The sequence below is a fragment of the Artemia franciscana genome, chromosome 15 (assembly GCF_032884065.1).
Source record: "Artemia franciscana chromosome 15, ASM3288406v1, whole genome shotgun sequence".
In the NCBI taxonomy this organism is placed as follows: Eukaryota; Metazoa; Arthropoda; class Branchiopoda; order Anostraca; family Artemiidae; genus Artemia; species Artemia franciscana.
Window position 1 is genome coordinate 37,297,106 of NC_088877.1, and position 72,089 is coordinate 37,369,194.

The following is a 72,089-nucleotide window of genomic DNA, read 5'->3' on the forward strand; positions in this document are numbered from 1 at the left end:
ACATATAAATTTTATTAATAAAAAAATATACAAAGTATTATTAAAACACACTAAAAGAAGTTAAAACTAAACAACAGAAAAGACAAAACCTAAGAAAAAGGATAAAATATAAGCAAATGATCCGTAAGTTAAAGAAAGGTGAGGGCCTAACAACCATTTCCAGAGGAGGGGTTAATATTAAAGGTAATTTAAGCCCTATTTAGAGCAACTTCTTAGAGCTTTTAGTGACAATGCCGCGTTTCTTTAAACCAAGACTGCATATTCACGCCAACGTGACAATATGTGGCTAGCCCCCACCCCCCTAGCTAGCGATTCCAGAGGGAGGGGACTTTTTGTACATAAAATTTGTGTTAATATAAACAAATTTATAAAGCATTATTACAACACAGAAAAAACAGTTAAAAATCAGCAATGGAAAAAACAAAGCTGAAAAACCTGACATAAGATAAACATAAGCAAAAAGAACCAAGAATTGAAGAAATATGGGGGATTCTAGCAACCAATTCCACGGGGGGGTTTGTTATTAGAGATGAAATTATCCATATTAAGCGCTATTTCTGAGAGCTTTTACTGATAATGCCAAGTAACATTGTACTAAGGCCATGCATATTCACACCACTGTGACAGTATGTGGCAAGCACAACCTAGACAGCAATTTCAGAGGGGAGGGTTGTTATTAAAAATTGATTTGAGCAATATTAAGAGGTATTCCTGGGATGTCCTAATGGAAACCCCTCTTTTCTTTTGCCCGAGTCTTAGATTTCAGTCTGCCCACCGCCAAAAATTTCATTTAACACCTCCCACTTTGACTTCAATCTGTAGAACATGTTAGGCCAAGCACCTCACGCAACATTGGCAATATATAGCAGCCCCATGGCACCGCTGTGATAAATAGACCTATTATCATTCGTAAGACATTTTTACCCGAAATTTTCAAGATAAAAATATGATTTCAATCCATTGGTTCATGTTTCACAACCCAAACCTCTGTGATACACCATCTCAAGTCAGGTCACTGATCTACGCTATGACTGGCACTCTTTTATCATCTGGCATCCCTCATTGCTCCTAAAACATTTTTCAGATATTATCTTGTTAAACATCCTGCATTAAATTCATTGGTTAATTATTTGCAAGACACCACAACGTGACACAAAATGTCGATTCATGTCATGCCACACTGTAACTGTCCTTCTCTGGCAACCCCTCATTATTCCTAGAACGTTTTCCAAATATTGTCTCGTTTAAAATCATGTATTAAGCAGAATAGTTTTTGTTTTCGCAATCCTACACGCCGTGATATACCATGTCAATTTACGCCACCGTGCCACACTATCATTTCCCCCTCTAGCACCCCTCCATCATTCCTAAGACATTTTTCAGATGTTTTTATAGTAAAAAGTATGCATTAAATTCACTGGCTAATGTTTTTGCAAACCACCCCCAACGTAATACGCCTTAAAACACAAACGTGCTACACTATGACTGTCGCTCTAGCCCCCTTGATCATTCCAAAGGCATTTTCAGATATGTTCTTGTTAAAAATCATGCATTAAATTCATTGGCTCGTGTTTTCTTTACCCAGACCTCCGTGATACACCATGTCAATTCACACCACCATGCCAAACAATGACTGGCATGTTGGCACAATTTGATGATATTTTCTTGTTAAAAGGATGCTTAATGTTTATTGATTCACATTTTCATAGCCCAACTCTTTGTGATACACCACCATGTTAATGGACACCACCGTGCCACTCTATAACTGGCCATCTGGCACCCTCTGGCACCCCTCATCGTTCCTAAGAAATGTTACAGATATTTTTTTGTTAGAAATCGCGCTTTAAATCCAATAGTTCATTTTTTAGTAGTCCACCACCAAACATGATGCCCCCATGACAATCCATGCCACTCTAGCTAACTGCAATGGCACACGACACCATCTGGTGCATATTATCACTCATAAGGGTTTTTCAAACATTTTTCACAAAAAAATTCGTTTACACTTGAATCGACCATTTAAACTTTATGAAAAATTCCTATTAGGGTTTCTTCTGATGTCTTCCTAACAATTCACGCCACCATAGTAATTTGTGACTGACCTGTGGCATCCTTTGCTGCACGTTATAACACCTAAGGGCTTTTCAACCTTTTTCCTGGAAAAATAACTTTATACGCTAAAAAATGACAATTGTATTTATTTAAACAGCAGAAACTTTCTATTTCATCATTAGATTGCGATGTTTCTTGAAATTTCACACACACACCCTTCTCCTTGTTTTCCAGTGATTTGTAATTAATTCCCCTTTATTGTTAAAGGGACATGGAAATTAAAATATTATCTAGAATAAGCTTTTTCCTTATTCCCACAACATGTAGAAACCCAGATCAAACCATAGACATGAAGACCAAAGCGTAGAAACCCAAGCTAACTCATAGAAACCATGACCAAACTCTATCGTGCGGAATCTCAAAAATTAGGAACAATGCATAGAAATCATAAGCAGACCCATGAAAGCCAGACGCGTTCATTCAAATCAAAATAAAACCGGAGACAAAAATACACACAAAAAACCCAAAGTCATACACACAAACACCCAGAGTTGGACAAACAAAAACACAAAGACAAACACAGATACATGTTTAATGGAAGCTCAGTCACATAAGAATAGTTAGAGGGAGCCGAAAACACTCACAAAAACACAAAGTTAAATACACAAACACACAGAGTCAGACACACAAAAAGCTGAAAGGCAGACACAGAAACACACAAATAGACACACAGTCAATCAGGAAGGCAGAGAGAGAGACAAAAACACACACAAGAAACACATTCAGCCACCCAAAAAGCAGAGTCAGGCACACAAAGACACAAGCTGAGACATGCAAAAAGACGCTCAGTGAGAACGGCACGGTGGGGGAGAGACAAAAATACGCAAAAACGCAAAGTCTGACACACAAACACACAGAGTCAGACCCAAAAACACAAAGACAGACAAGCAAAAACTCTAACAGACACTCAATCATACAGGAACGGTGGGGAAGAGATAAAAAAAAAGCAAAAAAAAAACAAAGTTAGGCACACAAATACATAGAATCAGACACACAACAAACAGAAAGACAGACACAGACACATGGAAACAGACGCTCAGTCACACAGGCACACTGGGAGAGAGACAAAAAACCCACAAAAAACACAATGTCAGATACAAAATAAAACAGAGTCAAACGCACAAAAATACAAAACAGACACAAAAAACACGAAGACAGACACGGAAACACGAAAAAATACACACAGTTACACAGGCATGGTGGGAGAGAGAGACAAAAAAATCCATAAGAAACTCAGTCAGACACACAAACACACAGAGCTAGACACACAACAAACACAAAGACACACCCAGAGACATGCAAAAGCCTTAGTTCTTTAGATTTCTTGTTTCAAGATAAAACTTCAATACGTTATCATTTACGTAATGCAAAATCTAACGTTAATGCTATTTAACATCTGCTCTGTAACTTAACCAGTCTAAGTCACGTTAGAACACCAATAGAATATAGCAAGCAGGTGCATATACTGTTAGCAAAAATCATTAGCTTGGCTGGATTGTTACACGGCTAGGAGATAATGTTTAGGAAACATGCGAGCACAGTAATCGTTCTGGTATGGTAGAACAGGGGATTATCTTTGCGTGCTTTAAGTTATCATATAAAATAGATTAGCCGAATCGAAATATTTAAAAGAGTTTCAAGGTCCAACTGGCTAGTGCTCCCTTCCATGGAGAATCCCTTTCGAATCTTAATATAGACAAACATCTTTACTTAGTCAAGGTTACCTGAGAAAAAACGTCTTGAAAGAAAATGGAATCCCAACAAACGTCTTGAAAGAAAAAAAAAGCCGTGAAAGAAAATGCAATCTCTTAAAGTATTATGTACCATCCCACGTGTACATCGTCATTACGTAGCACCCACGTGTGCCCTGCCATTACATCATTCCCAATAAATCTTAAAAGTCCCGCAATATTACCTCTCCCCTAATAAATCTATCGTCACGCAAGATTGCGTCACATCCCACGTTTGCACCGTTATTACGTAACACCCACGTATGTGTCCACCTCAGTTGCGACTGGGACGCTCCCACCTGACTAACGGACTTTAAAAAACTCTATTACATAATATCCCAAACCCTATTGCATAACAACCATAGTAAATCCAACTTTTGACGTAACATGCACCCGCGTCTCTTAGAAAACATCCCCTATTATGTAACATGTACTTATTGGCGCTCATAGAAATGATGGGACAGGGATTTCTTGGAATAGCAGGATAGGGCTCTCATAGGATCCAGGGATAGGGATGTTGCTGAATGGCGGGATACAGATGTTGTGGAAAGTATTGTAGTGGTACTATTCAAAACATATCAGTGCAAAAAAATCCAATTTTAAGCGCTATGAATCAGTACCACTAAACCAAAATTTTTTGCTACAGCTAAGGTTCTGAGCATTCCTCCTTAAGCAATAGGGGCAAAAAAAGCAAACTTTAGCGCAAAGGACGTGAGATTTAGCAGGGGCATCCCCCTCATACACGGAATTACGTTTATTCTTTTTTCAATGTCGCTTTTTACTTTCATTTGAATATCTTTATTATTTATCAAACAGTTCGTGGCAACGAACTGTAGTAAGGAGCGACCCGGCTCAATAGTAACTGAAACTCTAAAAAACAGAATTTTGATACCAGTAGTTATATCAAGAGAATTGCATTTTAATGTTGATTTTGAATATACAAGTTTCATCAAGTTTAGTCTTACCCATCAAAAGTTACGAGCCTGAGAAAATTTGCCCGATTTTAGAAAATGAAATTGAAAATTCTAGTGTTTTTAAAGCATCAATGGGAACCGAGGCAAATATCCACCCCCCTCCTCAACTCCCTTTTTTACCCAAAATAATATGATAGAAATATTTAGATTACTATTTTGTTCAAAATAGTCCACAGGTCAAATTAGTATGCCTTCTGGTCGCACGGCCCTCAAGGCATGGACTGCAAGTTACACAAAATGCTCATTGTTAACATGTAAAGTTTTTATGGCAGAGATGTTCGTCTAAACTCCAAAGGAGGCTCGTTTAATTTGAAATAAAAAGTCTAGTTCCCTTTTTAAAAGACGAAAGTGATCAGAGGGCAAATAGCGTTCTCCCCTCACTATTTTCCCCCAAATGCTTCCGATAAAAGTTTTGCGGCAGTCATGTTACTCAAAATAGTTTGAAGGTGAAAAAACTATGATTCCGGAATTCATATGCCAATCGCCCAATCTTGTCCCTCCCGGCAAGGGCTGCAAGTTATGCTAGTTGCCTGTTATCAATATATAAGATTTTTATGGAGATGGCGGTCATGTAAACTTTGGAAGAGTCTCATCTGATTCGAAATCAGTAGTTCTAGTGCTCTTTCAGATCAAAGGTAATCTAAGGGTAAAGAGCCCCCTCCCTTACATCTTTTTTTCCTGCAAAAAAGACACAGCAAATGAAACGTCGATTCAACACTCTATGTACTAGCAATGGTGCGGGAGGATCTTCATCCTTTAACCAAGGATTGACACATACGATTAATGTCATGACTTGTATAGTTCTTATACGTATGTAACAAATATAAACGACAAAAAGTATAAAGTTACAAGTAAATAGTTACTTGGTTCACTTTTGCCAGGAACATGCCATAAGAACACCGTAAACACGTTTTGGCAATATTTCTTATGCCGGTGCACAGCAACATGCCATAAGAACACCGTAGACGCTTTTTGGCAATACTTAGCTTATAAATAACACCAACTATAGATAAACCTGTCAATGAAAACCCAGTGTTTTTATTGATTTTAAGGTCACGTTTATACCAAATAAGCGAACAATTAAAATGATAAAAACTTGCTTTGGAAAGTGTATCTCAACAACTGGTCGTTCCACACCATGTCCTATGAACATCATGTCTACATGTAATTCAAAAAAATTCAACTGAAAGTAAGCAGCAACACTAAAACTTAAAATGAACAGTTTCTAAAATATACCTTGCGCTTTATGCTGAGGTTTAAATGATGTTAGAACTCTTTAAGAATGACCCCTGAATCTCAAAGGCCGCTTATTGAAAATAAATAGTCCTTTTGATAGTACCAAAAAAAACTTTAGCGTAAAGAGCGATGTATAGACTACGGGGCGAATCCTCTCATGTATGTAATTATTTCGGTTCGTTTTAAGTTTTAATATTGCTCATTACGTTCAGTTGAAAGAACTCTTTTTTTTATTTCATCCAAAACAGGAGCGTTGGCAACATTGCCCATTCATTTTCATGGGAAAATGTCCGATTTAAAGCGAAGTTTTCAGATGTCTTCTCATAAACTACCCTGTTTTAAATAAGCACTCCTGATTTCCCTTATGAATGATTATTCATGCAAATATTGTTTTCAATTAGTGTTGGCACTGTGTCCCTGACAATCCTAGACCAAATAATACAAATTCTATCGACCACTTTATAACCTTCAAAATTTTTCAAATTCCGATCAACTTCAAATCTGCAGCGAAATTCCGGAAGTGCCAACGGATTGTCAATACGCCGACAGAGGAGAGAAGAGAGACTTGTCATTTTCTCCCCATAAGGATGACCAGTTGAAGGTCGTCGGCAATGGCCGCACCTGTAAAAGAATGCGGTCAAACTTTCTTTGATTTATTCTTGGGACGAGAAAAAATTTAAAAAAAAAGCCATGGTTCAACCATTCAGAGAAATTTAATGCTATGACGTTTTGGCTGAGGTTGTAAGACTGGTTACTATCTAGGTAAAGAAGTCTGTATATCTTGAAAGTAGGCCTACATTCGTAGTGCCAATATTTATACTTGGCAATGGTAATGCTTTTTATGTCGTAATTACGAGAAGCGTTTGCGTACTCATATACAGTACTATAATAAAGTATAAACCATTTAGTTCACTGTTTGCAGGCGAAAACCTCAATATTAAATGATCAAGCTTTAAAGTGGATCAAACCTATGTTTTATTCTTTTATTTTAGACGCGTACGCTGAAACATATAAAACTAAAACGTAAAAACTGAAACGTAAAAACATAAAACTAAAACGTAAAAAATTAAAAATAAAACTGAAACGTATGAAACTAAATAATAACAAAAGTATATTTTATTTGATAATTTGTAAAGGAAATACCTAGAAGTGCCCGTCAGATGCCCTATTTCAAATGACATATTCAATACTCTTGGACAAATTTATGAGGAGAGTACTAATTCGTGAATTGGCTGCGAACTTTCGGTAGTTGTTGAAGGGGGCTTAAAATATCTTATACACTTCTATTGAAAACTTGAATCAGTGCCCTTGCTATCTACGAGTTTTCCGGGGTTCCCCCAAATTTCTTCGAAAGAAAATTGGGCTCTTAAGAATTTCCTAGAAAATTAACGCTAGCAAAAATTAACGATTTGCTTTTAAGTTAATGTCCATAGATTTAAGAACACAAATTTATAGGTTTTCCATAAAAATCTAAATTTTTAGTTTTCGTCAGGGGAAACTGGGAAAAACTAAAAAAAAAAAAAATTGGAGATGGAGACAGCAGCGATTTAAATCTAACTGGGCATTCAAAACGTACAGTATTGCACACTGTAATTTTTTTAGAGAACGAAAGACTGAGCTTTACATTTTGGGTTTTTCAATTACAATTAATGAACAGCTGTTTGCAAAAGGATGTTTTATTTGTTCTTAAGGATAAGATTAAAAGCTAAAAAATCCAACCATTTTTAGATTAGAGAAATGAACAAATAACAAATTTTGGTGATATATGAACGTCAAATTTTTGAGAGCCAAGAAAAATATCGGAAAGCAAGTTGGACATATCGAACAGGCGCATTTTATTTATAGAACAGTTTGGAATAAAAAGCAATGTACAACACCGGCTGCAGCTGAACTGGTATTGAAGCATTATACAACACCGGCTGCAGCTGAACTGGTATTGAAGCATTATATAACACCGGCTGCAGCTGAACTGGTATTGGAGCATTATACAGCACCGGCTGCAGCTGAACTGGTATTGAAGCATTATACAGCACCGGCTGCAGCTGAACTGGTATTGAAGCATTATACAACACCGGCTGCAGCTGAACTGGCATTGAAGCATTATACAACACCGGCTGCAGCTGAACTGGTATTGAAGCATTATACAACACCGGCTGCAGCTGAACTGGTATTGAAGCATTATACAGCACCGGCTACAGCTGAACTGGTATTGAAGCATTTTACAACACCGGCTGCAGCTAAACTGGTATTGAAGCATTATACAACACCGGCTGCAGCTGAACTGGCATTGAAGCATTATACAACACCGGCTGCAGCTGAACTGGTATTGAAGCATTATACAACACCGGCTGCAGCTGAACTGGTATTGAAGCATTATACAGCACCGGCTACAGCTGAACTGGTATTGAAGCATTTTACAACACCGGCTGCAGCTAAACTGGTATTTAAGCATTATACATCACGGGCTGCAGCTGAACTGGTATTGAAGCATTTTACAACACCGGCTGCAGCTAAACTGGTATTGAAGCATTATACATCACCGGCTACAGCTGAACTGGTATTGAAGCATTGTACAACACCGGCCGCAGCTGAACTGGTATTGTTTCAATTTTCTGCTTTCACCCGGAAATAATAATAGCAAATTAGTATTTCACAATAATATCAGAAAGTAAGGGCTTCAGCTATGATCTTCAGCCTTCAAAGGCTATGGCTAAAAAATTCTAGATCTGGGCTCTATGCAAGTGTACGCTGAAACCTCCACGTAATAAAAATGCAATGTTGTACACATGCAAACATACATGATGGATTTTTCCTTAAATTCAAATTTTGAATACGACTACCTGTGATTAAAAACGAAACAGCCAGTGCTACAAAGAAAACCTGACATTTTAGTGGGTGTCGGGCATGAATATGACAAGCACTTAGATAGTGACTTACATGGAAAATATAATAAATCATGGGAAGCCAAATAAAAGCCTCTAGTCTTTATGGGAGCAGGTATCGACCCGAATCTCCAGTAACATATGTAGGGGGCTTGGGTTCAGTTCCCCTCCCCCTGATTCCCAGTTAATTTTAAATTTTCTGGGCGCTCCAAATTCAAATTATCAAATAAAATTCTTTTGTTATTGCCCCTCCTCCAAATTTTATCATTGCCTTCCCATAAAAATTCATGCTAACATCCTTACTGAGCCCTCTCTTTCGGTCTAAATACATACCTGGAACACGCATGGGCTTAGCACTGCTATTCCTATGGAGAGAACCGGGCCAGCTGCCCGAATACCGCAACTGGCTGGCTGGTGGATACTAACGGATACTAACGGCTGTTGGATTGCCCACTTTGATCAAATTTTCGTTTGATTCGTTTTTTTATAATTGGGTCGGGAGGGAGGTGATGTAATTAATTTTACCCCGCATTACCAACCCTAAAAAAGCTCTGCCCATGGGTGTTCAAAGAAAAAAGGGTAATGAATAGAAACAAATTTAGGATAGTTTATTGCCTTATGGCACAAGAAATCTGTGCAAATATGGTTGGTTATTACCCATTAACTCATTTTGTGTAACCAAGGAGAGTTGCAGAAGGGATTAAAAAGGCGATAAGTAATCCTATTTTTCATAATTTTGTGTTACTAATCTATTAACTCTTAAGTATCCCAAAATCTTGTTAATCTCCTCTTTTCAACTGCCCCCTTCTTTCATCCACAAACATACCTAGAATACCGAAGGTTTAATGTTTACAGTCCATATGTACTTCCAAAATTTTGGATTGTATAATTCATCTTTTTAAAATCCGCCTCGCACCTTTGAAATATCTTTAAAATCGCCAGCATTTGGTGTAAGTCGAAGTTCCCTGGTTGCCACCTATACTACTGATGTTCCGCTTGTAATGATTTTCCATAAGCACTGATATATTTTATTTCTTATGGTAAATTTCGGTATATTCTCACCGGTGATAATTTCAATAGATGTGGCAATTTTAATGTGTTTGATACTTTATGCTGTTTTAGTGGTTTGAAAATTAAAACAGCCAAGTCACATTTTCCTTAGTGACGTCGAATCATGATAAAAACAAGTAAAACTAATTATTTAATAATTTCAATACTTTTCATCCGTAAAAATTCAAACACTAACAGCATGCCAATTCCCAGAGACATCTACACCTCCAAAGGAAAGCTACTTCGTATTAAGTAGTTTGGCGCCATTCGTTTTTACCTTGATGTTTTGTTGGTTTCCCAGCATTTATTTATTTATTTTTTTTTAATTGGTGCCCACTACTGCCAAAACTGTAAACCAAGGAGGCTCTTCTTCACTAAAAATTGATTGAGTTATTTTTTCCCTAGGCTATGGTTCCTTAGAAAAAAAAGTTGTGTATATAATAGAATGCAGGTAGCATGAGTTTCTGGTGAGCTTCTTGATCTTTTCTTTCTTACCACCAGCAAAGATTATTTTAGGTTTTGGGATTTAAAATTATTTATTTAAGTCTTTTTTTATATGACCTAACTTATTTCCACCATTGTTGTTGTGTGCCTGGTGGCTTTGTTCCCTATCAGGTATTGTGATGCTTTTTAAACATTTTCTCGTGTATAATTGGGCTATGAATCTGTTCACCCTTCTCGTGGGAGCATGATGTCAATGTTGCCATTAAAGACTTTTAAAAATACTTTTTTCGGCATTTCGATTAAAAAAAAGCGAAAAATAATTGGTCCTAAAGTATTTTGAAAATCACTTTTTTGTGTGTCTTCAATAAGAAAAAAATTAAAGAATTCATTCATTAGCTTAATTCATAAGATTAGATTTACATGTTTTCATTATTTCAGATGAACCTAAAACAAAACAAAACTCAGGGGTGATTCTCCATCTTTGTCAAATGTTTTGTCCGTACAGAAACGTACTCATAAATTTATATACTCATAACATACTCATTTCGTGCGTTAACGTCCTCATACTGGTCACGCTTTTCTAACCACATTGACCATAAACCATAAAGTACCAAGGACAGTGAAAATGAAATCTGTAACGTACTCGTAGTCATACAGAAATGTGCTCATACAGATACGTGCTCATAAATTTACTCGAGCAGGTAAGAAAAACAGGCAGATTATATGAAAAATATACCCAACTATAGAAAAAATTATAAGAAAAACTTTTAAACTGTGGGAGGAAGGAGGGGAGACACGCAGAATTTAAGTTGACACGAGGTGCAGCATTGCAAGAGGATATAACCTATGAGAAAATCATTAAATTACGAGCAAAATCATAAAAACGGGATTTCTGGGACACAGGACACGTAGGATACAATTCTGCGGAGATTCTTAGGAACGTGAGTTCGAAGGCGCTTATTTTTTTATTGAGATTTTGCACTTAAGAAGCATGCTAATACAATTTTCATTCCATTAGGGGATACCTTTCAAGCGGACACGGCTCATTTTTTCTATTTCGACAGCACCAGAGACCCTTAATGAGCGACAACACTTTAAGATATTATAAGAACGAACAACTCCTTCAGCGTCTCTTCTGACACATGAAAAGGGTACCGAGGGATTGGTATAATCAGAGGACAATTGGTACAGGGATTGTAACTCCTCTGAAACCTGAAAAGTGGTATGATATGCCTCCTTTTTTGTATAATAATGCTGATGAAAAGACTCATCTCTTAGTTGAACCTCCCTTTGAGTGAGGTGGATTGATTGAGGCTCCTGGACTTTGTCCCCTTTTAATCACTCCCTAGGTAAAGATTATAAGATTATACAATTCCACCTATATTTTCCTGATAATTCCTTTATTATTTTTGCTTGAGATCCCTTTAAGTGATCTCAAAATTACAGATCAAATTAAATTAAATGTATACCTATACTTAGATAAATAGTTAATGCATATTAATTGCGTAATTTCAATATTAATAGGATTTTTAATTTATTATTAATGTAATTTAATTTAAGAGTGGAATTTAATAATTAAAAATCTAAACATATTAAACATTTTATGTTTAATAAGCATAACTTAAATATTTGTAATAAACCCTTTCGAGCTTTCTATAACATTTAATTCGAAAATATCAAAAAGCTAAGGTGACTTTGTCACTTTGGCTTCTACAAGGATATCCGTTACAATCACAACCATCCTTGATTAAATTCCCAGCTTAATTTACTTTTTCATCCATTTCAATTTTGGCATTAACCACTACAGGATATAGATCTACGTCAATGATTTTGTTATAAAACAGAGCAAAACAGCTTGTATGAAAACACAGCTTTTTGACCATGAAATGTATGTAAGGTTCGTCATGCGTTAAAGATCCCGCGAATGCGGATTTACTTTCTACGGGAAGTTCACAGGGGCGTGAAAGGGCTTTTGCATCGATAGTAACTTATAAAACTAATTAGTAATAATGTGTGAGTTCAAAAATCGTAAAACAATTTAAATTTGTCCCTGTGAGACAATAAAAGACTGAAAGACGAAAAACAAAATAGTACACACATTGGGGGGAGGATGGCTGTATCCAGGGGGAAGTGTGCCTATTTCACCCCCTCATTCCACTGTTTTGTAAAAAAATAACGAAAACACATGTGAAAAAATTGTATACAAAAACCTTAATATTCACTCCTCCCCCCCAAAAAAAAGAAATCCTGAATAAGGCCTTGATAGGAAACAGCTTAAAAAATAGCCCTATTATGTTCCTGGTCAAAAGGCAATGACTGCTACGTATGAGTCGGCTAATAAATAACTTCGGCTGGGTGAGTCACCAGCAGGTAATTTATACAACAGAGGAGTAAACCTACAAAAGTATAAGGCTACCCACTTCCTAACAAAAGTCCAGTAACAATGATATAATACTGGTATAACGATTGGCTTGTATGATAAACGCCATACCCTTACAGTTGTTCATTCCTTGACACATTATAGAACCTGTTTTTATTTCCGTTTCTTTCTTTCAGCTTGGCGTGAGACAAGACAAAGAGAAGTGACAGAATTAATGGAAAGTATGTAGTTTAGGCTATGTTTCCACAATGGGGGGGGGGGGTATAATGTCTGGACAGTGTAAAGGTGGAAAATATTTCTTACTACACACTATGCAGAATAATTTTTACTTAACACATTAGACTTGCAGACCCGCTATACCTCACACCCACCCTAATGTGGAAATATACAGCCCAACAGTTGGGTTTTCGTGATAACAGATAATTCTTGCTAGTAATCATTAATAAAATTGCTAACCAACTGAAAACGCCGTGTAGGAACCGGTTGATTGATTCTGGGCACCCAATTCAAAAATATAAATACAAAATTAACTTTTTGTTTAAGAAGTAACTTAATAAAAATAAAAAATATTTAAAAATAATTTATTTACAAATCACTTGTTTGAGATAAATTCTGTGGTTAACATTTTTTCAAATTTTCTATGTTTGTTCTAAAGTTTGAAATGCTACTTTTGATTTTTGTCTAATATCAATCATTGAATATCAGTGCTTCTTGACTACTAAGGTCCTTTTGTCGGCCCTGCGGTAGCTAAAATCGAACCCTAAGCCACGTGTCTCCAAGCAAACATCAATCTACTGTACCACCCAATGACATCAATATTCATGTCTTCCTCTCCTTCTAATTTTACCACTTCATTGAATTCCTTGGATCAGGCACGTCAATTCTTTTTTTTGGGGGCAGGCGTACAGTTACCTCCACCCAGGAATTTTGAAAAATATATTATGGGCATTTTTTGTTGAAAAATACACTTTTAGCGTTTTCATCAGGTAAAATTGAAAAACAATTAAAATTGTCCTGTTCCGAGATTTTAAAAGAAATATTTATGCCCTCCCTGCATCTCATAGATTATTACCCATGCTTTGGATTATTTTATTCCATGTCATATTTATGATTTTAAATCTCATTTTTAAACCCCCAGCCCAAATAAAAGGCTACGTTACCGCGAGTTCTAATAATAATTTCTGATAGTTAACAATTTTATTTCCGTAAACTAACGGACAATTCTTAGGAAGAATCGGGAGGGCAAAAAAAGTTTGACTACAAAAAAAAGAGGGATTACGCTAAAACAAATTTGACTTAAAATCTGTTCATTATCTTAATGGCTTAAAATCCCACTGAGGAGAACCACAAAGTGTATTAGAAGACGGTTTAGCTGTCTCACCAGAAATTGAATTGACTTCAAGAATAGTACGCATGCTTGCGAATTAGTCTTTACAAAACATTTGTTAAGTAACTTGGTGTTTACAATCAAGGCTGTTACGAAGCTATTACTACTAACAACTGCGGTACCACCTGAACCACCTGAAACCACCACTGCTGCAAACACTCCTTCTCCATCCCGATATATTCAAGGCTTTACTCTTTATCTCCTCAATAAAGTTCCGATTTCCTTCAAATCATTATGACCTCTTCCCACCAAAGTTGGGAAGGACTTGATTTTGCTGTCTCCCACATGGGTGGCCAAAAAGTAAAATCTTCGCAGTTTGTCATACTTCATCTATAAAATGTGGCCCAGCCATCTTAACCATTCTTTTATTATAGTCCTACAATATGGCATCGAGCCAAATTTTCGTAAATCTTATTGCTTGATACACAGTCTGTCAACAAGTCACTGCAAATCGTTCTCATGTAATCATGAAAACAATATCTAGCATAAAATACGGCTGAAAAAAGTAACATGAGGCGAGAAATTTAAATGTCAATCTGCGCAAGATTATTCATTAGACAGATGTGAGTAAAATATAACATTTGGCCATATAAAAGGATTAAAATAGAGGCTCACGTGAAAGTGAAATCAAAAACTGTCCTGACAAATGAAGGAAGTAATGAAAATGAGACGTAAGAAATCCTGTCTCGAGTTTCACATTCAAATTTGCACACGGACAGCTGACCAAATGAATGATATATTGAGCGAAAAATTATAATACAAAAAAAAAATTAAAAAAAACTTTTAGTGTTCCTGCAGAAAAATATCGGAGACAGTTTAAGGATTGTTAAGGACAGTTGTTATTGTCCTTTGCCAGAAACTCTAAGGGGAGGATAGGGGAGAAGTATGTTATAAAACTTAAACCATCCCCTAAGGAACGTAATAAGGTTTCTGTATTCATCATACAATAAATGGTTAATTACGTTCCTTGTATTCTTTATAATCTTCGTCTAGAAACAAATAAAACTAAACAACTGACTTCTCATTGTTGATTGTTAATGATTGTTAAACACAACAATTTTTTTATATTGTCCAACACAACAACATTTTATACAAGAAAGTTGTTATGTTGCTGTTACCAGAAAGTAAATGATAAAAAAGAGGAATCCAACAGCAGATTTGAAAAAAAGTGGTAACAGAGGAAAAGAAGAAACACAAAGAAGTATGATAGTGATACAGTCGGAGAAAAGCCAGAAAAAAAAATCCAAAATTAGAAGAATTGTTTCTTCTGTTTATACTAGAACAACATGCAATTGAATTAGGGTATTCCCTTACATGAATGTATGAGCAGCATCAAGGGAACAAATAAACTCCACACCCCTAATGTCCAAATATACTGCCTAGAGTACTCACCCTGAGACAGATAAAAAGTGTCACTCGCTTGTGGCCTTCAGGATAACCATAGAAACATTCTTGGTTTCTGAATAATTTTTATTTATTATTATTATTATTTTTTATTGTTTTTTAGTGTCCCCTTCCCCCTGTAATGGATGTTTCTAGGTCAAGTTGGGAATGTATCTTTGTATTCTTTATTACACATAGCACTTTGCTCTTGATGGTTTTTTGGTAAGTAATAAAAAGGGAGGGGGAGGGGGTAGCTGTGCATTATTTTCGTTTCTAGTGCGAGTTTTTTCGGGTCCAAATCTTTATTGTTATTTTTATTCTTCAATTTCTCCGCTATAACGCTACTATTATGATTTTAACTATTTTCAAATTAGTGCTCTAAAATGGAAGAGTGCCTTTAATGAGTAACTCAAGCTGTGTCAAAAGCTGCAGGACATTTGAACTATTTTTAGTTTTGTTTTCAAATAGTGGCTTGATTTAAATTTAAAAATTGTAGAATAGAAATTTCAAAGACATTAAAAAGGAAGCACAATTTTAAAAATTTGTTTTTGGCATTAAAGGTGTTTTCAAACAGCTTCGAGTTCGACAGGAATTTTCTGAATTTTCGAACTTCGGATTTCTCATTTTCTATTACAAAAAAACTAAGGGAGTATAAGAGTATTAGTAAATAGAATTTCAATATTTCTATTGAGTCTGCTCAGATTACTCTCTTTTCATGTCAATATCTTCAACTAAAGAATTAATAATTATTGAAAAGAAGAGGCAAAAAATCTGGTTTTAATGTTCTAGTGCAAGTGCGTAAATATTAATTTAAGAAGGAGAACAAAATTAAATTCCCCAACAGCTATCAACTAATTTCAGTTATAAACTATAATTAAAATGGTTAGATGATATTAATAAGCAAAAATTTAAATTTGTTCTGAAAGATAACTCAAAGCCTATTTTACAAATTAAAATTTGCATTAGGGGTCGAAGCAGAAAAGCTTTTCAAGTCAAGAACTCAAATATGTTATTTTCCTATTACGTTTTCTCCCTATTTTTGTATGACTTTCCAAAACCCTAATGTAAGAGGACGAGTGATCAAAAACAGGTTTGGTATAATACTACCCCCTCCCACCAAAAGGTTTACTCACCTGTTGAAAAGGCGTTGAGCCAAAGAGAAAAAAGAGGGATTGCTCACCCGCTCTTCTGTGGTGAAAGATGTACTTTAATTTCATTGGTTTACGTTCCTGAGGCACTATCGTAAGCCTTATCTTATTCCTTAATTGTATACTAGAAAGATGTTCTAATACCTGCGATTCTTTGCAGTCTGTTTTTACTTTATTCAAACTTGAACATGCATTTAAAGATTTTGGGTGATGATAGTTGGTCAAATTAGATTAATGATTATCCAGCCATATCATGGGATCTAGGATAGAGGGGTCTAGGATATGTTCTCAGTTTTCCTGCTTTGAGACGTGCAAGAGATGTTATTGATTCAGCCAATCAGATCGTCTAAATTTTTTTGACCTTTTGTCACTTTTGAACCCTTTGTAATCATCTGTGTGACAACCATGTCACAACTTTGTAATCATCAATGATTTTGTGACAGTTCAATCTTATAACAAGGAAACAAGACTGTGAATATGTATTACGACGGGAAATGTTTCTTTTTAATTTTAATAAAAATAGTCATTAAATAGCATAAACAGTTCAAATTACATTCGGTATATAATAATGAATTTGGAATTTAATCATGAAAAATAATGAATTTTTTTAGACCTGTAAGATGCATAGGCTATGATAAGATAGGCCATTGTTTCATTCCCCTTGCCAAGGTGAGTATGAGATCCCTTGTCTGTATTTGTAGGGAATTCACCAAGGCGAATCCCAAGAATCCTTACTTAAAAGCTTTACGTAGTTGACGTGATTCTACAACTGAGTCCACCCCCTCCATCTGACAAAAAGAAATCACAGATATGATTCATATGCTTTTCCAGCATTTACAGGGAATCCCCAGAAGGCTAGTCCCAAGGATTCTCCATTGACAGTTTTACATCTTTCACCAGTTTCTAAAACTGAATCTTTTCCCCCAAACCGCCAAAATGGAATCACAGACACGATATGTTTCATATCCCTTACCAGCAATTAAAGGGATTCCCTAAGACTAGTTCTAAGGATTCTTCACTGAATAATTTTACATATTTCACCAGTTCTAAGACTGAAGTCCCCCTAAAAAAGAAAAAAATGTTGAAAGGAATTCACAGTTAAGATATGTTTCATATCCCTTGCAAGCAATTACTGGGAATCCCCCCAAGGTTAGTCATAAGGATTCTTCATTGAACAGTTTTACATCTTTAACTAGTTTCCAAGACTCGAGCCCTTCCCCCCCAAACCACCAAAAGGATATCACAGATAAAATATGTTTCATATCCCTTCCCAGCATTTACAGGGAATCCACCAAGGCTATTCCTAAGGATTCTTCATTGAATGGTTTTACATCTTTCCCCAGTTTCTAAAACTGAAGCCCTTCCCCCCAAACCGTCAAAAGGAAATAACAAATAAAATATGTTTGATATTCCTTGGCAGTATATACAGGGAATCTCTTCGATATTAGTTTCAAGGATCTTTGCTTGAAAATACGTTGGCGCATTTATAAAACTGACCCTCCCCCTTAATAAAAAAGTGACGAAAGGAAACAAAGATAAAATAAGTCTTATATGCCTTACCAGCATTTATAGGGAATCCCCAAGATTAGTCTAAAGGATCCTTTATTAAACGGTTTTACATCTCTCAGCAGTTTCTAAAACTGAAGTCCTCCCTCCAAACGGACAAAAGGAAATCATAGATAGGCAAGTTTCATATCTCTTGCCAGTTTTTACAGGGAATCTCCCAAGACTAGTACTAAGAATCTTTCTATGAACAATTTTACCCTCTCCCCCACAAGATTATTCCTAATGATTTTATGGAACAACTTTACATCTTTCATCAGTTTCTAAAATTTCAAATATCTGTAAGGATACAGATTCCAACTACACAACTTTGTTATTACATGCAGAAGTAAGATGGTTAAAAGATCCTCCCCAAAAAGGCAAAACTAAATTACAGATAGGATATTTTCTTATCCCTTTCCAGCATTTAAAGGGAATTCTCTAAAGCTATTTCTGAGGATTATTCACTGAATAATTTTAAATCTTTCACAAGATCCTAAAACTGAAGTGCTCCCCCCAAAAAAACAGCAACAAATGATAAAAGGATATCAGAAGTAAGATGTGTTTCATATCCCTTGCCAGCATTGACAGAGAATCTTCCAAGACTAGTCCTGAGTATCATTCAATAAAACAGTCTCACATCTTTCACCAGTTTCTAAAGCTGAAGCCCTCCTCCCAACCGACAAAAAGAAATCACAGATAAGGGAAGTATCATATCCGTTGCCAGCATTCATACAAAATTTCCCCAAGATTAGTCATAAAGATCCTTTACTGAACGATTTTACATCTTTCACCAGTTTCGAAAACGAGAGTCCCCTCCCCCAAGCGGATCAAAGAAAATTACAGATTGGTAAGTTTCATATAGCTTGCCAGCACTTGCAGGGAGTCTCCCAAGACTAGTACTAAGGATCCTTCAATGAACAATTTTATCCCCCTTTCCCCTTTATCAGTCCTAAGGATCCTTTATGGAACAATTTTACATCTTCCACCAATTTTAAATCTGAAGTTCTCACCCCCCCCCGAAAAAAAGACAAAACAAAATCACAGTTAAGATGTGTTCCTATCCCTTACTAGGATTTACAGGGAATCCCTAAAACTGGTTTCAAGAAACCTTTCAAAATATTAAGTAAAATATTTTACGTCTTTGACATGTTTCTAAAACTGAAATAATATCCCCTTCCCCAAACCGACAAACTGAAATCGTGAATAAAATATATTTCATATCCCTTGCCAGCATTTGCGGGGAATTCCCTCAAGACTGATCCTAAGGATTCGTTGTTGAATAATGTTATATCATTCACCAATTTAAAACACTGAAGTCCCCCTCACCCTAAACCCACTAAAAGAAATTAAAGATAAGTTAAGTTTCATATCCCTTAGCATTTACAAAGAGTTCCAAGGAGTTTACAAGGAGTAACTAGTTTTAAGGAACCTTAATTAAAAACTTTTGTGTCTTTAACGTGTTTCCAAAAATGAGCCCCCCCTCCACAAACAGGCCAAACAAATCTCAGGTAAAATTTTCATATCCTTTGCGAGTATTTACAGTGATTCTCTCAAGATTAGTACCAAGAATTGTCCATTGAAGAATTTTATATCGTTCACCAGTTTCTAAAACTGAAGCCCCTTTCATCAAACCCACCAAATGAAATCACAGAAAGACATGTTTCATATTCATTACCAGCACCTAAGAAGAATCTCCCAAGATCAGTCCTAAATATCCTTTATTGAATAGCTTTACATCATTCACCAGTCTCAAAAATGGGAGTTCCCACCCCCAAACAGGCAAAAGGAAATCGCAGATAAGCGCCATTACTTACAGGGAGTTCTCCCTAGACAATTCCTAAGCGTCGTTCCTTGAACAATTTTACACCTTTTACCGGTTTGTAAAACTGAAGCCACCCTTCCCCTAAATTGACAAAAGGGAATCAACAAAGATAAAACAAAATCACAGATAAGATATGTTTCATATCCCTTGCCAGTATTTGCTGGTAATCCCCCAAGACTAATCCTAAGGATCCTTTATTGAACAATTTGACATCTTTTACCAGTTTCAAAAACGGGAGTACCCAACCAATTATTAGAATCCTCTCTCACAAAGATTGCAGAGTAGTGGCCTGAGAATTCCCCTTCTTTCCAACGTTAATCCTCCCCTTCCCTAAGAAAAAGACGCTGACCCCCCCTCCCTTGGGTCAGACCTGTGTGTGTGCATCTCTTTGGATATACGTAATCATGACTCACTTTTAAAGCCTTTGCTTGCATTAAGTTATATAAACGTATTACACTATATTAACAGAATCAATATTGATAATGTTATTTTATTAAAATTCAAAAATTGTGAGTAAGTTTCATAATTTTTGGATTTGCTAATGATGAAAGCCGCTCCCAGAGAAGACGCGTTAGCTGTCGAAAATCAACCCTGACCGCCAGAAGTGTCTCATATAAAAGCTCAATTCAGGACACTTAGTGAAATAGTTAACGTCACGTTTTCGAGTCATAATAGTCGGTTTTATGGTCAAAAACTAAAAAGTCATGAAAGTAAGTTGGGAAATTGAATATAGTATAAAGTGAAATAAGTGCTTAGTGGAATGGATACTATGTGGAGCACAGATGGATAGACTACGGATTTGAATCGGATATGGATTCTGTGACTTTTATTTTGGTGACGGACTAACGTGCCTTCTTTTAAATTACACAAATATATATTTATCCAAATACCTGTAGATGGATATATAGATATCCAAATATCTACATTTAAACCTATAACGTGCTACATTTGCAACGTGGTTAACGTACACTAAAATAATGGTAACTTTTTCGATTAATGTACTAATAAGACAGCTAAGAAATAGACATACCTTTAGAACCAGAATTTTATCTTAAATTCAATGGTAACAATCATTACTTCGAAACTTGAACTCTAACCCCCCCCCCCCCTCTTCTCTAATGTGTAAATATATACGCTGAACGGTATATTCAATTCCGTTCAATCATGTTCAATCAATTTGACGAAAAGAGTGACTTACCGAAAATTCAATGTATATATACAGTCCAGGGTACATATTTAAAAATTACGGGAAGAGGGACAACACAGATGAAAGTTATATTTGAATTCAAGATAAAATTCTGGTTCCAATCGTATGCCTATTTCCTAGCTATCTCAGTAGTAAGTTAATCGAACAATTCTCTAAAATAACAGCATATTTCAACGCAATTTAATATATTTAATTATTTATATTGTATTGTATTAATAGTGCAGTATAGTATAATAATATATTAATAACGAAATAATAAGATTTTATATATGTTTAATATATTAACATCATACTTTATATAATATATACCATAATATTGTGTACTATATAGTTTAAACGACTTTAAATTGACTCAATTAGTCTGAATCATACTAATTTATTCATTAAGATTTTTCATTAATGTTTAAGCCTTTAGTAAAATTGTAGTTCTCGTATTTGCAAAAGGGATTGCGTTATAAAAGTTTGTTTTAATATATTATGTTCAGTTCATTTGAGCTATTATAAACTTACTCATAAACGCCATGATTGCTATTTGGGCATGCTGTTACAAATTCTAATTGTTCCAATTATTCTGAATTATCTTAATTGTAATTTAAAACATAAAATTAGAAATCAAAATTAATGAACAGAAATAAAGTTTTTCTGTTGATCTACGTTAGTTTACCCATTGCGTTAAATAATCCCAAATAGAAAGGCTGAAAATAATTTTGAACAATAAATCATAAGCCTGGGCTCTACATTGAGTCGAAAAAATGCCATTCGAGGCCCTAGACGAATGAAAGTTAATGCCACTTATATAGAGTTTTCATTTTTAACTTGCTTACCGTAATTTTTTTTTTTTGTAAACATTGGTGTGCCCCAAAAAGGTCAAAATTGAAATTTTAGATATAGGCAATAGGCAGATGGCACAATAAAGGGTCTCTTCTTAAATCCACAACCAGGGCCCCTTATCTTAAGTCAATATGTTCTTTCATTTACTTCATCATCTTAGAATCTTCATTTGATTTGTATCACTTATTTCATTATATAATGGTAGCCCAGAAGGGCTCTAAAAATTATAAATTGGCCCCTTAAGCTTTTGAATGCTCAGGTCAGCTTATGCTACCCTGTTGAGTTTAGCCCTGATTGCTATTTATAACGTTTATTGATTGTATTAACAAGGATTCATTATGAAAATGACTTTTCATCCAGATTTATCACATTCAGATTAGTTATAAAATTTAAAAGGATTTTGGAGTAATCGTATCTAGCCAATCTGATACACCATAATTAAAAGTGTTATAGGTAGGGTTATCAACACCTTATTTTTTATGTTTTTATAAAACAAACTTAAAAACTATCCCAAGCCTTTAGTTAATACATTTTGGATTAAAACTATTATTAAACATGTTATACATAAGTACGAAGTGATTTTTAAAGGTTTTTGTTATTGTAATAATGCCGACAATTTTTAGTAATTCTAATCATAGAATTAATTTAGAAATTTCTTTATTAGTTCTTCTTCTCATTTGTTGAGAAATAAAATTTTACCTTAGCAATATATAAATTCCATGAAGAAAAGCATTTAGAAATATCATAAGCTCTTAAAAAAAAACTATGGAGATTTGCATTAAGTAAAAATAAATTAAATTCAAATAATTAAATGATTAAAATATATACTAAATAGAAATACATCTAAAATAAGTTTACAGTTGTAATACTTTTGTATTTTTTATTTTTTTTAGTTTACTATATTTAATTATAATTGCCATTTAATTCATTTTCATGTCATGTCATTGTTTATTTAATTATTGAACCATTTTTATTCTATTTATTCATTTTATTTTTCTGTTTCACTAATTTTCATTTTCTTTTGCTTTAGCTTTTTCGAAATAAAGGAATTATGCTTGATATCTTACTGTAAAAAATAGTATTACATAATGAGTTTTGTTATTTAACAATTCTTGTGACATCTGTACTGCTGCAGGTTTAAGAATCCATGAATTAGTTTATTAATTACATTATATGTTTTCGTCGTTTTCATTTGCATACTATTGCATACCTGTAGAACGAGAAGATCGTTTGGAGTCTTCGAAGAATATTCCTTGAAACTCAACTTTAATGAAAAAGAGAAAGAGAGAGAGAGAGGGGGAAGGGAGAAGGAAAGAGTAAGAAAGAGAAAACTGAATTAAAAACAAAGGTCAATTTCTTTAGGCGCATTAAATAATTATGCAACATTTGGATAACGAGCTTCGTTATCAAATTTAAAAAATAGATGAATTATCCAATAAAGGGATATTATTTGTGGAAGATAGGTACCAAGCCCTACGAAGTCTAAAAGAAAAACAAAGAAAGAAGGGAATTTTTCTGATGATGGGATATGAGTAGTTGTTTCTAGCTCAAACCCTAACCCCCCCCCCCTACCTTGAAGAAAGTGAAAACAAAAATAAGATTATCCATTGTTTTATGCATTGAGTGTCACAATTGACGTCAGTCAACAAATTTATTGAATAAAACAGTAAAGAACCCACATTAGTACATCCACATGCCCCCACGAAGAACTAGTATGTTTTTTTGGGTTCCTAATCAATATAAATTATGATGAGTCACTTTTGAAATTCAATTGTCATGTAATATCTTCGAAATAAAAGAATATATATACACTTGGTTCACAAGTCCCGAGAGGACCTATCCAGTGTGGAGGAAGATGTTTCCGGTATACTTAAAATTAAATTTTTGGAAATATCATAAATCTTTTTCTGCAGTTTACGTCATCATCAAATTTCATATATATTTGTATATATATATATATATATATATATATATATATATATATATATATATATATATATATATATATATATATATATATATATATATTTATGTATGTTTTATGTATGTATATATAGTAATTTTTAGAAAATATTGGCAATTAATATACGTTGTAACATAATGTACATTTTTCTGAGGAACCATCTTTTGAGGTACAGCAATAGTTTTACTTAGGACTATTGCTTTTACCCAAATTTACGTGAGTTAAAAATTCATTTCGTTTTTAATGAATCTTGCCGGAAATATTCACATTTTTTTCTGCAAACTAACTTCCCCCTCTTCCCTCTCTGTGTAACAGGTCACAACTGCGTAAACTTATTATTAAAGAATTTTATTACGAGATTCCTTACTCCTTATGTTTAAAATTTTATGTTACTCTTTTATTAGTTACTGCTGCCATTTACATTTCGGTAAAATATAAATCCACCTTTGTATTTAATACATTTTATCGAAATACTACTACTACTCTAACAACTCACCGCAGCACCAAACTACCTCAGGCAAACACAGCTACAGAGCTCCTCCTCCTTCCCAATCTATTCAAAACCCCAGGAAGTTCCCAGGAAGTTCCTGGGATCCCTCTCCGAGGAAGTTCCCATCTTCTTTAAATCTTTCCTTATAACGCCCCCCACCCAACACGAGGACGACCTGCTTTCCGTTTAGCTCTAGACGGTTGGCCGAAAAGGACAATCTTCGGCAATCCGTCATCCTTTATCTGCAGAATGTGCCCTAGCCATCACAATCCGTCTTTCATTATAGCTCTAGAAAGCAACATTGAGCCACATTTTTCGTTCAGCCTGCTGTTTGAAATACGGTCAGTCAGTCAGGCTCCCAAAACAATCCGTAGGCAATTTCTCTGGAAAAGTTCTATTAATTCTTCGTCCACTTTTCGGAGCACCCAGGCTTCAGACCCACTGTCAACACTCTAGCTTCTAATACTCTAATCTTGGTTTTCAGACCTATCTTTCTATTCTTCCAAACTTTTCTTAACTGTGAAAAAAACACCATGACCCTTGCCTATTCTACTTTTAACATCTTCACAGCTCCCACCGTCTTTACTAATAATACTACCAAGGAAAGTGAAGCTGCGAACCTGATCAATATTTTCGTTACCCAGCGTCACCTTTTCATCTTCACTTATTCCCAGCCTTAGCGACTTACTCTTCTTAACATAAATTTTCAAACCTGTTCTAGCACCATGAACTCATTCATTTTGCCCACACTTTCATCTAGGATGCTCATATCATCAGTGTAATCTAAGTCTAGGAGAGCTTTTCCTCCCCATTTGATTCTGTGGTCTCTCATTGCCTTTTCTGTGCTCATTAAGACAAAGTCCATCAAAATGATCCATACAAAGGGTGATAGAACACAACCCAGCTAAACTCCTGATTTAATACGAAACCAGCTGCTGACCTCATTTCCTACCTTAATCGCAGCAATGTTATTCTCTTATATAGCACCAATCACTTTAATGTATTTGTCTGGTATACCATACAAGGATAAGACCTTTGCTAAAGCTCTTCTATCAATAGAATTGACAACTTCTTCATAATCTATGAAACTGAGGACCAAAGGTATTTGACAACTTAGGCCCTTCTGAGTTATTAACCTAGGAGTGAAACTTTGGTCGACACATCCTCTACCTTTTCTAAAATCACACTGTTCTTCGATTAAAACTTTGTCTACAGCACTTCTCAGTCAAAAAGTATCATATTACTAAGTAATTTGCTATCTACAGAGACCAGACTAATCCCTTGATAATTACAACACTCACTCTTATCACCTTTCATATACAGTGGTTTAATTAAGATTTTTCTAAAATCTTTAATTAGACTATCTTACTTTAACTTTGACTACCTTAATTTAACTATCAGAAGCAGGAACCTTATTATTTTTTAATCCTTTTACTACTGTCGCTTCTTCATCACAAAACAACTCTTTCTTCCCATTCAAGGTATCACTAACTTTTTCATTTTCCTCTCTTTCCTGTAATATTTTCCTGTTACTCTATCTCGGTTTAACACATTTTCAAAATGTTCTGCCCATCTCTCTTTAAATCTTTCCTTATCACTAATTGTGGCCCCGTTCCTATCTTTAACTGGGACAAGTCCGGATTGACCCTCTCAATTCATTAACATGCCAGTACAATATATTACTATTATGCCGCCTAGCTGCATCTTCCAGATCCTCGGTAATTTTATTCATTGCCTCCACTTCACACCTCCTTAGTTCATATTTTAATGCTTTCTCCACTTTATTTACATTCTTTTTGTTATCATACGGTCCATCACACAGATGATTCTTCTACAATTCCCTTCTCCTCTCTATTAAACATAAAGCTTTCTTACTAATATTCCTATATGCAGTCCTAACTTTCTTCCCTAAGACACCATCATCAACTTCACCAGTTGTTTATCTAAAATTATTCCAATCATTTTCCACATTGTCAAATTTTAGATTCTTAAGTTTAGTATTCAACTGTTCCTGGAAAGTTTCATTTTTTTAAAATAAAAAAAAAAAAAAAACTAAAACCTAAATAATAATTTGCTGAAATACTAAAAATATTTACTAAAATTATTTTATGGTATTTACTATGATATACAAAGTATTTACTATAAAATAAAGTATTTATTTTATTTTAATAAATCTATTTTTACTAAAACAGATAAAATATTTACAAAAAATTACCAAATTTACCTGTACACTTAAAAAAAAAAAATAAAAAAAAATTCCAGCACGCCAACTTTCCCTCTCTCACAGTTAATTTTCATTAAAAGCCTATATATGACGTGTTAACTTTTACTTTAAACTGATAATTCCTTTTGGTGAAATTCTGAGTGGTTAATAATGTTGTTTAAAAAAAAAGAAGGCTAAAACCTGTTCTATGCACCGCCTCTTGTCCTATATTCATTTGTTTGTTAGATTGGCTCACATCACCGTTAAAGTTGGCCAAAGTATGTGGCTTGAGGTGTGGATTGTGGCCAGTGGCGTCTCGTGACTTAGATTTATAGGGATCCAGTTTCAGAAAAAAAAAGCCTACGCGTTCTTGCAGTAAATCGCAAATAGAAAATAAAACAGAAATATTACTTAATAAAAGTAAATGTTGAATTTTTCTAAAAGAAATTTCGTTGATTTGTAGAAAAAAGACTCAAAATTCACAATGTTCTACTGTTTAGTACTTAAGCTCCTGCTCTAAGAGCACTTTAGACAAAAACAGTTGCTAGGGATCTTTTGTAACTTTGATTATTGAATATCCAAATTAAAACAATATTATTAATTTTGTAATAGTTCGTTGATTTTTATTAGAAGTTATTGCATTGATATACTAAAAGTTCCACATTCATTTTACTTGAGTGACAGCTGAAGTAAATACAAAATCGGACTATGTTTGGGGAGAGGGGGCAGTGACTTTTAAGATTTAAAATCCATTTTTTTCAATTTCTTTTTAGCCATTGTTAATTATTTTTGGAGGTAAAGAAGGTCATTGCCCTTCTGGTCCTTCAAGATCAACTCTTACATAGGTGAATATTCGCCCCCTATGCTTACGGTAGGGGGATAATTTCCTCGTTAAATTTCACCAGAGATCGCTCCTCTCCTCTTGAAATGTTTGCTAAAGACATTTATGAATTTCCAAAATTTTAAATATGTTGGCCATAGAATATACTTTTTTTTATCTCTTAAAAAATTGATGTTCTCTTCCAAGGCTGGCACACAGAAATTCGTTTGTTTTTTTTAGGCGGGGGGGGGGGGGAAAGTAATTCCAGCGGGGGCCAATAATAATAAAAAAATTATGATTGAATAAAGAATTCCCAGAAATTCACGATATTCTAGACATTCTAGGATTCCAGAGGCACCGGACTCCGAAGCCCCCCCCCCTCTACTTGCGTCTTTGTCCTTTCTATACAACTCGGAATATTGGCTGTGACAACAAAGTGGTTCTTTAAAAGACAAGTAATTAAATAGGGGAAAAATGAGCATGCCCCCAGACAGGATATAGGGGAGATTTTCCTATACAATTTACTTGAAGATGAACCCTCCCCTGGAAAAGTCTTTTAAGATGTGTTAAATTTCCAGAAATCAGATATATAGGCCATATAGTGCAGTCGTTTTTGTTTATTATATATTTATAATAAACAAATATATAATAAACCATATAGTGCAGTTCGTTATATATATATATATATATATATATATATATATATATATATATATATATATATATATATATATATGATAGTTTTTCGTCTTTGATTGATAATAATGATGCCTGATGATGTCTATCAAATTTGTAAACGACGGAAATAGCCTGAAGAGTAACAAAAAATGTTTCGACTCTCTCTTTGGCAGTGAGTTTTAGCTCTGTCCTTCGGGCCTTTTAAATTTTCGAACCTGGATTTCACTTTTCAAACGTGTCCTTGATCCTTTGGCCCACTTCGGTTCTCAGCCAATCACGTATTGAGATCCTGCAGGTCATGTTTCGATTAGGTCTTCTTTAGGAAACAACCTGTAAAACAGCTTATCGTAACCGTGTCAGGGAAAAAATGTATAAAATTATAGCTTCAACAACTTGCAAAGTGGCGGAAATCAATTGTTTCTGTATCGTAAATACGGACAATTATAATAAATACATATAGAGTAAAGCTTGTTTAAAGTAAGTAAATTGTAAATATGGAAAAACTGTAAATAAATGAATAAATTATAAAATATATCTTCCATATTTAAATTATATTTCAAGAAGTGATAACTTATTAAGTATTTTGCTGTAAAGTATCGTTTTAAGTATTTCATTTTCATATTTTTTTTAAAGATGCAGTGACGGAAGTAAATTGTTCCTATACCATGAATGCGGAGAATTATATAAGATATAACGGACTTTATATAAAATGCAAATTTATAAATATAAATATTTTTTTCAAGTTAAACTATATAATACTCACAAATTACTAAAGTCCTATAAACGTGATGTAAATAAATGATATTATAAATAGATAAATAAATAAATAATAAAATATATTACACTCTAAAAAATTAGGCTATATTCAAACGATTTGCCGCATTAATATTTAACAAATTTAAACTAATTTAATCTTTGGAGGGATTTGCCCTGATTTTAAGCGGTTCTGAAAATACTCTTTTTTTTTAAGCCCAATGTATCCAAGGCCCTGTACATTTTCAAAACTTTCTTGGGGGAAGTCGATCGTTCGTGCATCATAAACACTGAAAATCATGATAAATATATAGTGAATCTCTAGCCATCAATGACTGTAATAATCCCCCTCCCCCATGAATAAATTTACTATTAAACCTATAATTGTAACCAAAACAATTAAACATTTGTGTTTTGTCATTTATCCCCCATGAATAAATTTACTATTAAACCTATAATTGTAACCAAAACAATTAAACATTTGTGTTTTGTCATTTATATATGTCGTTTGTATGTGCCGATCGCAGTATTCTACTAATTTAAGAAAATCAAATGTAAGAGTTACTTTAACATAAATAATACCTTTCTAAGGAACTGGGCACAGATTCAACCAGCTACTTGCTCTGGGTGGGTGCTCTCTATTCCCAATCCATGGAAATCTCAACGTTCTTACGGTTGTACTGGTTTGTTCTAAGCTGTTTCCCTCCCCCTCCTACCACCGAAATGTAATAAATTTTTAATGTAAGTAAAATATTTTTGAAGGTATAGAAAAAGGTCAGGATTGGAGCACCTACCAAAATTAGAGTTAAAATGATGATATCATTTTCTATATTTTTAAATTAATCCCCGGCTTTGGCGAAAATCTTATGATTTTTGAACCGTAAGTGTGCTCCCTGATCCTCCCCCAAATGATCCCAATTGAGTTTATAATAAGTCTACCTTGGTTCCAAATACCTTCTGAGACCACACTGGCTTATCAATGGAGACCTTGGGCCCCCTCCAAGATTTTTCTGGCACCCTCATTCGTTATTTTTTCACTCTCTTAAAAAAAAAAATTGTCAATTTGGTCAATTATTTGGCACCTTTGTCACGTTCCCTCCCCCCAAAAAATATTTTGCACAAGATCTGCTCCTGTACTGGCTCCACATTATGCTCGACAAAACACAGACAATAAAGTAATAAAATTAAAAAGTATTAAGAAAATATAGCAAGAATGATTTTTCAGTCGGTGGGTAAACTGCTTTGCTTTGTTTTTTCTTCATTTTCATCGATTTGTTTTCGTTTGTTTTCCCCTTTTTCAGCCTTCAAAAATGACATTTTGTTTTATCTTTTAATGACAATATTTACATTCTCAAGCTTATTAACTATTACTGAAACATTACTTACGCTATTTATCTTCATTTCATTGCTTACTGCTTCCAATAGCAGCTAATTCCATTCAAAAGGATCCGGAGTTGTCTTTTAGCAATTAGACACGGTTTATGAGCAATAGTTGAATTTGATATAAATCTTAAAAGCAATATCTTTAAATTTTGAGGTATTGCTATCTACTGCAAACACAGGAGAAGATGATAGTTTAAGGGGAGTGATCGTCTTCTGTTTTTTTTTTTTGTAGAGACGTACATCTAAGGGCACCAGCTCACGAAAATTTGGGGAAGGGGCGAAACTTATTTTTAAAATCCAAAGGGGGCAATTTTGTTGTTTTGACTTTTTTAAATTTACCAAACACAAGGGGGGGTGCCCTATGTAAATCTTTGTTTTTAAAATAAGGCAGCTATTCTAGGTAGTTAAATATAGGATTTTGTTTTGAAGAGCGGTGACTGTTAGAGAAAGGAAGAGACTTGAGAAGAACATGAAAGAGGTAAATAAACTGATTAAAGCAAGAAATTCTATACGTGCTGAACGAAATGAAAAATCTTCTATACGAATAAAAAAATCAATACGTACCAAAATCTTGAGGCTTATTCTAAAAGTAGGGATTTCTGTATTAGTGCCCTTACCTTTTTTCTGTTGCTTATTATGTTTCTTTTTTCTTTTGCTATTAATCTTAAAAAGTCTTGTAGCTGTTCAGGGATGCCTTTAAAAGAGAAAAAATAGCCCCCCTCCCAAGACTTTGAAAACAATATTTTTTTTATCTTTATTAATTTTGTTTTTAGTAAATCTTTGCTCCCTCTAGAATTTCTTGACTTGGCCTTCTTGTAGCTACAAAAAAAAAGGGATTCTTGCACTTTTCTTTCGGAATTTCTAAATACTAAGGTTGATGCATCTCGGATATAGCTTTAAAGAACTTACTGGTTATTTGTTTAAAAACAATTTATTATAAAAAACTGTTTTTTTAACATATTGTGTAACATCACAAAGGATGTGACCCTTAGCTATTTTAGAAATTTAACTTTGGTCTTTATTTCACCACCAAGTTTATCAGTTGATTTGTCTTCTTTTCAAATATCTCGTCAAGTTTGCTTATTTTACCGGGTTAATTTTTTTTTCAAACAATGTTCTTGCCATGAAAGCAATTTAGAGGCTCAAAGATTCTCAACTCAAAAAAAAAAAATTAATAAAGATCCTAAAACATAAATAAAAGAAGTAAGTTTAATAACAGTATAGTTAAACTGGAATTAATTTTTTAGTTGTGTCTTCCATAGAGAATCTCTTGTTCTTCCAAAGAACAACTAAATGTGACTGGTTTTCTGACAACTCACCGATTTACGCAAGTAAAGGGTAGAGGGGGAAGGGGTGGCAAAATATAATTTTCAAAATTTAATGAGGGGGGCAATTTTTATTCAATGGAAGTACCCAAAATGTATCTTCCAGCAAAAAAAACACAAAAAAAGTGTCTTAAAATGGTAAAGGGGCTGTTGATTCATCTCCCAATTGATATCCCTGACCTTCGGATTTCGTTTGGTAGCTCTCATTTCCGTAATATTGTTTATATGTGTGCTTTAAAATAAACGAAAATAAATTAACTGATTCTTTACATTCTTCGCAAAGGCTTTTGTGTGTCTAAGCCGCCTGTCTATCATCAATTGGAAACCAATATTAATTACTTTAAAAATCCTCTTAGCGATCGTAACCAGCTTCACTTTCTACTACCGTGTCCGGGTAGTTAAAAATTTTTAACTTCAAAACCCAGTTGTAACTAGGCAGTCATGTGGGTATCTTTATTACAGCCTTTAGTTCTGCTAGCTGTGTGCCTAGCAGCTGCCAATGCAACTTTTAACAAAGGTGGAGGAGGAGGATATGGTTACCCTGCCCCTAAGGCGCATAAGGCCCCAAAGAAAGCAAAAGGACACGAACCTGTCAAATATGGTGGACCAATTGTATATACAGGAGAGCAGCCTCCAGTGATTTATTTCCCAAAACCTCCTGCACCAGAGGTAAGTCAATGAACTTTTTTGTTTTTTTCCTTAGTCATGCTCCTGATTTAATGACGTCACTTGACTAGGAAGGGACCACTTGACTTTCTTGGGAGACGCGAGGGTAATGTGGATCCCGATGTGTTTTTAAAATGGGGGCTCTCAAACATGCTTTTGAAATCCTGTTACTTAAGCTGAAAATTTATATTTCTGTGGCAAATAAGTATATAGACCGAAAAATACCGGATGTATTATTGTAAAAATGATACTTTTTTACTATTTGCAATACATTTGTTCCAAAATAGTGACGTATGATTGCATTTAAAGAAAGTCGTCCATTTTTAGAATTTCCGCTAAAATTTAATAAAAGATAATTTTTAAATCGCATTTTTCATGTTTTTTACCTTATATTTAACGCTCCTTTTTTGTCAGTTTAGCACCGCATGCAAGAACAATTTCTGAATGTAGATCGAGAGATGAATTTAATATAATATCAATTCAACAACAATTTTAAAAAAATCAAATCAAATATACCATCATTAAATCCCCCCCCCCTTTTCCCCCATGGTCTATGGCTGGGAATTATGTTACTACTATTTTCTTGTTGCAGCATTTTTTGCTATTAAAATACTGACTATCAAAAAGCTAAGTGATAGTACTGTTTGCAAGCGGTGTAAACACTGGGAGATGTAACGTTTAACTAAAAAAAAAGTACTATTAAAAAAATAGACTTGAGATATTGAAAAGGGGTAGTGAAAGCATAAGGGATAGAAGATATGCAAAATACATTCATAAGAGACTTAAATGTGTTTATCCTTTGGCGTTTAAGACCTGTTTAAGAAATGGCATATATTAAAAATGGAGGGAGAGGCTACCAGATCTCTCGCTATTTGAGATGGGGGTCAAATTTGATTCACAGAAAATTAGCTTCACGGACTGTGAATGGGAAAGGCTTGATAAAGGGAAATGCATGCTTTTTGTCTTAAACTAAAGTAATCTGTATTGAAATATCATTCACGTTTTTCTGAAGGTTTTTGCGTCAAAATATTTTTTTTGTCATTAACTTCTTAGACAAGTATGTTTTCTAAAAAATAATGATCTGAACTGAAAAAAAAAAGCAAATCGTATTAGTAATCAGTGCTGAATCCTATTAAACATGTTTTAAATGTCTATATTAGAATGTTCTTGAACACATTTTATAAATAAAGAAATGAGAAATAATAAAAAAAAAAAATTTATAAAATTTAGAATTTTATTCTTATTTTTCCACTCTTCATCTATTTGGCATCTGAGTATGTCACAGTTGGTTACAAAATGGGAGGGAGGGAGAAAAGGAGGGTAGAAAACCTTCGTTTATGAATGAAGAAGCCTAGTATATGTCGTCAACTCTACATGGTCAAAATATCTGGGATACTTAAATGAGCAAGTTGTGTGATGTTCTAGGTTTTGCTGGCAACCATAGGGTTGGGAGGGTATATATCCTAAAATATGATCACACTAAACGAGGGAAATTTACAACTACTAACAGTTTTTGGAATAATTTTAAGTGAGGTGTATCCCCCGCCATAACCAATTACCCCTGACTGACACATTTAAGGAAGAATGACGGCTATAAGCTGTATCATTTTTAACAGTAAGGTTCATACGATACTATATATGGCACAGTTAAGTGAACACTTCAGTTAATTGTGAATGAGTTAATGAGTAAAATTTACAACGAATAACGTATATTTGCGAACTTTTTAGTGAATATTATTACAACGAATAACGAAAAAGGTAACCCCCATGAAATATGCCCAACTGTCAAATAAAATCTAAATGCGAAATTTAATTAAGAATACAAATTTTAATTTTTTTTTAATTTCATAAAATAGAAGATTCACACAACACAACGTATGACACAATTACAAGGCATGGCATCATACCAGAAACTTTCTCCTAGATAAACTAGACGCGTATGCTAAAGGCATGTACACATATATTACATGTTTTTACAGTGATTTCATAAAATCCCTCATAAATATAATGAAACAAAATAAGTAGCACAAAGCAAGTAACATTGTAGATCGTAACTCGTTGTTCTACTGTTTACGCTGATTGTTTTCAATATTTACAAACGAGAGTGCCCCCGAATTTGGAGTATAGGTTGAAGTTGGCTCAAGTGTGGGTGCAAACTTAAAATTCTCTAAAAGAGGCGGCATTCGATAATTTGAGCTTAACCTGGTCTTATCAACTAAAAGTGAATACTGACTCCATGTTTATTCTGTGATCGCCTCCCTGGAATGTGATGGAGGATTGTGTATGGGTTTGGCTCAACCGAATATCCCAACTTAATTTTTTGAGGAGGAGACAGGCGAGCAAGAACCAAAACAATCCATGGGACTGTGGCAAAACTAAACACAAAGCTATGTTGATCTAATTTCCTATAATTCTCCCCTTTTTGCCAGTAGGCTATTATAAAATTTTATAAAATTATAATTTTATATTATAAAATTTTTGGACCTTACGGATGCTCTTTTGGCCCCTCTCCCAAAGTGGCTTCCCTATATTTTGATTTGGGAGTGGTGAGAAATTCAGTCCCAATCATGGAGAGATTTTTGGGTTGGCTCTAGCCCCAAGCGCTCCCGTAAGCATGTGTTTATGAATGGAAGCTGTAACTAAATTTGCCTCTAACTCTCGCGTGGTCTTGACTTTGATCTTAACTCCAGTAAAAACCCAATTACTTGATCAGTAATCCTTTTTCTCAATTAACCTAGAATAAATCCGTCAAAGTTTAATTTTAAGACAAAATTTAAATGGTTAAAAAATGTCAAATAATAAATTATTCATTTTCTGGTGGAGATGTGGCAAGATTCATGTCCACTTCTGACTATTCTCTCCGGATGTTTATTTAAAGGGCCGAACCACTTAAAACAAACACAGCTGTACCCCCTCCTCATTCACTTCAACCTATTCAAAGCTACACTCCTTTCCATAAAGCTCCTATTTCATCAAAATCCTTTCTATTGCATCCTTCCCACCCCATTCGAAGACGTCCTGTTCTTCGCGAGGCCCCAAATGAATTGTCAAAGAACGCAAATCGTCAATCCTGTCATTCTTCATTTGTGGAGTTCAACTAATCCGCACTTAACTGAATTTGCTGTAAAAACTTGCTAAAGATTCTAATGGCATGTAAATTTATTGGCAGACAAACAATTTAAAACAAATGCTCACGGATCAATAATTTATTTACAGGCTAAAAAGGACTAGTTAAATCATTTTAACAAAAGAGGTCACAAGATCAAGAAAAACAACACTAACATTATATAATAGCATAATATAAATGATTGCTAAGTTTGTAAGTGACAATCGATAAGCTAAATTGATAAATGAGGAGTACAGCAAGTTTATAATGCAATATATACACAAAACAAAAACAACATATTTGAAAATCCCTTCAGTATAAAGATTTTTCAGTGACAGTTATAAGAAATAAAAGGAGAAAAAAGACAAAAAGAAAAAAATAATGAATAAAAGAAAAGAAAGTTTAAAAAACAACAGCTATAAATATACTAGCTTTGAAAATAAAACAAATATATAAAACTGTTGGCAATGTAACTGCTACTATTACTAGCAACTCACCTCAGAACCGCTGCACACGCACAGAGGCCAACACAGCTACACACACTCCTCTTCCATCCTGATCTATTCAAAGCCTCTTTATACACTCCCAGGAAGTTTCCGTTCCTTTAAATATTTCTTTATGGCATCCTCCCACCCCAGACGAGGATGACATACTTTCCGCTTAGCCCCAGACGGTTTGCCGACAAGGACAATCTCTGGCAATCTGTCATCCTTCATCCGCAGAGTGTGCCATAGCCATCTCAACCCTAGAAAGCCCTATAAACCCCTTCATAAAGCCCTAGAAAGTGGGATTGAACCACATTTTTGGAACAGCCTACTGTTTGAAATACAGTTAGTCAGCCGCGTACCCAGAACAATCCGTAGGCAATTTCTCTGGGAAACATCTAGTAAATCTTCATCCGCTTCTTGGAGCGCCCATTTTTTCGTTCAGCCTGCTGTTTGAAATACGGTCAGTCAGTCGGGTACCCAGAACAATCCGTAGACAATTTCTCTGGAAAACTTCTAGCAATTCTTCGTCCACTTTTCGGAGCGCCCAGGCTTCAGACCCATATTTGAAAACTGTCATCACTGTACCTTCCAATATTTTAATCTTGGTTTGCAGACTTATCTTCCTATTCTTCCAAACTTTTTTAACTGTGAAAAAACTCCTGGGCCTTAGCTATTCTAATTTTAAAATCTTCACTGCTCCTACCGTCTTTACTAAGAATGCTACCAAGGTAAGTAAAGCTGCCCACCCGGTCAATCTTTTCGTTACCCAACGTCATCTTTCCATCTTCACTTATTCCTAGCCTTAGTGACTTAGTCTTCCTAGCATAAAATTTCAAGCCTATTCTAGCACCCTGAACTTGCAAAACCTCTAAAACTTCATTTATTTTGCTGACACTTTTATCTAGGATGCTTATATCATCAGTATTACACTAAGTCCAGGGGAGTTTTTCCTCCCCATTTGATTCCATGTCTTTCTTGTGCTGCTTAAGACAAATTCCATCAAAATGATCCGTATAAAGGGGAATAGAACACAACCCTGCTTAACTCCTGATTTAATAAGAAAACAGCTGCTAGCTTCATTTCCTACCTCAACTACAGCGGTGGTATTCTTGTACATAGCACAAATCGCTTCAATGTGTTTTTCTGGTATACCAAACAAGGATAAGACCTTTGCTAAAGCTCTTCTATCAACAGAATTGAACGCTTGCTCATAATCTATAAAACTGAGGACCAAAGGTGTTTGACAACTAGGCACTTCTCAATTATTTATATAAGAGTGAAAATTCTGTCGACATATCTTCTACCTTTTCTAAAACCGCACTGTTCTTCTCTTACTTGTCTACTACATCTCTCAGTCCAAAAAGTATCATATTACCAAGTAATTTGCTACCTACAGAGACCAGCCGATTGCCTCGATAATTCTGTGAGTTTTTTTTTTCAATTTTATTTTATATGCGTCGTTTAATTATTCATTTCTGTAAATGTAGTATTTTGTTTGTTACCATGGCCCTCTGGCTTTTTCCAATGATCATTTATATATCATGTCCTCAATACTTTAAACTGATCTTTTTTAGTCGTTTACAAACAGAAAAATTGAAGTTTGGCATCCGTCCACAAGTTAAAAAGACAAAAAAACATATACTACCCAAACCGTCATTAAGGGCCAAAATGATACCTCGAAGTGTCCATCAAACTTATCAAGAGCTGATATAACTACATCCCCTGCAAAGCCTATGTCATTCAGCCTGAGAACTTTAAAAACAACAGATTTCCTCATGATGTTCTACTAAACTGGGTTCACTTTCTAAAATCTTCATTAGACAGCACTTGGCTTCATCATATTTTACTTATTTTCTAAATATGCTGGCAATGAATCAAGAAATTTTTACATAAGAAATAAATAAAAAGTCTAAAATTTCCAGCTTTGGTTAATATTTACACACAGAAAATAAAAAAAAGACACAATTCAAAAAATTACCCTTAAAAAAAGATAAATTTATCCGATATAAGAAGATACCCTGAATAAAAAGGGAAGCTTTCCCATTTAATTTTAAATTTGAATGGCTTAAATATATATTACATGCCTTGGGTAACTATGAGCTTACCTACTGTAAAATATTAAATTGCTAACTGTCCTTGAGTCAGAGTCATTCATAGGGATGCGCGACCAGGTCAGCTGCCGTGGGTGTCGAAGTTGGTGGAGTCTGGCTGGGGTATTGTCCAGTTTGACAAATTTTCACTTTGATTCGGCTTTTTTTGTTTATGTTTGAGGATGAAGGGAGGGGGGGAGTGATGTAATTAATTTTTCTCCTGGCATCAATAACCCTAAGAACGGCTCTGCCTTGAATAGCTTACTGTAACAGTTGGATAAAATTGTGAAACTTTCTGTAAAAATGTCAATCCTTATAATTTTTTTAATTTAGCTTGATCATGGGTATGGATACCCTGCTGCCAAAGGAAAGGAGAAGGGAGGAAAGGGGCATGGACCAATAAAGTATGTTCCTCTACCACATGACGATTTGCCAGTTCTTATATACCAATCAGGTAAGAAATCAAGATTTTTATGGGGGGTGTGTCTGCCACTGTTCGGTTATTTTATTGCCAAACGCGTCTAAAACGAAACAAAGAAAAACATAAAATAGAAAAAAAATCTAAATTTTGTAACATCTGGAAAAAGTGACAATATTCTGTAAAAAAAAAACTGTAAATTTTGCAGCATCTGGAAGAAGTTTTACTATTCTGACAAAAACAAAGAAAGACACGAAAAGAAAATGAAAAAAATTATTGTATTACCCTTTAATTTTCTCTCTTAGGGCTAACTTAGTATGCCTGGAGTAATTCTTCTTTCTCTTAGAGGTAAAGAATTAGCCCTTACGTCAATACCCCACCCTAAAATATCCACCGTAAACGTTTTAAACTCACCTTAAAAACAATATATTCTCCCTAAGTCTCATTGATGTGGCTACATATATTCAAAGGTTTTGCTATGCTTTATTTATATACCAAATCTGCTTCATATATGAGGGTGATGATATGACGATATGAGGGAGGCCTTAGAGATTTCAGGTAGAAGATTATCAAGCTTTTAGGGTATTTTAATAATACCCTAAGTGGAATGCAACACATATAAAAAGTACAAAAATGAAACCATATTGCTAAGAAGAAAAGCTTGATTTGTTATTAAACTTTAGTGTTTTTTTTATTGTACCGGATCGGATTATGCCCGTGAATAGATGGTTTTCGGATGTTAACATAAATAAAAAAAATAGTAGCAGTATTCACCGATATTGAAGTTGTAACTAAAAGAAATAATGTTTCTTTTGACATTAAAAAAAGTGTTTAAAATATATAATTTGAGTCAAATTAAAAAAAAAAACAGTAAATTTGTCTTTCAATATGAATCAAAGAAGTTGCTTATAGTTTTTTTTATTTAAAAAGACACCACAATACTTACAATTCTTATTTAATTTTTTAATTAATATTATTTAATTATTTAATTAATTTTTTGCGAATTTAGATGAAAGAAAAATTAGAGAGTAATAACTTAATAGGAGAAAAATATAAGAAACAAATATTTTTGAAACAATTTTTTTAAACAGACTTGGTCTTCTGTGCATGCCACTGTACATTTCTTTTGTACATTTTTTTTTGTGAGAATAAATAGGAAATAATCTTATATAAAAATCTCGCAATAAGTAAAAGATAATACCAAAACCTTCTTTTTAACTTCTTTTCAAAGGACTTCTAAATATGCGAAACAACTTATAAATTATTAGAAAAAAATAATGCTATGGAATTTCTCACCCACAATTTATTGTTGCTTTTTCACCTTTAACGTAATATTTTATCGTAGATTCACAACCACCAATCCATGTTGTGCACCCTCCTCATGAGTTACCTGCTTCACAGCCGATTTACGAACCAGCTGCACCCACTTATGATGCTGCACCAGCTTATAGTGTAAGTCAATAAACTTGTATTAATATTTGATTGTTACCTGGTTAGCTATACTTGACTAAATACTTGACTAGGCTACAAATTACAAATTTACCTCACATAATCACACACCACGTAAATACTGTGAGTGCATGTATAATACTGCTTGCTTGCTCTAATATCGTCCTCAAAATACTGGACTTAGAAATTTATTAAGTTGTTTTAGAAGTAAGTCTCTTCCAAAACAGTCGAGGATTGTAGTAGTAGTAGTAGTAGTAGTATTAATTTATTATCCAAAAGAAATAACAGAGACAAAATCAATCGGTAGCACACCAAAAGCGTCGCTTGCGAGGGTGTGCTACAAACAAAAAAGAACAAAAAATAGAAGAGAAAAAAAAATAATAAAAACAAAGAACATAAAAAAAAGAACAAAAAAAACAAAAAAAAAAAAACAACGAGTTAATCTATAATAAGCAGAAAGGTGAAACCGTGTACCGAGAAAAAAAACTTACATAAATAATTCATACACAATAAAACAACATAATATCATGATTCCGAAGCAAAAAAATAATAAACAATTATTGCCAATAATAAATAAATTCCCCACTGGAGGTGGACAAAGGCAACAATAGTGGATATTGTCACTAGTTTCCTCAAATATAATGAAAAATAGTTAAAATGAAATATTTTACGCACTTGATTTTATAAAATAATATTTCAAATCTACTGTTACTCAATAAATCCAGCAAGATTGTTTTCTTTTCAATGACTTTCAATAATCCAAGTCTGGGGTGGGAGGACGTCATAAAAAAGATTTAATGGAAATGGGAACTTCCCGGGAGGGTGTAAAAAGGGAGGCTTTGAGTTGATTAGGATGGAGGAGGAGCATGCGTATCTCCGCTGGCCTCTGGCGGCTTGGTGCTGCGATGAGTTGTTAGTAGTAGTAGTGTGTGATTATTGCAAAAGTGAATGGGATACACTGTAAGAATTTAATCCTTGGTGGTTTAACACGGGAAGACAGGGATTAAAAACTATTAAGGCTAAAAAAGAAAATATTCAGGGCTAGATTATCCTCTAAAATCTTGGTAGATTAAGTAGACTAGATACCTTTAAGCTGATAGACCTACTGGAGACAGAATTAGGTTTTTTGTTATCTTCTTCTGGATTCAATTGTTGATCAAGGGGGGCTCTGGTAAATCCCCCCCCCCAAGATTTTGCTTTATATCCGTCCCTGCCTGCATTCAGATCTCGCAAAGATAGATTTGAAGCAGTTGTGGGCCCGATAAAGTCGCCAGACATTAGATGACGCAGGTGATTTTCTTTTCGACGCTAACACCAGCTTCCACTTCTACAAACTTTTCTTAGCCCCGTTTTCATCTTACGAACACAATACCAAATTTAGCTGCGAATTGAAAACTTTCCTATGTGTTGTTAGAAAACCAGCTTACCCGCAGTTTCATTGGCTGATTTGCTATCCGGTTTTGTCTCTAAAACGCCAAATGAAAACGGGTCCTAAGCCAAGCATCGAGACAGAATTTACTTTGTTTACCACAAGCTAACTTCGGTGGTGATAATTCAAAAGATTGCTTCTTGCTCTCAAAAATTTACAGAAGAGCGAAAAAAACTGAAAATTTGGTCTTTTGTATTATTGGAAAGCAGATGCTTACAAAACAGAATTCTATCAGACTTCAAGAAATATGTACAAAGAATTTTGACATCCAGAATTCGTCACAAAAGATTAATTCCTGAATATCTTAAAATCAAATAAGTTCAGGGGTGCCAATTAGGGGAGTAGGGGTAGAGAGGATGATAATTTCCCCTAACTCTCTTATATTTCGTAAAACATTTTTTTGTTACTTTCATTCAAATAAACGGAAAAAATTGCCCCATCCTACATTTTAAAGGTCTAAATGTCTTCTTTGACCCATTGTACAAACAATGAAATCTCTCCAAGTCCTTTTGACTCAGCATCATATATTTGAAGGTTTTACTATATTGGGTTTATATTCCCAGCATTAAATCTATTTATATTAAATTAATGATATACTAAATTATATATTTAATTGGGGCAAGGAAACCTACATTAGAACTAATTTGCTGTTATTTAAAGCCACTGGTTTTAAATATATGCCATATATTTTACCGAAGTAATAAATAACAAAATATTTTTCAATGCAAAACTTGCCTGAATTTAAAAATATTGAAAATGAAGGAAACGAAGGAAGTTTCGTGACAATATTTTTTTTTTTACTGTCATGCTCTGTCTAATATCGAAGTGCCGATTGATTGGTTATCATTTATTTTCTCCGTAGGCTCCTGCGACATCTTACGAAACTGCTCCAACTGGCTACGACTCTGCTTCAGCATACACAGCACAAGCACCAGTTGCTACATATGATCAACAGCAAACTGGATATGCAGTTGCTGCTCCAGCATATGAGCAGCCAATTGCTTCTGGATACGGACAACAAGCAGCACCACAGCATGCTGCTTCTGGATATGAACAACAAGCTGCACCCCAATATGCTGCTTCTGGATACGAACAACAAGCTGCACCCCAATACGCCGCTGTACCTGCCTATGAGCAACCACAAGTTCCACAATATGGAGCGGCTCCTCAAGCTTATGAAAACCAAGCTGCTGCACAATATGCACCTGCTGCACCCGCTTATGAACAACCTGCTTCTCCCCAGTATGCCGCAGCAGCTCCAAGCTACGACCAACAGCCTCAGCAGTTTGCTGCTCAATCATATGACCAACAGAGTAAGTAATTTGTTTCCTCGTGGTTCAATGCAAAAACTTTCTGGAAAGTAAGAAAAAAGTTGCGAAAAGAGTTTAAAGTTAAATTGAATCAAACCCTATTTTAAATTTTATTATTGACGGTTTTATATTCCATAATCTGCTGAAGTTTCATAACACGGACTGCCATAAAGCTTATGGATATATGATGAAATTAAAATGTGATGTAATTAAAATGTGTGATAGATAGTCCAACAAATTTAAAATTATTTTTGAGGTATTAATTTTTTTGTTGTTGCTTTGGATCTCGTAGTTCGATAGTTATCGCCATTCCCTGTCTGCTTTCTAGAGATACTCGTTGGAACTTCTCAATTGTTTGAATCCCTTGAATTTTGTTTGATACGCAGATGATTATCAAAGCTTCTTCTTTTAGGTGATAGGAATAATTAAAATAGACTATAAAAATAATTTTTATGGTTTAATTTTACAATTTTTCTTTGTTAGGGGACTGCCACCCGACATGTATAGGGTTTTTTATCAGAGAAATGGGATTAACCTTATTTTTAATCTTAGATCTATAGGAAAGAACCATTTATGGCCTGCTGTGTAATTTGGTTTTTCCCAGTTTAGAAGGTACGCAGGCAGCAAATACACTAAAAACTAGAAATTTGTAGTTATTATTCTTTAATGAAGAGGCGCTGAGTAGAGTATACCTCAAATAAAAAACTAATTTGACAAGTTTTCTTCAAAGGAGAAGATCTGTTTACATTGATCATTAATCAATTCATCGGTGCTGATGATCAATTCTGGCTCATAATAGCAGATTCATTATACACTACTATTATTTGTAAATGCAAACGAAACAATTAAAATATTTAGAGGCAGATTAGATCTAGGGTCTCTTTTTTAAAGGTCAGGTCACTAAGTTGAAAAAACAAACAAAATACAGAAAAAACAGCTCTCAGAGAAAACAGTTCTCACAATCTTTTATCAAGGTATCTTTTATGAAGTTCAAACCACTAAGTTGAAAAAGCAAACAAAATACAGAAAAACAGCTGTCAGAGAAAACAGCTCTTTAAAATCAAACAAATCACAGAAAAAACAGCTCTCGTAACCTTATCTTTAAATTTAGGGTTGCTTTTGTTAACAGCGTCTATGAAAAAAAAAATAGAAAGTAATAATTAATAGTAAGGTAGTATTAAGCCCACTACTGCGTATAACTGCGAACTATGAGGTTGATTTTAAAGTAGATCGTATAATGCTAACTTATTGCAGGTTATGCTGCCGCTCCTGCTGCCTACCCTTCGGCTGATCCTGTTTACATAAAAGCTCCCCCTGCACCTGCACCAGTTCACGTAAATGCTCCACAGCCACAATATGTTGATAATAGCTATGGAGCTGACACTCATGTACCAGCAATTACCAGCTATGGAGGTGACAGCTATGGACCCTCGTACGACTCATATGCACCAGCTGCCCCTGCCTATGGAGGTGGTTATGATGATTATCAGCCATCTAAACATAAGTTCAAGCTGCCTTCACTTCCAAAACTTCCTAAGATTAGTTTAAAACACAAAGGATATCCAGCTCCCAAAGCTCCAAAGGCCTCATACGGTGCACCAAAGCCCAAAGCTCCTAAACTTCCAAAACTTAAAGCAAAGGGATACAAAGCTCCTAAGCACAAAGCCCCAAAATACGAAGAGCCTGAAGCACCACATATCATCTATGCTGGACACCCACCCATCCATGTTTATCAACAGCCCGAAGTTGTCTACGAGCACCCTGAACCACCGAAACTAAAGAAACATAAGGCACCAAAGAGTTCATATGGAGCCCCAAAAGCTAAGAAATTTAAGAAAGCAAAGAAAGGATACGGTGCACCTATTGCTCCAGCATACGGAGCTCCTCCTGCACCAGAATATGGAGCTCCTCTAGAACCAAACTATGGAGCCCCAATCCAAACTGGATACTCTGCACCTGTTGATAATTATGCTCCCGCACCTGCATACACCGCACCCGCTGATTCTTACGCACCAGCTCCTGCTGCCTACCCTCCACCAGTAGACAATTATGGTGCAGCCCCTGCAGCTCCTACATACTCCGCACCAGCACCTGACGCGTATGCACCTTCTGTCCCCGCACCTCTCCCAGCTGCTTCCCCATATGACGCTGCAGGAGCTTACCAAGCCCAAGCAGCATCTTCTTACGACCAGCAAGGAGGTGTTGGATCCTACAATGCAGCACCACAAGCTTATGAAGCTCCAGTTGCCCAAACTTACGATGTACCTGCAGCTCCCGCATATGATGTACCAGCTGCACCATCTATCTCTGCTCCAGCCGCCTCATCTTATGGTGCTTCAGCTGCCATTCCCTCTTTCGGCGATGCGTATGCTCAGTCAGCACCATCTTACAGCTCTGGTGCTGACTATGCCCCAGCTGCTCCAGCTTACGGAAATGCTCTGCCAGAATACAATAATTATGAGCCATCTCACTCTTACGGAGCACCTAAGAAAGGATATGGTAAGTGTTGGAATTTTGCCTATGAATATTTATTTAACGATAATTATTTTTTTATTCAATGATATTTTATTTAATGATATTTTATTCAATGATACTTATTTAATATTTATTTATTTCATTATATTTATTTAATGACATTTCTATTCAATTATATTTATTTAATAATATTTATTTTTTGTTTTATAATACTTATTTGATAATATAATGAGATTTATTTATATATATATTTAACACTTAAACAGAAACTTTTGCCTATTTACGTGTTTTTTTCACAGTACGGCTCAGTGTTAAAGTACCAAGGACATTGAAAAATCAAGCATCAATATTTGAATTCATTAAACAGAGGATTATAAATCTATGTTTATCTTAGGAAACCAATAGCAAAACTTGGGAATTAAATTCTTAATGAAAAATCCCGCAAATTGTAGTCATATAATTTTTGGTAGTGTTTAAGAAAATGAAACGTGGGTGAAAAATTAGCGATAAAAAATAAAAATTAGATGGAATCAAAAAGCTGAAGGAGGTATAGCTTTCATTTTAAGATTTGGTACTTAATTAAATAAACGGAACACACCCAACACGTTTAATTAAACGGAACACACCCAAGAAGTGAAGTTAAGTTAATCCTAATGAGATATAACCTTCATATAACCGTTAGTGTATATAACAATATAATTTTGGCTATATATTTGCACCCCTAACCTAACCCCCCCCCCCCCTAATACGGGAAATATATAGGTCAAATTACACAAATCCAGTGCATTCTGTCACCCGTCATTTGTCTTTGTGGTTGGAAAACTGGTTTTCTAACCAAAGCGTAATTCTCGACTGTGTTTCGTTTAATTAACAAGAACGGAATAAGTAATTGTCTTTGGGGATCAATAGACTGTTAATGTTTGAGTTTTCCAAACAAAAAGCGTTAATTTAGCTAATTAGTTTAACTTATTGAATCTTGTGGTTCAAAGTGGCACTGCTGACGAAAATGTGCTACTGTCCTATGCCAATCTCAGTTGTGATTAGAACTAAGATATGCCCAGGTAGCAAAAAAAGTTTCATTTTGATTTCCTTCGTATTTAAAATTTTTCTAATAATATTTTAAAAAATCTTGAAAGCTAAAAATAGGATTTAAACATCTTATGATAGAAAAAATAGTAATTTTTTGAATTCTAGTTTTGTACAAAATAGAACCAATTTGGATTTTCGACTTTTACCTTCCAAACGTATTTGACTTCCGAGTTTTTTTTTTATTAATACTGCAGTCCTGATTCAAATTCCTTTATTGGGGATCCTATCTTCTTAAAAGAAGGGAAGGCAGCTATTGAGCATTATAACATAATTTATTTACAGCTGTTTAATTTTAGAAGAAAATTTAAAGTAAAATAAAATAAAATGTGTAAAAGTGAAGTAGTAATTTAACTACTTTCTTTTCCCTACGTGGATCAGCCGCGACAACTGTACTTTTATTTGTTTTTAGTTTAATGTTTTTTATTTCTTTTTATCTTATGCTGAGGACGCCTAGTTTAGATACAGGCGAAATATCCGAAATATTATTTTAGTCTTTCATCTCTTTTCTCTCTACTGGCCACAGTCTCGTTTGAGTTTTTTTTTAGTTTTATCTCTCTTTGTTGTTTGTGGTAATTTTACTTTATCAGCATTTTAATATAGTAGTAATTTATCTATAGTTGATACATTCAATCTTTGAGAATGGAATATGAAAGAATTATTCTTAAGGGTTGGGGTACATCAAAATAGGAAACAGGCTGTTTTTCGGCCCATTGTTCGGCCCATTTTCTATTTTCTGGGAGGGAGTAATCAATTTTTGAAGGATCCAGTAAAAAAAATTTAGAAAACTTAAATTGCGAACCGCAGTTTGATAAAAGGTACGAAAAATAAGAAAGAAAAATATTGATTTAGTTCTGAGGTTACATAAGATTGCAAAGATCTTTAAAAATCTTAACGTATTTTAAAGTTCTCAATGGTAATTTTCAGTAATAATGGAAAGAAACAATATAGAAGATATAAAATATACACGAGGTGTGAATTCCTATAAGCACAAGACTTGGCTAAAGAACCCACTTTGACAGGCAGTGGAATCTTTATGGGGATCAGTGCCTTTAATTTGTTGTACTTTTTTTTATATTACATCCTATCTTTTGAAAACCTTAAAATTATTACCCTAGATATCATTCTTAATTTTCGGTGCTTAATTTTCAGCTTTTCAGGCGTAGCCTTAAAATACAACATGAGAAAAATATAATGGAAATTCAAAAAAATAATAACAAATATAGTAAAATATTAAGAAATGTAAATATATAAAGAAGGGAAACTACACAAAGTAAAATATGATTAGGGGTAAAGACTCTAAAATTTTAGATGTTTTAAAATCCTATTGTAACATTTTCAAAGGCAAAAACTGTTTGACTTCTATCTTATGTCTAAACTTTAAAGTATAAGGGAATACAAATTTGATAATTCATTTCCAGGAATTCCAAAACTCAAGAAATTCAAGTTTCCCAAAAAGAACAAGGGCTACAAAGCACCAAAAAAATCAAAGGGCTATGGAGTACCAGAAGCACCAATCGAAGCACCCCTAGTACCCGATATTAAAATCACCCCAGCAAAGACCAGCCACAAGGTTAGCTACAAAGCTGCTCCAGAAGCTTACCATAAGCCACCTATCATCATCTATCAAGGAGTAAGGCCTCCAGTGCATGTTTACCAGGTAAGATTATATAATTGAATTATTTTTATTTCTACTGTTATGTCATTATTATAAATTATTATATATTTATTCACATTTTCATGCTATTATAATTTATGTTATTTAATTATTCAAGGCATAAAGGAAAAAAAAAAACTATGGAAGATTTGTGGCATGATTGCCAGATTAAAAGGGTAATTTGATAAGAATTGCTTAAGAAGGTTTTATAATGCAATATTTTCGTCCTAGACATTTTTTATTATCCCAGTTTTAAGATTTTTTTATCAAGACAGAACGCCTTATGCTCTGTGGACAGTTTACCATATTTTATTGTTATTTATTCTTATTTATTATTACATATTATTATTATCATAATAATAATAATTATTATTATTATAAAAATAAAAATAATAAAAATTATTATTATATTATTTTGTTTATTATTATTATATATTATTTAGTATTATTTATATATTTATTTATTGTTATTATACTATTATTGACTACTTACTGCAGCACCAAGCCGCTTTAGGCCAACACAGCTGTGCCGCTCCGTCTCCAACCCAACTTTTTCAAACTTTAAGTTCTTATACCCTCTCACAAAGTTCCAATTGTCTTTAACTCCTTTATTACGACCTATTTACCCCTCAATTGGGACAATGTGGTTTTCGTAAGCTTTTTCTTACCTATCTCTATTTATCAGAGATACTTATGTCGCTAAAAGCATACAGAATCCATTGTTGGTTATCCTCTGAACTAAAGCTGTGTTATTTTTTTTTTTAGATTTCAGAATTTCACTTAGTTTCACATTTTTTACTCCTATGTATTTTGTTTTATTTATTTACTCCTCTATTTTACATTTCTAAAGAAAGATTAAAAACGCTATTATTTTTGAATCTTATTGCATTAAATACTATTATTATTAAATGAAATAAAAAGAGCTAAATCTATAACAAGATTTCGTCATAAAAAATGCTTTAAGATTAAAAAAAAAAATATTTATTTTGATACTAAATTAAGAAGAGGTCACTAAAATATTTATATTTAATTAATAATTTTTTGCATTTTTTTGTTGCTTAAATTTGTCGTTCATTTTTTAACATAGTTTTATTATGTTCTTATACTTAATCTTTATTTAGTCCTACTTCCATAATCTTTCTTAATGACTCCGACTTCTTAATCTAATATTTTTGTCTTAAGTTTTACTTTTTACTTAGTTAAAAAGAAGTATATAATACTCTTTGTTGTAAAACATACCTAATTTTAGCTTCCGCAACTCAGGCGTGGTCAGTTTTTATATAATGTCTCATAAGTCTGTCGTGTTGAAAAATCTAGATTAGTGTCATATGGATAAATGTAACACACTTTCTTTTATTTTCATGGTTGAGAAAATTGTCGTGCTAAAGTGTTACATGTAATATTAATATTATGAGAGAATATAATATACCATAAATCTTCATAATTAGGGACAGTATCAAGCAAGGGAAACGAAATTCTTAGGCAACATTGTCTTTCCATATATATATATATATATATATATATATATATATATATATATATATATATATATATATATATATATATATATATATATATATGTAGTAATAGGTAAAAGTTTAAAATTTAGGAGTGTAAATGAATATTAAAGTGTGTACAGTTATAAGAAATTTTAATTCCATTTGGCAAACAATTAAAAAGCTTTTCAGAAGTCATCTCATTTTTTTTCTCATTTTTTATACATTTTTTCCTATTTTCTTGTATACTTATGTTATTTATTCTACTTTTTCTTGATAAAGATTTCTGGATGTGAAATCGAAATATATGGGCTTGTTTATGTCTTTTATTTAGTTAAAAGTCTTACCCTTTGTTATATACTTCTAATAATACATTTTACTCATAAAATGAATTAAGTTACTATGCATTCAATGTGAATGCAAGTATTGATCTAAAGTAAAGAAAATGAATCAACTGCAAACGTCAGTTAGGTAACCTTTCAAGCGACATAAGGGAAAATCAGTTTAAAGCACAATTGACGGTGAAAATGTGGAACCCCATATACCTTACAAAACTTTTTTTTTTATTTATAATTTTTTTTTTAGTGAAAAAGACCTACATATGTCAAAGTTCGAACAAGAAATATGGGCGAAAAACAAGAAAAAAAAGCGAAAAATATGTAGCACCAAACAATTTAAGAAGGTGCAGTTTTTCTCTGAAGATTTGTTTGTCTTTGGAAATACAGAAAAATGATAATTTTTGAAATTCTACAGACACAAAGTGTCATCAAATTCAACGTTGAAACAGTCGAACGTGGCAACACTGGCAAAAATACGTCACTGCTCTAAAAATATTATAGTTTTGGAACAACCGTAAAGAAATAAAATGAAAAATCTAGTTTAAAATCTCTACATATCAGTTCCACTTATGTCCTACTAATGAGCCAAATTAAAATCTGCTTTCGTACGAGAATTAAAACTTCAAATGTAAAAGAGGATAAAATCTTAATTTGATTGCTATAACAGAGAGTGGAAAATTTAGAACTGCTTCTTCTAAAACTGTAGAGGGAGATCAATATGCCCAACACTGGCGTGTAGATCAGCTTTGTTCATTAAAGGTGGATTGAGTTGAAACTTTCGTTATAAATTAAATATATCTTTTCTTCAATTCTCATATAATACAAATTATGTATTTAATTCTCAAATACAAATTATATATTAGACTTCAAATAGTAAACTTTCTTTAGCAAAAAAAAAACTTCCGTCTTTGTTTGCTATAAAAAAGTAAAATATTAATCCAAAATTTGAAACTATTGGTGATAACGCCGAAGAAGGAAGACCCATCCAAACTAATGCACTTGTAGCAAGATCAAATAAGGTCATAACCAGTATTTTTGTCTTTTCTGCCTAGGATTAAAAAAAGCCTGAAAGAATATTAATCTAAAACAATTTACTTATCTTTGTATTTGATTCCAGGCTCCAGTAGACAATTATGGTGCTGCACCTGCCCCAATCATACCATCATATGATGCTGCACCTTCGTATAGTGCTCCTGCCCCTACTGGCTATGATGCCGCACCTGTTCAGGTAGAGCATCAATCAGCACCTACAGGATACGAAACTGCACCAGCTGCTACTGGCTATGAAGCGGCACCAGCTTCAACCGGTTATGAAACTGCACCCTCACAACAAGGATACGGGTCTGCACCAGTTGCCACAGGTTACAACGCTGCTCCAATACAGCAAGGATATGACGCTGCACCTGCCCAGCAAGGATATGAAGCTGCACCTGCGCAACAAGGATACGGAGCTGCACCTGCACAACAGGGGTATGGATCTGCACCCGCAGAACAAGGATATGGAGCTCAACAAGGATACGGTGCTGCACCATCTGCTCCAAGCTATGAAGCTGCACAGTCATATGGTGCTCAGGCTCCTTCTGGATATTTTGATGCCCAGCCAGCTGCTGCTCCTTTGACGCAAGGGTATGAAGCTGCACCACAGGTATACAAACTTGGTTTAATATTCTTGTTATCCCTAGTTTTTCACCCTTCAGATTTCTTTAAATATTGGCTAACGGATCTCAATATGTAAATGCTATGCCTTTCAAAGAAAAAGTTAACGTTTTTCAACTTTTTTTCCAGGAAGTCTAAACTAACATTAAAGCTACAACTAATCAGATTTGAAACTAGCCACCATTAAATTCTATTTTCTGTAGGGTTGTAATGGAACATGTATTTTAAATTTTAAGTTTTTAAGTTTCTAGTTTTGGCTCAGTTTTAAGTATTTTGTAAGAATTCTAGGTTTTTACCTTTAAGATTTCTTTAAATATTGAACAATGGATCTCACATTACGTAAATGGTATGCCTTTTACAGAGAAAGCAAACAGTTTTTAAGTCTCACTTCTCAAAGTTCAAGTTAACATTAAAGGTACATCTTTTTAACAGCTGATACTGAACGTAAATATAAGACGGTTAAAATAATTCAGATACAGACAGTTAAAGAAATAGTACCATAAAGGCGGTTAAGATACAAATAGATAAGGTATACCAGAGGCCAAGGGGCACTCTTCTAAAGAAACATCAAATTTAATATTGGCAATGCCCTCCACCCCCCATTTTTTTATAATATTGTTTATTTACGATGTTAATCTGCTTTTCTGTTATTTATTCTTTTGGCGTCTTACCCACTCGGCCAACCTGAGAAAGGACATACACAGAGGAAGGGAGCCTCTTGGGATCTAGGCCTCTCTCAGAACCCTAAATTTTGCTGAATTGCTGGGTATTTTTTATTAAAATTAATTTTTTATAATTGCCTTCCTCCCTCCCTTATTATAGTTTTTGCTTCATAAAAAAGGAATAACACTTTATTTACTAAATCTACCAGGATACCAAGAAGATCCTGTACTGGGTTAAATAAGGATCTCGAACCAGACTAAAATCAAAATATATATTTATTAGCCTAATAATGCATGCACCATAAAGTACTTTTGATCGAAAACCGTGAATGCCATCTGGTCGATTGTGACACACATTTCGTCATCTTAGGTCTCTCGGCACTGTCGGTTGACGATATGCTGCTAGTCTTGTCAATGATTTCTTTCTATATTCAAACATTTATTATACCTCTTTTTATAGCAAGTATGAAATGGGTTGGTTGGGATAGCCTTTGCAATGTTATAGTACAAGAACCGCACTATTGCGAGTATTTCATCAGATTGGCTCATCTAAAGGTTGATCAAAATCAGCTAAAGATTTGATACAATGATGATTTTGCTATGTTTTTTATTCCAAAATGTACCCGACTCCCTCCAAAAGAACAACTCAACTTACAAAGATTAATTATAAGAAATAAATGGATTTTTTTTTACAAAATAATTATTTTGTTGGTAAAATAACCTAGTTTTTATTTGTCATCTTCTTATCTTTTAGTTTATTTTGTTGTGTTTTCTTTCTTTGGATGTGTTTTCTTATCTTCCTACCTATATTAATATCCTGTATTAAACAAAACTCAATTCACTTTCCAGGCTGCCGCATATCAAGCTGCTCCAACTGGATATGAACAAGTCGCCCAACAGTCATACCAGCAGCCTCCTGCACAGTCATATGAACAAACAAATCAAATAAGCTATGAACAACCTGCCGCTCAAGGATATGAACAACCAGCTATTCAAGATTACCAACAGCAGCCTGTCCAGAATTACCAACAACAGTCTGTGCAAGGTTATGAGCAACCAGCAGCACAGGCATATGAGCAGCCGCAGACATATGAACAGCCTCAGACATACGAGCAACCTCAGACATACGAGCAACCTCAGACATATGAACAGCCTCAGACATATGAGCAACCTCAGGCATATGAACAACCCCAGACATATGAACAGCCACAGGCATATGGGCAGCCTCAAACTCAGACATATGAACAGCCAGCTGTGCAAGGCTATGAAGCTGCACCAGCACAGCTGGGATATGACGCACAGGTTGCACCAAGTAGTTACCAAGCCTCTGGTGCAACATATGACGCTGCACCTGTAGCCGAAGTACCTGCTGACAGCTATGGCAATGTAGCAGCAGCAACTGAATGGACTCCAGTAAGTGGTCCAAACAGCTATGCCAAACGATCTGGTACTTCTGGGAAAAAGAGTAAGAAGAGTAGTCAAAAGAAAATAGAAATTGTAGAAGCAAAGAGCTCATAGACAATAAGTTATTTATTTAACCCCTATTTATTTATGCATTGAGGATGTGATGCTTTTTTAGACTGGTTTTAGTCTCTGTGCATATTAGTATGTACATGGGGTGCATACTGTGGGGTGTTTGAAACGTGACTGGGTTTAGCCCAGGTGAGTATTATGATATGATGATGTTGCCAGCGTTGCGTGATGTTTTTTTATATATTTATGTATACCTAGTTAAGTCTGCATCTGACCCAGTGATATACCCGGTTTATTTTATACAGAACTGAATGCAGTGAGCTACAAGTATATTATGCGGGTCAAAAGGGTTTCCCACCTGTAAGCTGCCAGCTACACAGCTGTACACGTACAAAATACGAAGAACACCGAGCCTTGCTCCTATTAAATATCATTGATATTTTCTAGTCTTCCGGAGGGCTGTACTTCGTATTTTCTAGATTGGCTCTTATTTATCCGGTAGTTATTATCCGGTAGTTATATTTATCCGGTAGATTATTTGATTGGCTAGTCATCACTCAAGAAATAGGACAGTAGCTCCCCAGCTTGAATTAAACCTTGATAAAAATATGTCTTAAATAAGTACAAATTAAACAACGAATAGTTTATCCAAAATCATAATCTAGTAAAAGTATAATTAATTTTACTGTCTAAGAGTAATTAATTAATTGTTATCTTCAGGATGCTTTGCATCAAATATAAGATTTTGGATGATATAACCTCAAAAGGCTTTATGTTAATTAATTTTATGTTATATTAAATTAAAAAGTTTTTAGATAATTTTTTCAAAGACCATAAACAAAATTTCTTGACATAAGCACAGTTTTCCATCTCAACAAAATAAGATAGAACAAAACCAATTAGACCAATCGATAGAACTTCCTCAGTTTCGAAAGATAGACTCTAAATATAAGTTTTAAAAAAATGTCACATACTGCCTTTTGAATCTAATGTCAGGTCTTCATTTGGTTTGGGAGCTACTTGAAAGTGGATCACTGCTCTTGGTTCATTACAAATCATGGTTCTTCTTCTTCTGTATTTTGGTTGTCTTTGGGGGCCTGCTCTTTTGAGTGGGTCATCTTTGCTCAATTTTTCGGTGGTATTTGTTTTGTTACTTGCTATTACCTCGTGTAAGGCCTATGGCCACTCTATTTCTATTTATTAAGTTGTCTAACAGAATAAAGTTCTACATCAAATTTTCCAAGCTGGTTTTGTTTTTTATTAAGGTTAGAAATATTTTCCAAAGCTTCACCTATAGCTGAACAGTTAAATCTCTCTTTACATGTTTGGTAAGTGACCATAACACCCAGTCAGTCACAAATGTCTATGTAGTGGGTAGCAGAAGACAATATTTTTCCAGAGTACTGTTACACTCAAAGTCCATTTATTTTTCGATCATTACAAGATATTATACCCTGCTTTGTTTTACACTAGCGAGATCGAATTGAGCCTTTCAGGAACTTTTTTGTGTCTGGAAGGGAGAGCCATATAAGGAGACTAATATATCTGTGTCGAAGGGAGGGAAAATATTTTTTCTCTGATGCTCATGAAAGAGTTACGGCTTTTTTCTTCTTTTTTAGAGATAGAGGGAGAGGGGTGGAGAAAAAATATGAAGCATGAAAGAGAGTTTGTATAAAAGAAGCAGCAACAAAAAAAATGGATTCCCTCGTTTATGGCTAGTCTCAACATCTTACTGAGTAATAATCAAAATTCGGATTTCTTCCCTCTCCTCGTTCGGCTCACGTGTTGGAAACCCAAGAGACCATTAACTTTACCTAAGCTCGAGATTATCTCTTTAGAATCGGAATAACCTTCCTACCTATGAGGCTTGTGCCACGTCATGGAGATGACAACCCTAAAATGCTAGAATGATTTGAAAGAGAGCTACTTAGCAGCAACTCTTCATCTGGAACCTTGGACTTGGCGCATGGTGATACTGCAGTCCTATACGTTGGGACCACATCAGAGTGGTCAAACGAGGGAACGCTGTAACCTGTAATTTTATTTATGTTGTAGACATTATCCAGTAAACAAGCTTGCTAATGCAGCTTGGTTCGTGATGCAAACCAAGAAAGCTGCTAATGCAGCTTTCTTAAAGAAGAACTTGGTAAAAACTCGTTTTAATCACATTGTGTTGTCAATTCCCAAAGATTTATTTTTTATTGTAAGCAGAAAATTTACGCATAAAAGATATACCCGAAACATACCCAGCAAAGTTAAGAATATGCTTAATGAATAGAACAGAAAATAAATCTCTTCCGAAATGGTCAAAAATAGTACTATTCTGTTGTCAAGTATCAAATACTTTGATTATTAATTTGGTTTTTCCTGATCTATTGAAAGTTGCTAAATTAGATTTCAATTTTTACCCTAAAAAATGCAAATTTAATGGAACTCCGTCGTATAAACGTATCCTAAACATAGTTTTCCTCAATATTATGCCACCTAATCTAGCCAAACAGTTTTTTGCTTATTTGGAAACCCTGCATAGTAGAATATCTACTTTAAATTCTAATGCTGCAAATTCCTCACGTCATTTAATCACCGCATGCATATACTAGCGATCAATACTCATCCATTACGCTATATTTGATGCTTTTAGTGGGGCCACCTCTCGTGAAATAACTTGGCATGCTAAATATATTGAAGTCCTAAAATTAGTATTCCTAATTTAGTCAAGGGCTATTCGTTTACTTAGAAAAGGGCTAGTCTGGACTATTCCTTTAATTTCATAATCTTTACTTTAGAAATTTACTGATATAAGCTAATTGCGTCGTTTAAAGAACCGAACGTAAATCCACTGGTAACTACTCCTCATCCATTCCTTCTCCTCCTCCTCACTCAAACTAAAGCTGTTAACCTGGGTAGCTGCAATGAAAACTCGGGTACACTGGGCATTGTTCTGACGAGAGGCTGCTACACGTGTCAACTTATCGTTGGATAAAGCTTTCTGTTAAAAGCACCAGCTTATAAGTCTTCTAGTTAGGTCAGTATGAATGATTTACTAGTGTTGCATCCCATCTGACAAGAGAAATAATGTAGATTCCCTCAGAATGAGGGAAAATGTACACGAAATTGAAGCACAGAAGATATGCAGATGCACAGGTACAGAACACCGGCACAGAAGGTGTCCTTCATCAAAACGTGTCCGAGGCATCTGAAGAATTTTCTATAGATCGTTATCAGGGATGATGTACTTATCGCGGAATTGTATGGACGCTTGGGTGCTGTATGGATTTGTAGCTACCCCAACAAGAGTACAGTTGAATCGACCATGGGCCTTACGCAAGGATAAATTACAATAGAACCGATTTTCCAAGAGTACCTTAACTGCAAGCTTCCTTGAATGAGATAATCTCACTCCACCCGAATGGCTAGACCAAGTCATATTCGAAGGCATATGCAACCTTAAAACACTGAGAGTCGGCCTTGACAATTCGATTCACTTCAAATCAAGACTGTGTACATTTTATTTGAACATTTAAAATCCATAACTTTGGGTTGTATCAATTTGGGTTGTTGCGGCCATCAATTATTGGAGTGATATGGTTCGCAGCCACCACTATTGTAGTGTATTGACCCCCCACTGATGCCACAATTATATCTGGGGCCCACACTGGTGGTTTCATCAGCTATTGTAACATGATCAAATGGTCAAAAAGGAGCAAGGGTACCACCACATGGGTCACCACTAATACCTCTAGCTATCTCTTTGGAGGATAAACAGGCCCCCCTGTCGATATTCTAATGACGGTATTTCTTGTGAATTCTTTTCCTACCCTGCCTGGTTTCGGGGGAAAATAATCCACACAGTTGTAGAAAATAACTCACTGTATTTTTCCAAAGGTAACTTGACAAAACACATCTATAAACTCCAAAAATAAAACTCTTAACTCAGACTCTGAAAATGGACTAAATCATCTCTTCCGTACATAGAACTTTATGTAGGGATGCATCCTGGATTGACCCAGGCCAATCTTTTAAATTAAAGCTACAAAGTCAAATGCATTTTGAATATTATAATTATCAATAGCCAAGTCCAGGAAGACAAAAATAGAATTTGGCTTCAAAGTCTACTTACTGCAAAACTACTAACTTAGCAACGAGACTTTAACTTATCATTAAAAATTATATTATAGGCAAATCTAAGCAATGTAATTACGGAAAGAGAAACAGATCATTTACCTGAAAAAAGAAAAGAAGCAGGAGTTGAACCCCAATACCTACTTATTCCCTTTCCTATTGGAAAAAAAAGATTCAAGTCATTTAAAATTTTCCTTTGATGGTACATTGAGTCCAATATCCAAGTGTTTTCTAAGTTTTAAACTCTCCTCAATTCCACCCCCATCAAATGAAGTTATCTCTGTGGAAATTATGGTCCACTTGGACGCTGCTGAAAATTCTGCTTAGACTCTTTCTTTCAAAATGACTCTACAAAACGAACTTCTCAATCAACTTAGCCTGAAAAGCTAGTTTTAATAAATGATTCTAACGGGAGGGAAGGGTGATCAGGGGCAGGGTATATTTCACCCTTTCTCTACTTTCTTCCTTAGGCTTTGAAAAGTACGATTTGTTTTTTTTTATGTAAAAAAGTCTTTTCTGGTATTATTTTTTGAAAAAAATATTAAAAAACACAAATTATCAACCCCCTTAAATTAAATGAAATTTGCTGAAAATGTTTCTTGGACCCTATCTTTCAAGATGGCTCCACAAAACAAACTTCTGCAACAACTTAGCTTGAAAAGCTAATTTTAATCCGTGGTGTTCATTTGATGAAAAGGTGATCAGGGGAAGGGTACAAGTTTCCCCTTTTCTACCCTCTCCCCAAAGTTTTGGAGAATATAATTTGGTATTCTAATTTAAAATACCCTTTCCTCGTGTTATCATTGAAACCGTTAAAAGAACACAAATTTGACAATCCCTCAAATTAAAAAAGACATATTTAACCCCCCTCCCATCTCTAATTTTTGTGAGTTGACGACACTGTTTTTATTAGTCTATAGTGTTAAACCACTAGCGTTAAGGCAGCCTTACCTCATTCATGGGTAATTTCTATTCTTGTTGTAATTATGTTCTCATATTTTCAGATTTTACATTACCAGATTTTCAGATTTACCAGAATTGCCAGATTTAAATTACCAGATCTTATTCATTATAATTTTATATCTTGGTAGTAAATATTATCGAACAGAAGATGCTTTTTTTTTGTAAATTTTCGTCTGCCCCGAATTTGACGTCATTCTTTGTTTTTTGCCAAGAAACATTTTTTTTATTCCAGAACTAAACCTTTGAAACTAAAAAGACGGATGTTATTCTTACCCATTTCTTTACTGATGTTTCTATATTTTAAAAATATTTTCTTCCCACTGCATACAGCAGGAAAAACGTACAACGGCGAAATCATTTCGTTTATCGTGGAAAACAAATATTATAGGGGAAAGTAAACATTCAAACACTGGGGGAAGATTCCACGGGGAGAATTTCCATGGGAGGAAAGCTTCTGAGGTAAACTTCAAAGAAAAATTTACACGGGGGAATGTGCCAGGATTCTATTATTTCTTTTACTTTCTCTTTCGCAACCCGATGCTACACGTAGAGAAGATATTCTGGGGAAAATTTTCAGTGGCGTTGGAATTTTCAAAGGATTTTTGAGTGGGGGTTGGTATTTTCCCCAGGAGAAAAATTCTCCTGGGGGGATTTTTGGGAGATTTTCCACGGAGGGAGATATCTGGCATTAATTGGAAAACAATCAAAATTAGCGAATAAATAGGTCTATTTTCAGATGAAAGTGGACCAAGGAGAATTTTCCAGGTGGCGTTGTCTGCAGGAAATTTTCGAGCCGGAATTTTTAGCGAGAATGGAATCCTCTGGGAGTACTTCCAGAGAGAGGAGTATTTAACACGAGAAGAACGTTCCATAGTGGCAGTTTTTTTTTGCAGGGAGTGATTTTCCGTTGAGAGGTGAGGAGGATTTCTCGAAAATATTAAAAAAAAAATTGGAAATTAAAGATAGAAAAAAATTCAACTGAAAGTAAAGAGCGATATTAAAACTTGAAAAAAATGAAATTAACCCGTGTATGAGGGGGCTGCTCCCTCCTCAATACTTATCTCATTACGGTAAAGTTTGACTTATTTTCTGGGTTGTTTAAGAACAGCTCCTGAAGCCGTGTAATTAAAATAAGAAGCTTTTTGATTGTGCTCAAAAATTTCAGTGTGAAGTGCGAAGGATTAAGGACAGGACAGCCCCTTTTCTGTTCGGGTTAAGTTTTAATATTGCTCCATGCTTTCCGTGGAAAAAATAGTTTTTTTTAAATCTTATTCTTAGGGTTAGTCAACTGGACAATGTGGATTGGCAGAATCAAAATAAGATTGAGTATAAATTGCCCTGTCGATCTTTCAATCAAGAATAGTTTGAGGGGCTGCCCACTTTCCGTGATCTGGTCTAGATCTTGGAGTACCACAGGTGCTGCATAGTTCTGCTACGCATGGTGCGCTTCAACCACGCGTGGTACCACCCGTGTGACGCTTTGTGCTCCTCCACTCCTCAATACCAATCTCTTTACGCTAAAGTTTGACTTATTGTCTGGGTTCTTTAAGAACAACTCCTAAAGCTGTGTAATTAAAATTAAAGAAGCTTTTTGAAAGTGGTAAAAAACTTCAGCGTGAAGTGCGAGGGATTGAGGACAGGGGAGCTGCTTTTCTGTTCAGGTTAATGTTTAATGTTGCTCCTTACTTTCAGTGGCAAAAATTAGTTTTTTTTTCAATCTTATCCTTAAAGGGTGGACCAACTGGACAATGTAGATTGGTAGAATCAAAATGTGACTAAGAAAGCAATCTGTCGATCCTTCAATCAAGAATAGTTTGAGGGGCTGCCCAATTTCCATCATCTGGTGTAGATCTCAGAGTACCACGTTTGTTGCATAATTCTGCTATGCATGGTGAACTCCAACCATGCTTGGTACCACCCTTGTGAAGTTTTTGGCTGCTCCACCATGCTTAAGCCCCTCAACCAAGCTTGGCACGCACCACCTGTTATAAGTGATTTCTGAAAGTCGGTGACCCCCCAGAATAGATTGGCAAAGAGTTATTCGCAATAATCTTAAAAATGTCCCCGCAGGGTATGAGAGGAGATAGTAAAGAAGGACTTAATGGAAATTGAAACACTGAGAGGGTGTATAGAGCAGGCTTTGGATACTGGGATGGAGGATGAGCGCGTAGAGGTGTGGTAAATTTTTTACCACAATCAACGCACTATTAAAGCAGGATATTGAAAACACACTATTAAGGCAGGACAAGAACGCTCTGTTTATTTAGTAAGTCTAACCTTATTAAATAAAAAAAAACTAATTTTTTTTAGCTGAAAGTAAGGAGCGACATTAAAACTTAAAACGGACAGAAACTACTCCGTATATAAAGTGGGTTGTCCCCTCCGCAATCCCTCGCTCTTTACGCTAAAGCTTTTAATTGTTTTGAAAAGTAGAATTGTGGCAAAGAGTCAAACTTTAGCGTAAAGAGCGAGGGATTGCGGAGGGGACAACCCATTTTATATACGGAGTAATTTCTGTTCGTTTTAAGTTTTAATGTCGCTCCTTACTTTCAGCTAAAAAAATTAGTTTTTTTTATTTAATTTCTGAACATTTTTGAATTAATGCATGTTTGGTTTTGGCTCTCCGCACATAAATTATTAAAATGAAATTTGTATATTAATTCTTTTTTTGGCTAAATGGCTTTCTCTTAGTTTTGATCAGACGATTTTGAAAAATAAGGGGTGGAGAAGGAGGCCTAGTTGCCCTCCAATTTTTCGGTTACTTAAAAAGGCAACTAGAACTTTTAATTTTTAACAAACGTTTTTATTAGTAAAAAATATACGTAACTTAAGAATTAACTTACGTAACAAACTTTCATAATCTTATATTTTTATTATGTATACGAGGGGATTTGTACCCTCGTTAATACCTCGCTCCCTACACTAAATCGTAAGTTTTGTCCCAATTCTTTAAGAATGACCCCTGAATCAGAAAGGCCGTAGAATAAATAGTTGAAATTACTAAAAATACTTTAGCATAAAGAGCGAAGTATTTATCTCCTCCTAAATACCTCGCTCTTTATGCTAAAGTATTTTTAGAAACCCTCATATGAGTAATAATCTCTGTTCGTTTTAAGTTTCAATGCTACTCCTTTGTTTAATTTGAAAAAACGTTTTCATGTTTATTTTTCACTGTTTTCTTATAGTAATGCTAGAAAATCATGCGCCCTTTTCCTTGAATTTTTCTTCCCCCATGACAGATTCCTCCAAGGAAAGATCCTCCAACACAGCCCCCTCCCCTCAGCCCCACCCCCAAACAAAATAAAATCCCCCTGAAAACGTCTTTACACTTCCCAATAACCAATACTATATGTAAACACTGGTTAAAGTTTGTAACTTGCAGCCCCTCCCCCTGGGCTGGAAGCGGGGTTTTATGAAGATAGGGTAAGATGGAGTCAAATTGGGAGGATGTTTGATAGACAGGGGAGGATGAGATGGGAAGGCAAGAGAGTGCTAGGAAAGGGAAGTGGGGTGAGAACTGCATGGGAGGAGGGAGGTGGATTTAATTTGGCAAATGACGGATGGAGGACCGAACCAGTCGACAATATCTTGGGAGTATGGAGCGGATAATGTATGCAAGGGGGTTTATGTCTGGGAGGGATATGAGTAAGAGGGGATTGTGGGGAGTTTTGGGTGGAGTAATATCTGCAATGGTGATTTGACTGGTCGTGAGTAACTTTCTGGGTTGGAAGGGTGTTTCCGGGGGGGTTGATTCCTGGGGCATGATGATTTGTATCACATAGGGAGGGAGGTAATGAGGAGTATTCAATAGGGTGGATTGGGATCCTTAATGCTGCCTAAAAAAAGGGCTTTCCAGTGTGGAATCTTTGACCGATATCAGCTGGGACTGCCCAAGTTTGTACACTTGGCTTTAATTTGTAGCTTGATTTTTTTTTTGCAAAAAGGAAGAGGGGACATAGATATTCAGGTTATCACACCCGAAACAATTCCCGCTTGATGCTAACTTACATAAAAATATATGGTCAAAATTACACTTTGCTTTACACTTGCCAGTGAGGTAAACACGACATTACTGCAATAACGAGCACTTCTTTGGGTCGTATTTATAAAAAAAATTATTTATTTTAAAACAAAATTTTAAAATTTATTTATTTATTTATAAAATATATTTATTTTAAAACTATTTATTTATAAAAAAAGGGAACACACTCTTGGACTAACTTCATTTCGTTTTTTAAGGTTATGGGTAATAGATTCATGACTATAAGGGCACTTTGGACCTAATTCGCAATTCCCTTGCTTAAAAGACTTGTGATTTTGATAACACTATTATCTACTATAGATTGAGGGATCTATAGTACAGTACTATAAATTGATGGGTGGTCCTTACAGTTGCGTTATGTGTGGAGAGATGGATGAGTCTTCGCTTCATTTTCTAGGGGAATGCAGGGAGTCGAGGGAGTTACGCTCAGAAATATTTGGTATGGAGGTCGGGGGGAGAGATTGGATTTTTAAATTTCGAAGAGTAGGTGTTACTTAAGTATGAATAATATTGGAAAGTTCGTCCGGGTAATTATGAGGTATCGTGTTGATTTTCCTAAATCATTAGTTTTAGTGTTTTTTCAGTCTATGTTTTGTTGCTGTATTTTTTCGCTTGTTTTTGTATATCACCATGGCCCAATTGGGCTTTTGTTGTTTAAGCTTTTTTTGTTTGGCTGTTGTTGTTCAAGTTTTGTGGCACTTCGATACTTTAACTATTTGGTTGCTTCAAAATGGCACGGTCTCAAACCCCTCCATCCCAAAGTAAAGCCTCCCCCTTATACTATGATATACACCAGAGATGAACGAACTATTGTCTGTTTCATCGATTCATTGGGAGGTCAGTAGCCTTCTTCAAATAAAGTCCAGAGACTAAAACTCCTCAAATTTTATTTCTATATATGGCGACTGCTGCAACTATTTCTACTATTACAGCTCCTGCTCCTAATGCTAAGAACAACTCACAGCTACACCGAGCCGCCTGGCGCAACCAAAGCTGCGCACGCTTCCCCTCCACCCCATTATATACTAATCGCCACTGTATTTAATTTTATTAACTGAAAATAATTTCATCAACTATAAACAAACATTTGCTAAAAAAAAAATCTGGATATATGTAAAAACGCTGGAAAATACCTGAAACTGTCTCTAGGTCATGTGTAGGTCCTGACGGCCTTAGAAATCTACAAGTCAGAAATTGACAAAATGTTAATTTGCCCTTGCAATTGCAAAGAAAGTATCGGTTATACCCACATAACCTATGCAAAGAAATGGTTTCTGCATTTGGATCCGCCATTCCGCATTTGGCAATCCTGCATTTGGATCCGCCAACTCCACATGTGTGGAGTTGGTCAAATTAAGTTGTAGAACCGGGACATAATCATTTAGATATACTGTTTTACTCCTCGGTATGTCACGAATGCGGATCTTTTCCTTCTGTTTAACACATATTATTTTATATTATCCATATTAATGTGTACTTTTCTTATTTATATATTTCTTAGATGCACCCGCCCACTTATTTTGTTGGTTTCGTATTAATTATCACATCACATACAAATCGTTACAAATAGATTATTATACACATAAAAATCGTCACAACCAATTCCAATCACAACCCAAATAATATACCCATAATAATCATCCCAGCCAATCACAATCAAAACCGAATCACAAACAAATTATTATACACATAATAATCGTCACAACCAATCACAATTACAACTAAATCACAACCAAATTATTATAGACACAAATTACCGTTTATTCATCTTTTATTTTATGCGAGACGATGCATTACGCAATTCTATTTCAGAATATTGGCGGGACCGTATTGGTTTTGAACTTGATTGTTCTGTGTCCTGACATGTTTTCTTGCGGCCTAAGTGGGGGGTTTACAATATCCTCTAATTTAATGGTGGAGCTGGATCAGGAATTGAAAATAAAATCTAGATTAGTCTGAATAGTAAAATGTAATTTTCAAAACAAAATTGAATGAATTTGAAAATTCTCAAAATTTTTAAATATTATCTGAATTAGTCTTAAAAGTACAATGATATTTTGAAAATGAATTTAAGGGAATATTATTATGAAAACACATTATCAGGGATTGTAACTATTATCTAAATTAGCCTTAATTGTTAAATGTTATTTGAAAACAAATTAACAGCTTAATTTTGCTTTGAAAACAAATTCAAGGGAATTTGACTCGCAAGAAACATGAATTTCTACAATGTCTGTAGACAATGAAATGGCTAAAAGGAAATTGGAGGCTTTAGAAGTCAATCCCAGAAACAAAGAGGGAAGCCCTTTGTAAATAGCCCTTTGTAAGTAGCCTAATGTAAATGGAAATAGTCATTCGCAACTTTGTGAATATGAATCAAGCAATATTTTTCTTTGTCGAAGATTATTTTCTTAAATCAAACAGTTCGTGGAAACGAACTGTAGTAAGGAGCGACCCGGCTTAATAGTAACCAAAACTCTAAAAGATGGAATTTCAATACCGATAGTTACATCAAAAGAATTACATTTTAATGCTGATTTTAGATATTCAAGTTTTATCAAGTTTAATTTTACCCATCAAAAGTCACGAGCCTAAGAAAATTTGCCTTATTTTAGAAAATAGGGGGAATCACCCCTTAAAAGTAATATAAACTTAACAAAAATCACACCATCAGATTCAACGTATCAGAGAACCCTACTGTAGAAGTTTCAATTGTATTCTCATTTTGTATTTTTTGCGAGAAGACAGATCACGGATGCGTGTTTATTTGTTTATTTGTTTATTTGTTGTTTTTTTTCCAGAGTGATTGTATCGACCCAGTGGTCTTAGAATGTCGCAAGAGGGCTCATTCTAACGGGAATTAAAATTTCTAGTAGCCTTTTTAAGTGACCAAAAAAATTGGAAGGCACCTAGGCCACCTCTTACGCTCATTTTCTCCCAGAGTCACCAAATCAAAATTCTGAGATAGCCATTCTGTTCAGCATGGTCAAAAACCTAATAACTATGTCTTTGAGGACGACTTAATCCCCCACAGTCCCCAAGGGAGGGGCTGCAAGTTACAAGCTTTGGCCATTGTTTACGTATAGTAATGGTTATTGGGAAGTGTACAGACGTTTTCAGGGGGACTTCATCGCGATGGGAGGGGCTTGTTGGGAGGGGGTACGTAGGAGAATCTTTCCATGGAGGAATTTATCATAAGGGAAGAGAATTTCCATGAAGGATGCTCAAGATTTTCTAGCGTTATTTTCACAAAAAAATGAGAAAATAAATAAATAAAAAGTTTTTTTAACTAGAAGTATGTAGCAGCATTAAAACTTAAAACGACCAGAAATTATTACGTATATAAGGGGGTTCGTCTCCTCCTCAATATATTGCTCTTTACGCTAAAGCATTTTTAGTAATTTCAACTATTTATTATACGGCTTTTGTTATTTAGGGGTCATTCTTAAAGGATTGGGACTAAATTCAATCTTTAGTGTAAAGAGCGAGGTATCGACGAGGGAGCAAACCTCCTCATATACGTAATAAAAATATTCAAATATAGAAGTTCGTTACGTATGTTAATTGGAAAGTTACGTATATTTGTTACTAAAAAAAAGTTCTTAGAAAAATAAAAAGTTCTAGTTGCCTTTTTAAGTAACCGAGAATTGAAGGGCAACTAAGCCTCCTCCCCTGCCCCTTTGTTTTACCAAAATCGTCCAATTAAAACTATGAGAAAGCTATTTAACCAAAAAAATTAATATGCAAATTTCGCTTTAATTATTCATGTACGGTCAGCCAAAATCAAAACATATATTAATCCAAAAAAGTTCAGAAATTAAATAAAAAACAAGCTTTTTTAACTGAAAGTAAGGATCGACATTAAAACTTAAAACGAACAAAAATTATTGCATATATGAAAGGGGTTGCCCCTCCTCGACGGCTCGCTCTTTACGCTAAAGTTTTTTATTGTTTGAAAAAGTAGAGTTGTGAGAAAGAGTCAAACTTTTGTAAACACTTTTTGTAAAGTACTTTTGTAAGCAGTCGCAGTTACAACCACACTTAGTCGTATTCTCAGTCGCAAGTAGTAGATGTTGCAATTGTAAGTAGGTGCAGTCACTATCACAAGTGGTCACAGTTGCAAGTATTCACAGTCGTAGTCACAATACACAACTGGAAATCACAATTTTCATAGTCGAACTTTAAGTAAGGATAATTATGATATTCAAAATGCCTTTGACTTTGTAGATTTAATTTATAAGATTGGCCAGGGTCAATCCAAGATGCATCTCTACAAAAAGTTCTATGCACGGATGTGGTCATTTTATTTTAGTCCATTTTCAGAGTCTGATTTAAGAGTTTTAGTTTCTGAGTTTATAGATGTGTTTTGTCAAGTGACCTTTGGAAGAATACAGTGAGTTATTTTCTACAACTGTTTAGATCATTTTTCCCCGAAACCAGGCAGGGTAGTAAAAGAGTTCACGAGAAATACCGTCATTAGTATATCGACAAGGGGGTCTGTTTTCTCTCAAAAGAGATAGCTAGAGATATTAGTGGTGACCCACGTGGTGGTGCCCTTGCTCCTTTTTGACCCTTCGATCACGTTACAATAGCTTGTGAAACCGCCCACGTGGGCCCCAGTTATAATTGTGGCACCAGTGGGGGTCGATACATTACAATAATAGTAGTTGCGAACCATATAGCTCCAATAAGTGGTGGCAGCAACTCCAGTAGTATGGAATAAGAAACTAAGGTATACTACCCAAAATTAAGGATTTAAAATGTTCGAATAAAACGTACCCAGTCTTGAAGTGAATCGAATTGTCAAGGCTGACTCCCACTGTTTTACGTTTGCATATTCCTTCGAATATGACTTGGTCTAGCAATTCGGGTAGAGTGAGATCATCTCATTCAGGGAAGCTTGGAGTTACGGTACTTTTGGAAAATCTGTTCTATTGTGGTTAATTCTTGCATAAGGCCCATGGCCAATTCAACTGTACTCTTGTTGGGGTAGCTAAAAACTCATACAGTACCCAAGCGTCTTTACAATTCCGCAATAAGTGCATCATCCCTAATAACAATATAGATAAAATTATTCAGATGCCCGGACACGTTTTGATGAAGCATCTGTGCCAGTGTTCTGTACCTGTGCATCTCCACATCTTCTATGCTTCAATTTCCTGTGCATTTATCCTCATTCTGAGGGAATCTACATAATGGCTCTTGTCAGAGAGGATGCAACACTAGTAAATCATTCATACTGACCAAACTAGAAGACTTGTAAGCTGGTACTTTTAGCAGAAAGCTTTATCCAACGATAAGTTGACATGTGTAGAAGCCTCTCGTCAGAACAATACCCAGTTTGTCTCGATTTTTCATGGCAGGTATCCAGATTAACGGCTTTAGTTTGAGTGAGGAGGAGGAGGAGGTGTGAATGAGGAGTAGTTACCAGTGGATTTACGTTCGGTTCTTCAAAGATGCAATTAGCTTATATCCGTAAATTTCTACAGTAGAGATTATGAAATTAAAGGAATAGCCCTCGACTAGCCCTTTTCTAAGTAAAACGAATAGCCCTTGACTAAATTAGGAGGTACTAACTTTAGGACTTCCCCATATTTAGCATGCCAAGTTATTTCACGGGAGGTGGCCACACTAAAAGCATCACATACAGTGTAATAGATGAGTAGTGATCGCCAGTATCTGCATGCGGTCATTAAATGACGGGATGAGTTTTGCAGCGTTAGTAGTTAAAGTAAATATGCTACTATGCAGGGTATCCAAATAAGCAAAAACTGTTGGCTAGATTAGGTGGCATAATATTCAGGGAAACTATGTTTAGGATACGTTTAAACGATGGAGTTCCACCAAGTTTGCATTTTTAGGGAAAAATAGAAATCTAATTCACAATCAGTTGTGTGAATATGGCTAGTGGGTTTTTTTTCAGAAGAGCAGCAACTCTAAATCTCCTTGCTATCATACATAAAAAAAAGACGACTGCTGGACAGATAATCTGTCAGAATGATGATGCAGAATAGGATGAAAACGATGATATGACTTGGATTCAAGTAGATTTACGTCTGGGCTTGGGAGCCCATGCCAGGAGATCAATCTGTCCTTATTGATGCAATGAATTCAACCATTGTCCTCTGGAACGTATTCTACTCAGCTGCCATGGATTGCAGCTTTGGCAAGAAAAGTCCCATAGTTGCCGGCAATAAGTGCCGCAGCATATAAGGCTTTTAATGGTGAAGGACTAATTGTCACTGCTAGGCGTTCTATGTTGGCTCCACACCGTGTAAACAAGCTTATTTTTATCCATGGCAACTACAAGCTTAGGAAGCTTAAAGAAAAACTTTCTAAGTTTTCTGAAAATTAGCTATGTAAAAAAAAATAAATCAAATATTAAATCCTATACGCTAAAGTAAAATTTTGATCGTTAGATATGCTTACCCGCCATGTTCAAGTACGTCCACATTCACAGTATCTTATTTCTGAGATGGGAAGGACAATAAATTCTTTCATTTTCAAAGGAGTTGGTTGAAATGTTTAATCTTAAAAATAAATTAATAATCTTAATCTTGCAAATAAATTTGTTTAATTCAAGTTTTAGAGCTCAATGTGAAATAATTTTAAACTACCCATTTAGGATAAATTGGCGGATTAACTCAATTATCCGGCAGTTTAAGGCCTCACTGTCGATCATTTGAATTAAAAGAGAGTTTGGGAGAGGTTAAGCTTGATGTGTCGCATTTATTTTGTCCGAGTTTTGGTCATGGTAATGAAGCCAAAAAGAAATTGTGGACCCAATTCCAATAAAAAACTGATACTAATCTAGTTTTGAAAACTTTTTAAACGTAGCCCAAAAACTCTAAAAATAGAGAAGTGTAATCTTTATCGCCCCAATTTTCGAGAATTTTTTTTGTCACATTTAAGGTATTACTTTTTTGTCACCTGTAGTATCATTTTTTTGTCTTACTATGTTATTTTTTAATAGTATTGTTTTTGGTAACATAAGGCATTCGGCTAAAGAATGCCCTCTTTCGAATTAAAAATATGTCTTTTTTTAGTAAAATGCCGGACATATTTCGCATATTTTTGCATCCTTAACTATTTGCTTGGGTTTATTTTTCTAGTTTTGTATTTGGATTATGATTGAACGTTCGTAGCGAACGTTTTTACAATTGCGTTGGAAAAGCAAGTTTTTTTTCAAATCAATCTAAAGGTTGACACCTATCCTAAATATAAGAGGGATTGATACCCCCATTAAACCCCTATACTTTGTTCTAAAGTTAAACTAGCCAGCCATTTCCTGGAAGAACGTAAGAACCTAGGTAGTATAGCCAGATAGTAATTGTTAGGGTTTTATTCATCGATTGCCTTCTAAGACTAATTCACTAAACAATATATATTACTAAATACAAGTAACTAAACCCTTTAACTTCGAAGCAATGGGAGTTATATAAAAAAAAATGTACTTTTCTTGTCTCTTACCATTCACTTTTGAAGCAATAAGATTAATAAAATGCCAAGCTTTAGCGTTAAGAAAGGGGGATTGAAGGGGACTGCCGCCATCGTTATTCATAGGGTGATTCCGGTTCATTTTAAGCTATAATGCCACTGTTGATGTCTGTTTGAGAAAAAAAACTTTCTGTTTTGATATAATACTCGGAGATATCCGAAATATGAGGTGACTTCTACGTCCCTTGAACATCTCGCTATTTAAGGTCCATTTTGATTCTTTTTATAACATTGTTTTGACAGTTGAAGGGCTTATTTGGTTTTATTTACTTTACACAATGAGTATAAAATCTTCTTAAACTGGATTGCGACTACTAACTACCTTAATCCCCTCCATTTAATCAAAAATGTCGATAGGTTTTCTCCAAGGGGAAGTGGGAGTGACCAAAATGTATAATAAAAACGAACTTTCAGCTTAACAATGGTCAAAATGTACAAAAAGGGTGTTGGGGAAGGGGTATTCAGAAAAATGCTTTTATTAGGCGATTCCCACATTCCTGTATTCTTTGTGATAGTAAGTATGTAAATAGAATTTTCGGTCTTACAAGTAGTCCTATTTTTAATCTGTAGAACGTTTCTGCAAAAGAGGGGGAGCTCCACAGTCTCAATACTCACATTGCATATCTGGCCCAACAATCCTCTACATGAAGGTGGGTTAGAGTATGCAATCTTCAGTGCGTTTCACTTTGATCGAAAAAGCACTGCATGTCAAGGAAAGTGAGAAACTTTTGATGAGAAATGATGTTTTGAGCCTTCTGGCATTCAATTATTTCTGAATGCAGAGGCAGCTGCTATTTGATCAATGTCCATTTTGCACTCTTAATCTACATGCGTTTTTCCAAATGAAAATATATTAAAGGTAATTTGTCTCATTCCCTTTCCGCATTGTCTCAAGAGCATACCATGGAAAGTCGAAACTTCTTTCAAGGATTTTCTGGAATTTTTTCCTTCTTCTACTTTGTTTTGCTCAGCTACTTTTTGTTAGTACAGCAATATTAACATAATACAATTCTCAAACAGTAAAGAATATATCTATTTTTTCAGATTTGTAATTCTTTTTCCTGAAATAATTCAAAAGAGCAGGTCAAACAGTTTGTGGTAACGAACTTTAAGTAAGGAGTGATTCGGCTGAATAGTAACTAAAACTATAAGAAACAGAGTCTTGAAAATAAAAGATACATCAAAAGAATCGAATTTTGATGCTAATTCAAAATATATAAAAGTCGTGAAGTTTAATGTTACTCATCAAAAGTTATGAGCCTGAGAAAATTTGCCTTGTTTTTGGAGAAGGGAGAAATCACCCCTAAATATTAGCTGATCTTATTAAAATCTTACCATCGAATTCAGCATATTAGAGAACCCTACTGTAGAGGTTTCAGGCTCCTATATCAAAAATGTGGAATTTTGAATTTTTTGCCACAAGCAAGATAACCCAGACGTGTTTATTTTTCTGATTTTTTTTCCCAAGGGTAATCGTATCGAATCAGTAATTCAAAGATCAGGAGAGGGCTTATTTGATCGGAGGTCAAGAGTCCTTGTGCCCATTTTACGTGGTCAAAGATATTGGGGGGCAACTAGCCCCCCTCCCAGCCATTTTTCCCATAGTTGCCGATCAAACTTTGGAGATAGCCATTTTGTTCAACATAGTCGAGAGATTTAATAACTATGTCTTTGAGGATGACTTGACCCCCCACGGTCCCCAGGGGAAGGGCTGCAACTTATCGACTTAACCCAGTGTCTATATATAGTATTGGCTATTAGGAAGTATAAAGATATTTTCAGGAGGGGGGTCATACATGTTATAATCTTTTCATGGGGAGTATCCATGAGGGAAGGGGGGGTTGGAGGGATTTCCCTACATTATTTAAAAACTGTCAGGTATTAAAAAAGTTTTTTCAACTGAAAGTAAGAAACGATATT

The 72,089-nt window shown here is 34.8% G+C and overlaps 1 protein-coding gene across 2 annotated transcripts; it reads left to right on the top strand.

Moving 5' to 3' along the window:
• The first annotated feature begins 20,723 nt into the window (after window positions 1–20,723).
• Window positions 20,724–54,780, top strand: LOC136036431 (uncharacterized). 2 transcript variants are annotated; one of them, XM_065718665.1, is made up of 9 exons: window positions 20,724–20,803; window positions 32,209–32,415; window positions 38,430–38,550; window positions 39,860–39,966; window positions 42,255–42,705; window positions 43,957–45,201; window positions 47,685–47,923; window positions 50,872–51,399; window positions 52,922–54,780. In XM_065718665.1, the coding sequence occupies exons 1-9, from the start codon at window positions 20,798–20,800 to the stop codon at window positions 53,588–53,590; spliced, it is 3,573 nt and encodes a 1,190-aa protein (XP_065574737.1). In that variant the 5' UTR covers window positions 20,724–20,797; the 3' UTR covers window positions 53,591–54,780. The 2 variants fall into 2 exon arrangements, with proteins under 2 accessions (XP_065574737.1, XP_065574736.1); XM_065718664.1 differs by lacking the exon at window positions 20,724–20,803 and having other exon boundaries at window positions 32,162–32,415.
• The last annotated feature ends 17,309 nt before the right edge of the window (window positions 54,781–72,089 follow it).

Excerpts from the sequence above, each read along its gene's own strand:
- LOC136036431 (XM_065718664.1), top strand. The coding sequence starts at position 32,188 with ATGTGGGTATCTTTATTACAGCCTTTAGTTCTGCTAGCTGTGTGCCTA. Across the intron at positions 38,551-39,859 it reads AGTTCTTATATACCAATCAG|ATTCACAACCACCAATCCAT; the intron begins GTAAGAAATCAA and ends ATTTTATCGTAG. Across the intron at positions 45,202-47,684 it reads AGCACCTAAGAAAGGATATG|GAATTCCAAAACTCAAGAAA; the intron begins GTAAGTGTTGGA and ends ATTCATTTCCAG.